The 72089-nt window shown below is 39.3% G+C and overlaps 2 protein-coding genes across 2 annotated transcripts; one reads left to right on the top strand and one right to left on the bottom strand.

Moving 5' to 3' along the window:
* Positions 1–3189: 3189 nt before the first annotated feature.
* Positions 3190–9189, top strand: NEFM (neurofilament medium chain). The gene is made up of 3 exons (XM_051974164.1): positions 3190–4348; positions 5454–5578; positions 7173–9189. The coding sequence occupies exons 1-3, from the start codon at positions 3239–3241 to the stop codon at positions 8653–8655; spliced, it is 2718 nt and encodes a 905-aa protein (XP_051830124.1). The 5' UTR covers positions 3190–3238; the 3' UTR covers positions 8656–9189.
* A 27781-nt stretch (positions 9190–36970) lies between these two features.
* Positions 36971–45271, bottom strand: NEFL (neurofilament light chain). Its single transcript, XM_051974163.1, has 4 exons — positions 44120–45271; positions 42096–42220; positions 40241–40560; positions 36971–39112 (listed from the first exon to the last, which is right to left on the bottom strand). The coding sequence occupies exons 1-4, from the start codon at positions 45182–45184 to the stop codon at positions 38964–38966; spliced, it is 1659 nt and encodes a 552-aa protein (XP_051830123.1). The 5' UTR covers positions 45185–45271; the 3' UTR covers positions 36971–38963.
* Positions 45272–72089: the final 26818 nt, after the last annotated feature.

Here is a 72089-nt window from a genome sequence, read left to right as displayed (position 1 = left end):
ATTTCCCTTTCTACAAATCTTTTGCATGCCAGTTCTTCACTGAGAACCAACATCCTGCTGAGTCTTGCCCTAATAATCTTGCAGAAATCTACAGAGGTCAGGTTTTTTTTTCCCTTTTTCTTTTCTCTTTCTTTGTATCAAAGATTATTGATCCAGATTTTAAAATCATAGCTTCCCCCATACTCCACTTCCTGCTACAATTCACAAGCACCCTATTTTTACCATCTGGTCTCTGGACCCTTAGTTATCACCACAGGGTCCCTCCTTGCTTGGAGTTTCAACTAAATCAAGTGGACCAAAGTGTTCAGGTCTCTCCCACACAGACTGCAATGCTGCAGTCTGGTCATATTAATGAAGCAATAAGAGTTCTGCAATTTCAATTCTTTTCTGTCATGGACTCCAGATGGAGCAGAAAACCTACTTAAAGGACTGACAGTTCACACACCAAACCAGCTTCCTAATTTTTATCTTATATCAACTACTTAAAGCAATCCTGTAGAGGGAGGGGGGTTCACCATATAGTCTGAGTTATAGATCACCCACTTGGGGAAAAAAAAAAACAAGCTCAGTTCTAGCATAGTGCTGAGAAGTCCTCTGGAACACCAGATTTCTTTTTAGAAATTGCATGCATTTCTTCCTGAATTTGTGGTCCACTCAAACACTGGCAAACCTCCTGGTATTAATTCCAACAATTGTTATCTTAAAATATGAGTTCAAAAAAGTGACATATTTGCAACTTCTCCAGGCACTTATTTGTGTGGATAGTTCATTTATGAATACATGCATATTTAAATTTTAAAAATACTTTATGTTCCCTTTTCACATCAAGCATCAAATAAAGGGATTGCCATGGAGTAGGTTGAGGTAAAGATCACTTTAATTTCAAAAAATGAGAAGTAGTAGTTCACTTTATTCAGGATTCTAATATCAATGTTAGGATTTTGAGTAAATGTAGCTAGTTATCTGATCTATCTTCATGTTACATTTCCCCATTAATTAAATATTATTTGAACCAAAACATCAGCAAGTGAATCGTTCATGACTTGAAATCATAAAAATGGAGCATTTTCCTCAGCAAACTTCTTATTTGACCTTCAAATATCACTCTCTGCATTCTTCTACTTCCCTCTAACAATCTCCACAGTCTCCTAGGCAAAGAATATATTATTCCAGAAATGAATTATAGTGTTGGATTTGTTTCATCTGCCTGTTTTAAGCTGTGCCCTGTACATGTGCTCACTGCATTGCAGACAAGACACTGTGTATTCCTAGCGAGGCTTAAAAAAGAGAGAGAAAGCCCACGCTACAGTGCGTTCATGCGGAGGAGAAGGGAAGCCCTCGATAATCAAAAAAGAAATTCTGGGTACAGGGTCCCCGGTGCCGCTGTGGATGATGTGTGCTGGATATCCTCAGTTTGCCAGCCTGGGGCGCTGGCCTTGGTACTGATGGCCGCCATAGCGCGAACATACACACTCCTTACCTTCTCCCCGGGCCGTTGCGACGAGCTGTCCCTCATAATTAAGACAGAGCGTCTGGCAGGATCCCCCTTTTAGAACAAGCAACCAAAAAAATCCGACCCAGCTCTCCCCAGAACTTCCCCAAACCCCAACCTAGCCCTCTGGCTTTTTTTTTTTTTCCTGTTTGGCCTGACTCCAATGAGCTCATCTCCGGCTGGTATATGGATTGGGAGGGACGGTGGCGGGGGGAGAGGGGGGAGGGGGGAGGGAAACAAAGCGAGAGGAGGAGGAGGAGGAGGAAAAAAGCAGGGGTCCAGGAAAAGGAATTGAAGAGAGAGAGGGGGAAGGGAAGGGGGAAGAACACGGTTAGAGATGTGAAATGCGGCTGAGAAAGGGAGGAGGGATGTCAGGCATCCCTGATAGAATTGTTGGGGGTGGGGCTTAAGTGGAGAAAGTGGAAGTGGGAAGGAAGAGGGAACTACAAGAAAAGGGGGTGAACGAAAACATGGAGATAATGCAGACAGGGCGAGGGAAAGACTGAGAAAGAAGGAAATGGGGACTGGGAGGGGACAGCTGCCTGCAAAGTAAGAGGAATCAAGGAGTGAAAGGAAGTAAAGAACTTGAGGAGAGTCTACATGCAGAAAAAAATAAATGTAGAAGGACAGTGCCGAGAAGAGTGCTGTCTGTGAAGAAGAGACATTTAGGGTGAAAGGAGCACACAGAGTGAGAAGCAATAGGTGGCTGGTGGAAGACGAGATGTGGGGAGAAGGCTGGAGAGAGGCTGGAAGTGGAAAGGACAATGATCTTCCTAGGGATGACAAGTTGGGGGCGGGGAGGACGTAGGAAAGGGAAGAGGACGCAGCTGGAGGTGAAAGAAAAGTAAAGGGCCAAAGTGGAGGAGGAATGGTGGAGGAAGGACGGTGTTAGGGATGAAAATAAGCAACCAGACTAGAAGAGAACCAAAGAGTAGGGGGTAAAGAGAGACGGCCAGAGCAAAAGGGACCCCATGAGTTGGAAAAGAACTAGGGGAAAGGGGGCACTGACAAGGGCAAGAACATTTATGAAAAGGGGAAGAAAGTGGAAGAAAGATTGGGGCCTGGATACAAGAAGGAGGCTCAGGAAGGGGAGCTTGAGATAAAAAGGGGGTCCCCAGAAGACCAAGGCACAGAAACAAGGTGAAGGAGTGGTGGGTGATGCGAGTAGGGAATGAGGATTGGGTCGAAGAGTGACGGAAGAGGGGAGAGGGAAAGAAAGGGGTTAAAGACAAAAAAGAGTACAAGAGAGCAGAAAATGGAAGAGACACGGAGAGATTCTGGGGGGAGGGGTGAAGCCTACCGGAGAGGGGTGAAAGGAGCGTAGAGGGGACTAGGGACGAGGATCAGTGGAGGAGGGGCATAGGACCAGGGGAACTGAATGGTGGGGCCCCAAGGAGAGGGCCGCGAGGAGCCGAGAGAGGGGCAGGGCTCGGCCCGAGATGCCAGGGAGGAGGGGGTGGGGGAGGGACGAAGATCAGAGGCTGTAGAGGGAGCGGGGGAGGGAAGAGAGGCCGGCGAGTCCAGCCCAGGCAGCGGGCCAGCGGCTCCCGGGGCTTCGTCCCGCCCCCCGCCCCGCCCCCGAGCTCTTGGCCCCGCCCCCCGTGCCACTGCGGCCGCGGCACGGGGCGTGCGTCGGTGGGGCGGCTCCCCGCCCTGCCCCGCGGGCGCCGCAGCCGCCTATAAAAAGGGGCGCGCAGCGGCCGGCAGAGCGCTGAGCCGGCCCCGTGCCTCCCGGAGCTGTCCACCATGAGCTACGCGCTGGAGTCGCTGGGCGCGCCGGCCGCCTACCGGCGGGTCACCGAGACCCGCGCCAGCTACAGCCGCACTAGCGGCGGCTCGCCGTCCAGCGGCTTCCGCTCCCAGTCTTGGTCCCGCGGCTCCGCCGGCGGCGGCAGCCTGAGCAGCTCGGCCATGTCCGTGTCCTATAAGCGCTCCATCCCCCGCAGCGCCTACGGCGGCCTGGGCTCGGCGCTGCTCAGCTCGGCCGAGAGCAGCCTGGACTTCAGCCAGTCCTCGTCGCTCCTGAACGGGACGGGCGCGGGCATGGGCGTCGACTTCAAGCTGGTGCGCGCCAACGAGAAGGAGCAGCTGCAGGGTCTCAACGACCGCTTCGCCGGCTACATCGAGAAGGTGCACTCGCTGGAGCAGCAGAACCAGGAGATCGAGGCCGAGATCCAGGCTCTGCGCCAGAAGCAGGCGTCCCACGCGCAACTTGGCGATGTCTACGAGCAGGAACTGCGCGAGCTTCGCGCCGGCCTGGAGCAGGTGAACCACGAGAAAGCGCAGGTGCAGCTCGAGTCGGAGCACCTGGAAGAAGACATCCATCGCCTCAAAGAGCGCTTCGATGAGGAGGCGCGACTTCGCGACGACACGGAGGCTGCCGTCCGCGCGCTGCGCAAGGACATCGAGGAGGCGTCCCTGGTCAAGGTGGAGCTGGACAAGAAGGTGCAGTCGCTGCAGGACGAGGTGGCCTTCCTGCGCAGCAACCACGAGGAGGAGGTGGCTGACCTGCTGGCGCAGATCCAGGCGTCGCACATCACGGTGGAGCGCAAGGACTACCTGAAGACGGACATCACGTCGGCGCTCAAGGAGATCCGCTCCCAGCTCGAGTGCCACTCGGACCAGAACATGCACCAGGCCGAGGAGTGGTTCAAGTGCCGCTACGCCAAGCTCACCGAGGCGGCCGAGCAGAATAAGGAGGCCATCCGCTCCGCCAAGGAAGAGATCGCCGAGTACCGCCGCCAGCTGCAGTCCAAGAGCATCGAGCTCGAGTCCGTGCGTGGGACCAAGGAGTCCCTGGAGAGACAGCTCAGTGACATCGAGGAGCGCCACAATCACGATCTGAGCAGCTACCAGGTGAGGCGGAAGGGGCCGGCCGGCCGGGGGCGGGAAGGAGAGCCGAAGGTCTTGGAGCCGCAGTGCTCCTCCCCTGCCGCTCCCCGGCAACCTTTCTCCCCGCACCCTCCCGATCCCTTCCTTGCATGTTTCTTATTCTCTTCCCCGTATCACCTCCTCCCAACCCTTCTGGATCTCTAGAATCCCCACCCCACCCCCGCGCCCCATTCCTTTCTCAGCTGCTGCCCCCACTCCCTCGTCTTTCTTCGCCTTTCCAAACCTCAACTACTTCCCCTTTGTCTCCTCTGACATAGTCCGCACAATTCAGAACCCCGCTCCGCAGACCCCGCAGTTTTTGCGCCCTTTAGACCTGCATTTCCTCTCCTCTCCATTTCGATCCTCTCCGCCCTAGTCCCCCCCCCCCATCCTACATCTTTCCAGAACTAGCCCCTCCCCATCTCTTTGTGTCCTCCAGCCGAGTACCTTTCATCTTCCCTTCCTAGTCCTTTAGAGGCAGAGGGGGCTTAGCCCAGGAAAAGAAAAGGAAAAAATCTTTCAAAGTTCCCATCCTACTCTTAAGAAAGTGCCAAACTTCTGGAGCGCCCTCTCTAGCTCTTTCCTAAAATGTGTCTCAACTTGCGATTTGCTATCTTCCCGAGTTTTTGCATGCTCCTGTAAAAGTCTTAAGGAAAGTTAGCGTTTTTCTCATCTTTGGGGTTTCAAATGGCAAAATGATTTTGAGTGGATTTTTAAGTGTTATTTCCTAAGTTGTAGATATTAGTTCACAAGTAAAGATTGAACAATTTGTCTAACAGGACATTTTTTTTTGGGGGGGGGGGTTAAAGATTAAAACGGCTTCTGTTGTTTTTCTTTTGTTCACTTCGTCTTTGACGCCCGTTAAAAATCGAGGGAGGTGACCAGAGAGTGTTTTTTTCATACATCTTGGAGCACTAGCCTGGTAGGAGCCTGGCAGCTGGCCCAGAATACTTTCTGCTTAGTGAGCATCTGTAAAGAGTGCAAGCTAAGGTCTGGGGAGAAAGGGAGAAGAGTCAGTCTGAAGGGAAGAGAATTTGTTTTCTGCTTGCATGTTCTTGACCGGTCAGAAACTTGGGCTGTTTGTTTTCAGGACACGATTCATCAGTTGGAAAATGAGCTCCGGGGAACAAAGTGGGAGATGGCACGTCATTTGCGGGAATACCAGGATCTCCTCAATGTCAAGATGGCCCTGGATATTGAGATTGCAGCATACAGGTATGGAAGCCCCGCTGTGGACGTGTCTGGAATAATCACAGCACTGCAGAGTCTGTTCTGGCAAACTGGCGCCACCCATTTAGATAGAGCGAGGGACACTGCAGCCTGGGTATTGGTGTGAGCATACACAGACATATACAAAAGTTAAGGTTTGGGTTTTATTTTAATTTTGTTTTTTAGTATCCTCTGAAGTTCTTTTTTACATCACAACATGGCATTTAGTGCTGCTATGCCTCTAATTAAGATCCACAAAACTAGATGAATAATGGCGAGGGAGGAGAGTGACTGGCAAGTATGTTCTTTGGAAATGTTTCTCAATTTTTTCAAGTTTAAACCTCTTTCGAATCCAGTCTTATCTGAGCCACTTTCTAGCTTTGCTGAATCTTTGGGCTTAGTCCAAGATTCTCTTACACATTTTTCAAAAAATATATACCTTTAATTTTTTTTAATCATTTCCATTTTTATTCTGACATCAATAAAATAATCGACTTTTTCTCCACTTGGTAGGGGTCTCTCTTATTCAGAAAAAAATGAGTGTTGGTTTGCTGTTGCCACCATCTGGCTGATTTTAAAATGATGATAAATTGACCAAAAATTGAGCTTTTCCAGAGAGTTGGAGCCTCCAGCAAAATGTTAAAGACCTGTTTCTTATATCAAAATCTTCTCTCAGCTCCAAATATAGTAGTGATGGAATTTGGACAATAATTGAATTACAAATGTATCTCTTTTTTCCATTTATGCAGCCATCTAAACATACTACTGTCCTTTAAATGAAAAGCTGTTTGACACATAATAAATGTTTACTTATTCAAAATAGTTTTTTTTTGGGGGGGGGTTGGTTTGGTTTTTTGCAGAATTGAAATGTAACAGGTTCTAGGCCAGGAGTTCTTAACTTGGGGATCTAGGGTTCCCAAAGGGTTCCATAGATAGATTTCAGGGGGTCCATGAATTTTGATAAGCAAAAAAGCTATCTTTTTCCCTTAAACCCTAGAAGAAATTTAGCATTTTCTTTGAATTGTTTAAAAACATTCACCTGAGGAGGAGTTTGTAAGCTTCATTATTCTGTTAAGCAGAAGGTGATAAGGAGCTAACACACTAAAAGGTTAAGACTCCCTAAACTTAATAGAAATATCATTCTTTTCCATCTAAGGTCTAAGTTACTACAGAGAAGAATTTTTGTCTAGGTACTAGCACTGGTTTTTGTTAATTTGTTTTAATGAAGGGAAATATTGATCTGAAGTCTCTGCCAAAACCGAGTCACATTCTGGAAGAAGCTAGTAGTTTAAGGGAAAAGTTGCAGTCACTCCCTTGGGCCACTAGGGTACCATTGAACAAGTACTTGCACTAAATAGTGCCCCTCCTTCCCCAGCACTTCATCTGCAATGTAAAGATCCGCCAAGGAGATACTTGGTGATTATCTAGCTTCTCTAGTTCTGACACTGTAAACAAGTCTATTAATACTGAATTTTCAGGAGATTGATTTTCTGGGATCCTGCTTACTCCAGGATGAAACTTACCTAGTTTCATCCACATCCAAGCAAAGTCTGGCAGGTTTAGCTCTTGAGTCATATTCCCATGTGCTTTGTCTCCCCAGAAAATTGTTAGAAGGCGAGGAGACCAGGTTCAGTACGTTTTCCGGCAGCATCACTGGCCCTTTCTACACACACAGACAGCCTTCCGTCACAATATCCAGTAAAATACAGAAAACAAAAGTAGAGGCCCCCAAGCTGAAGGTTCAACACAAATTTGTAGAGGAGATCATAGAAGAGACCAAGGTGGAAGATGAAAAGTCAGAGATGGAAGATGCCCTGGCAGCTATTGAAGCAGAATTGGCTTCTAGTGCCATGAAGGAGGAAGAGGAAAAGGAGGAAGAAGAAGCAGCTGAAGAGGAAGAAATTGTTGCCACCAAAAAGGCTGCTGTGGAGGCTGCTGCTCCAGAAGCTGAGGAAGGTGAGGAAGAAGGTGAGAAAGAAGAAGGGGAAGAGGAGGCAGAAGAGGAGGAAGAAGAAGATGAGGGTGCTAAGTCAGACCAAGCCGAGGAAGGAGGATCTGAAAAGGAAGGATCCAGTGAAAAAGATGAGGGTGAACAAGAAGAAGGAGAAACTGAAGCTGAGGGTGAAGAACTGGAGGCTAAGGAGGAAAAAACAGAAGTGAAGACTAAGGAAAAAGTCGTCATCAAGGAGCTTGTTGTAGAATCTACATCAGTGAAAACGGAAAAAGCCAAGTCTCCTGTGGCCCTGTCACCCCCAGCAAAGTCACCCATAGCAAAGTCTCCTGCAGCTCTGTCTCCCCCAGCAAAATCCCCCACAGCAAAGTCCCCTGCGGCTCTGTCACCCCCAGAAAAGTCACCAACGGCAAAGTCCCCTGCGGCTCTGTCCCCTACAGCCAAATCTCCCATGCCAAAGTCTCCCATGCCAAAATCACCAATGCCAAAATCTCCTGTGGAGGAAGTGAAAGCTAAAGCAGAGGAAGATAAGGAAGAAGCTGCAGTAGCTGCAGGAGAAAAGGAATCCCCCAAAGAAGAGAAAAAGGAAGAACGTGCAAAAGAAGTCCCTGAAAAGAAAAAAGCTGACTCCCCTGTCAAAGAAACAGTCGTGGAAGAGGTGGACACTGTCACCAAATCCGCTAAGGTTGGTTCTGAGAAAGAGGTTGAAGAGGAGGAGGGAGGGAGTGAGGAAGGAAGTGACCAGGGTTCAAAGGGATCCACAAAGGAAGACATAGCAATCAATGGGGAAGTAGAAGGCAAAGAGGAGGAGGAGGAGGAACAGGAAACCAAAGAAAAAGGTAGCGGGAGAGAAGAGGAGAAAGGGGTGGTCACCAATGGGCTTGACTTGAGCCCAGCAGAGGAAAAGAAAGAGGGAGACAAGAGTGAAGAGAAAGTCGTGGTGACCAAAAAGATAGAGAAAATCACCAGTGAAGGTGGGGATGGAGCTACCAAATACATCACCAAATCTGTCACCGTGACCCAAAAGGTAGAGGAGCATGAAGAAACCTTTGAGGAGAAGCTAGTGTCCACAAAAAAGGTAGAGAAGGTCACCTCTCATGCTATAGTCAAAGAAGTCACCCAGAGCGATTAGGAGAATCAGTCAGGTACAAAAGGTTAAGCCATATGACAACTTCAAAATGCATGTGATTGACGGCTTCAAAGCAGAACCGGTTCTCCCATGAGGGCTCCTGACACTGTATTTTACTTTGTGCAACATAAGGGACCTGCATGCAAGCTCAGGGTGTGCTCCCTTCACAGTCTTTGGGGGATTAACAATGCATGATCTGTAATGTATCTAGGAAGTTTTTCTTTTTCCCATTTCCTAAGCTGTTGGAAGGGGGGGGACACTCTGGAGGGATGTCTTGAGATGTATTATGCAAAGATTCAACTGAGCCAAAAATCATATTAATACTAATAATAATGATCATGATAATAATAATAATGAAACCGAACTCTTAGCCTTAAGAAAGCTATTTATTGAATAATTATGTTTACCTCACTGGAGCAATTAAGATGGGCATTCATTCATGGGAGAACCTCTGACATGCACAGTTTGCAACCTTTTGTGGATTGATGTAAAACGTCCCAGCAGTTCTTGCTCAATAAAGGTCATATTGGAAACATGTCTGATTGTTTGATTGTCTTACTTCTACACTTCTCGGGTCTGTCCTGAAAAACAAATTAATGGTGGGCCACTGAGGGGAGTTATAAGGGCCCTATATTGACATTTTTCTAGAAGAGGTTTTTTGTTTTGTTTCAGAATAGAGATATCATTGGAAAAAGAGAGGGGGAAGAAGTATCTTATTTCATCCTTGTGGAGATCTTTCATTATCTCCACCCCACCCCACCCCACCCCCATTGTTTGATTGTCCAGCTGGTGTTAAGTGGAGGGATTTAAACCTACCTTTTCCTTACCCGAGGTCCATTGCTCTCCCTATATACTGCTCCATGTTTCTTCTCCATAATTCTAGGTATGGTTCCCTCTCCCCTACATTACCTCTCAAGAGTCTTTAATTAAAAAAAGGTGCTATACACCCTTTCATTAGCCTACTTACAAAGTGATTTCCCTTGTATAATGTTAAAGGGGAGGAGTGGGATCAGTAAGAAAGGAGGAAAGAACAGCATGAATTTTGAAAGCTCTAGTCTCCAGTTTTCTGATAAGATCCCAGGAGAAATTTAGAAAGGACCTAGCAAGTCACTTCATCTATTTCCACCACCCTAATTTTACAGATTTGGAAAATGAGGCCAAAAGGAAGCCACAAGATGAGTGTTGTCCCTAAGGCAGTTCTCAGCTCCTGTATGGTGTAAATTCAGCAAAGGGTTATGATTTCAATTAATCCTTAAGTGGTATGGCAGATAGAGATAACATTTATAATGTTATGGGTAACAAGCAGTGCATTTCTTATATGAATGAAAACAGCTACTGATTGGGAAAAGTTTAGGTCTGAAGTGAAAGAACCTGGTTTCTAATCTTCTCCTGAATTTGCCTTAATTCACACAGGTTGTGGATTACTTTTCCCAGGGCCTTTTTTCCTCATATATACCATGAAGGAATTAGACAAAAAACCTTACCCTTAGATAAAAATTTTGTTCATTTGTTTGTCACTGACCAATTTAGCTATCTTGTAAAATTAACTGCCCCTTCCCCAAATTGTTTTTAAATGCTCAAAACAAAATGGAATGACAAAGAAAACCATTGATAGTATAATAGTATTACTAAAATATTCTAAATTCATGGATCTCACGTTAAAAAGGCCTGAAGAAAATGATCCCCAAAATTGATAGCATTATGCTAGTTTTTCCACTTGTACCTAGGAGTAATAGGGTTTAAACATGTCAGTTTCTGGTGTCATATAATTATTTTTAAAGATAAAACCACACAAGTAGCGTCGCAGTAGCAAAAGATTCATTAAGAATAATATAAAATAAATTCAATCTCTTCATTTGATAAAAGCATTCCATAATTGAAAAGCAAGATCCATGATATTTTTACAAAGGAAAGCAAATCACTTCCTTTATTAATGAAATTAAACTGGATAAGCTATCATTTAGCAAATGATTTCAGTAGAACCATAGGTGAAGATACCATATAGATCTACTAGTTATTAGCAACTGTCACTTAAAACTTACTAGCTAATAGAAAAAGGGATGCACATATTTGCTTTTCAGTCAGGCATTATCCATTTTTTCAAACAACCTAGAGGGAATGCATCTACAATCACTCCTTTAAAATACTATAAATGGAAAGGCAAGATTTCAAGTACATTTTTATAACTCAAAGATGTAATGATGTCTTCAGAGGCAAGGTCTATCAGCAGCTTACAAGAGGCTACATTAGTCCCTACCATTCAAAATTCCAAATTGCTTTCCTCTGTTACTCCACTCTATTTTTTTTCAGCAAGGAAAAAAAAACATTAGTTCTAGAAGTGTATTTCCTTGTAAATATTCAAACAAATATTGAAATATACTTTTTCATATGCTTATAATGAATATTTTAAGCATATTTCCAAATTCCCAATTTGATTTAACTCTAATTCAATTTAACAGAAGACATGTTGGTGTCTTGTGTATTTGTGTGTTGAATTGTACAGAAATTCTATATTGAATATAGATAGAAGCTGTAGATAAAATTAGAATTCCTTGAATAATAAAAGTAATCTAAAAAAATCACTTTTCCCTAAAAGGTTGTGTTATAGATGACAAGTTCATGTTAAATAAAGCATATTATTGTCAGTAAAGGACCAATGTATTCTTAAGCAAAGAATACTAATTTTTTTTCCTTTTTATAATGGGACTTTATTTGGGGATAATCCATCTGTCAAAATGTTTTATCTGGGTATGGCCACTATGCATGCTATGGCTTCTTGGAGCTCCAGGTGAGTTAAGTGGATCAAGTGGACACCAAAAGTGGAAATCAGCCTTCACACCAGAGATACTAGTTTTTCCTGAACATGCTCTACACCACTGAAGGGAATATGAGATCTGACAAAGGTAAGGTTTTGACTATGAGAGAATCAACTCAGTGGTCTCTCAGGTCTCCATTAGGAAACTTTTGACTCCATTAACATTTAACTATCTTTATAGTTGAATTGCTGATGTTATATTAGCAGTCAAAAGTTTGCTGTTGGGAGTTTCCTATACTAAGGAAATCATAGGTTCAGCCCATCATCATCATTAAAAATTTATCTAGTGATGATTTACATACAACCTCCTCTAATCAGTTATTTTATTTCTACCCATGAGATCACAGGTTTTCAGAATCTTTTAACTTTCTGATATAACTTCCGCTAACCCTATTCAATCCAATTAGAGCATTTATTAAACACTTACTTTATACTAAGCATTGTGCTAGATTCTGCGAGTACAATAAAAATAAGACAATCCTTGCCTTCCTCTAACAGAGGAGGAAAAGTCATTTTGCAATTGAGATAAATATCTGGGTTTTTAAAAAAATTTTCTTTCTTTCTTGCTGCTTCTGTTTTTTTGACAAGCAAGATGGCATTTACCTAGGTATCCAAGTATTTTCTCTTAAAAGCATATTCTCATAAAGACAAAAGACTTAGAACTGCTGAGACTCTGACAGAAGTCAACCAGATTCAAAAGTTCATGTAAATACATTTGAGGTTGCTATTTTCCCATTTTCACCCTTGTTGTGGAATAAAGTTAAAAGCACATTTAAGAAGTCCTTCCTTGCCTCATTTCTAAAATATATAGAGAACTGAGTCAAATTTATATGAATGGAATTCATTCCTCAATTAATAAATGGTTAAATGATATGAACAGACAATAGTCAGATGAAGAATTTAAAGTCATCTATAGTTATAAGAAAACGATGATCTAAAACAACGGTTCTCAAACTTTTGTTTTCAGTATCTTTATCCTGTTAAAAATTATTGAGGATCTCTCCAAAGCATTTTTGTTTATCTGGATTATATTTATAGACACTTACCATATTGGAAATAGAAACTATTTTTGAATTTGTAGACTCTCTAAAAGGGTTTCAGAGATCCCCAGAATTCTCTAGACCATACTTTGAGAACCACTGCTCTAAAACATTGATTAGAAAAATGCAAATTAAGACAGCCTGAGGTACTACTTCCTACCTATCAGATTGGCTAAGATGACAGGAAAAGATAATGATAAATGTTAGAGGGAATGTGGGAAAATTGGGACACTAGTGCACTGGCGGATGGACATGTTGAACTAATCCAACCATTCTGAAGAGCAATTTGGAATTATGCCCAAAGGGTCAGAAAACTGTGAATATTCTTTGATCCAGCAGGGACATTATTGGACCTGTATTCCAAAGAGATTATAAAAGAGGGAAAAGGACCCACAAATGCAAAAATGTTTGTAGTAGCCCTTTTTGTGGTGACAAGGAATTGGAAACTTAGTTGATGATAACCATCAATAGGGTAATGGCTGAATAAGTTATTGTATATGAATATAAAGGTATAATATTGTTCTAAAAGAAATGATGAGCATGTGATTTAAGAAAAGTCTGGAAAGACTTATGTGACTTGATGCTGAGTCAAGTGAGCAGAACCAGAAGAACATTGTACACAGTAGCAACAATATTATGTGATAATCAAATATAATACACTTATCTCTTCTCAGTAATAAAGGATTTCAAGACAATTTCAATGATTGGGATGGAATAATTGTGACATACTCATTCAGAAAAGAATTTATGGAGAGTTAATATGAATTTAAGAATACTTTTTTGTTGTTTTTCTTTCTTGTGGTTTCCCTCTTTTGTTCTGACTCTTCTTTCACAACATGACTAAAATGTAAATATTTTAAATGATTGTACTGTATCATCTATATAAGATTGCTTGCTGTCTTGGGAAGGGGAAAAATAAAGGAGGGGAAAAAATGGAACTCAAAATCTTACAAAAGTGATATTGAAAACTCTCTTTACATGTAATTGGGAAAAAATTCTATTAAATGTGAGAGAGGGGAAGAAGGTTTGCATCCAGGGTAAACTAAAAGTGTAGAAAAAGAACCTCAATTAGAGAGTAGATTTATATAACGGGAACTCCTTTCAGATAAGGCCTGGATTCTGTGGCCCTCGAACTCTCTACCAGATCTGAAAGTCTGTGATTCAGAGTAACAGTGGACTTTTATTTAGGGACTAGATAAAAATAGCTTGAATAGCTATTAGTAAGTGAAATAAGCCACTTCCAAATGAATCATCAAATTTAAAAAAATACAGCTGCCTCAATTTTTTTGGTATAAATTGCAAATGAAATTATTTACTATTGTCTATTGTAATCTGAGGTCCATATGTCCAAGATATTTTTCCAAAACCCCTGTCATTGTCATAATTGGCATATTCATAGTTGGAATAATTAACCTATTCATATCTTTTATAACTAAAAATTTGGAATATATATATATATACATACATTTGTGTTTATGTATACATAAATATGTATATATCTGTCATAATCTTAATTCTGATAGTTACTATATCCCTCAAAGGGAACTATGAGGTCATTTAAGTCAGGCACAGAAATTGACTCAGCCCAGGGTGCTGACAGGTTGTACTGCCTTCTGAGCTATTGGGAATTGCACTGTCACATTTCCAAAGGTCCCACCTCCTCTCTTGGTATATACATTTCCAAACTATCCCCACTCAAATGAAATTGCTATTTAGTTCTCTAAATTCCTACCCACAGCCAAGTAACCACTGGAAAGAAGTATTCCTTCATCAACATCCTTGAGACATGGTCATTTAGCTTCTATGTCAATATTCATGGTGATAAGGAATGCAATAGCTCCCATGGCCATCATTCTATTTTCAATAATAGAATATAGCCTATTGGTTATAAAGTTCTCATCATGAGCTAAAGTCCCCTTTCTTGTGACTTCAACCCACTACTCCTAATTGCTCCCTCTGGGACCAAGCACAATGTCCAATTTCTCTTCCAAATGACAGTCCTTTAAATTCTTAAAGACAGCAATCATATGATCATTAAGTTTTCTCTTCTCCAGAGTAAATATCCTTACTCCCTTTCTTCTTCTTAAAATTGATGAGACATTTAGGAGGTAACCAAATGGGAAATTGGATTCCCCCCCTCTAAATTTTATGAAAACTTGATCTAATTGTCTTTCCTAAGGAGCAACCAGAATGTGATATTATTCTTGGTCTCAACCCCAGTTTCTAAGAAGTCTTACACTGTATCTTTACCTGCTGGTTGTATATACAAGACAGCAAGGCTAATCTGTTCATGTTCATACTAACAATTTGCAAGGTTCATTGCCCCATTGATCCACTCATAGAGATTAGTATGGATTGTGAGATAAATCAAAAGTCTCAAATCAGCATTTAACAAATTGTGCTTATTACATTTTATCTAGATATATTCCTACCATTGAGAAAGAGAAGGGAATAAATATTTAAATAGTGCCTGCTCTGTGCCAGGAACTTTTATAGCACTTAAAATTGTCTCATTTTATCTTCACAACAACCTTGTAAGGGATGTACGATTAGTTTCTTTATTTTACAGTTGGAAAAACTGAAGTTAAGTGACTTGTCTAAGGTCATACAGATAGTAAGTACTTGAGATTAGATTTGAATTCAGGACTTCCTCACTGTAGGTACAGTACTCTATCCATTGTACTACTAGTTGCCTCCATTATTTCCATGGCCACTACTTCACTGATTTCCCCAAGTTAAGAGATGTTGTTTGTATGGGGTGGAGGGAGAGAATAAAAACTCAAAGTACAATGGAGTGTTGGCATCCTTCTTGTCACCATAACAGCTTGTGCCTTTCAAAATGTGGCACTGACTTTTGTCACAGTAATTTTAATAGGCACAAGGAGAAGAGAGTGTTGTTTCTAACACATTTCTTTCGATTACTAGTCAGTGCAAAGACATTATATGAAACATTGAGAAATTCATTTCCAAAACAAATGAGTTGACTATCACTATTGGAAAAAGTTGTGTTTTTAGTAGACTTTATCCATCTTAAGGATTTCAGTGCATATTATCTAATCTCAACTAGACCCTCATAGTAGCAAGGAGATCCCATTCCCCAATCAATTCACTTCTCTATTCTCTTTGATGGCTGTTCCCAACCTTCTCATCTCTCATCATGATTCCCATTTTACCCTCTCTGGGGAGGACCTCATCTTTTATTTAAAGATACATTTACCACTTATCTACTTCTTTCTTTTCATATTACTCAGACATATTCCCTCAGCTATCTTCTTCTTTAGTTTCAGAAAAGATGCCTCTTCCTCTTGCCAAGGTGAATTCTCCTAATATCACTTTGATCCCATCTCATCCTGTTATCTAGAATAGATTTTTTCCTCTATTTTCTTCACTGTCTTTCTAATATCTCTGTAGCTACTGATATTTTCACTGATAACCATAAATACACTCATGTCTCCTTATGCTTAAAAACCATCATTTCATCTGTCTCCAGTAGTTATTATTCTAAATCTTTTTCCTTTATTCTGCCTGAATTCCTTGGTAAAACTATCTACTTCTTTGATGTTTAGCTTTTTTTTTTTCTATTTACGCCTGACTATGATCTCAAGTGGAGTTTTCTTGGCAAAGATACTCAAGGGCTCTGCCATTTCCTTCTCAAGCTCTAGTGTTCCATCAAAATGCTCCCTCTGGATTCTCATTTTGTCTTTCTAGTTACTTCTCGATCTTTTTTTGCTGATCCTTCATTTATGTCATGTTTACTTGGTTGTCCCCTGAACTCTGTCCTGGCCCTCATCTCTTTTCTTTCCTATATTGTTTTTGTCATCCCATCAGTTCCCATGGGTTCAATTATCATCTCTATGTAGAGATGATATCTCTATATAAAGATAAATCCAGCTGTAGCCTCTCTCCTGAACTGTAATCATGACTAATCAGTTATCTTTTGGACATCTCTAAATACCTTGTAAGGCCTCCCAAATTCAACATGTCTAATATAAAACTCATCATCTTCCCAAAATTCCCCTCTTATACTGTTAAGGGCATTGCCACACTCCCGGTCCGCCAGATTTGAAATCCATGTGTAATCTTCAACTCTTCATTCTCATTCACCACACATAAACACGTCATTGTCAGGCTTTATTTCTACTTTCTTAATCTTTTTATATGTCTCCCTTCCTCCATACTTATATAATAACCACTCTAGACCAGATTTTCATCATCATTAGTCTAGACTAGTACAATAAACTTGCAATTGGTCTCCTGAACTCAGGTATCACTATACTCCAATCTCCCCTCCCTGCCTTTTTCCAGCTAGAGTCCATGCATGTAATGGTTTTCCTTCTGAAGTCTGCCTCTTAATCGCCCTATCTTCCTTCAAGACTAAATTCAAATCTACAAAATGAGGAGGCACAGAAGAACCCTCAGTTTCTTCTTCTCTCAGATTAATTCTCATGAGTTCTGTATATATCTTGTATGGACCAAGTTCTTTCCATACTGTCTCACCTATTCTAATGTGAGGTCCTTAAGAGATGTGGTTACACTTTGGCTTTATTTAATTAAAATTCACTGACCACGTAGCCCACTATGAGTCAAGCATCATGCTAAGATGTGCTTTCAAGGAAGTTAGATTCTATCAAAGGGAAAATGGGAGATAATATGGAATGGGTTGAAAAACTTCAGTTATCAGAAATATCAGCCATCATCATCATCATCATCATCATCATCATCATCCTACCATCACTTAATATCTGTGTGCTCATTTATAAAATGGAATGCCATTAGTTACCCTATTCAGTTTCAAATATAATCATGTAGTTGTGTTATTCATTGGGTAAAGTCTAGACCTGGAACCTGAAAGACCAGAGTTAAAATTCTGCCTTTCATACTTTCTAGCTGTGTGACCTTGGAAAAAATCACTTTGCTTCTTTTTGCCTCCGTTTCCTTGTCTATAAAATGGATAAAACAATAATTGTAGTACTTATCTATTATGAGGCCCTGTGAGGCTCAAATAAAACAATGGATATACAGCTTTTTGTAAACTCTGAAATACTAAATAATTGCAATTTAAGAGAAAATATAGTACATGCCTCAACATGTCATAATCACAGCCAGATCTGTGATTTTAATAATTTAGGAGGGCTCCTAATAAGAGCAGTCCCTCTATTTATGCAAGGCGACAATGGTTCAAAGTGTCCAATTCCTTTTGACTCCATTTGAAGTTCTTGTGATGCAGACATAACAGGTTGGTTTCATTTCCCTTTTTATTAAAGTACACAACTGCTTAAAGAATTGCCTTTAAGAATTGTCCACACAAAAAAATGGAAAGTTGAGTGGATACCCACCAGTTGGAGAATGGCTGAACAAGTTATGGTATATGAATGTTATGGAATAATATTATTCTATAAAAAATGATCAGCAGGATGATTTCAGAGATGCCTGGAGACTTACATGAGCTGATGCTAAGTGAAATGAGCTGAAAGAGGAGATCATTATGCATGGTAACAAGAAGTTTATATGATGATGAATTCTGATGGACTTGACTCTCATCAACAATGGGATGATTCAGATTAGTTCCAATGGTCTTGTGATGAAGAAAGCCATCTGCACTCCAAGAGAGAATAGTGGGAACTGAGGGTGGATCACATAGTATTTCACTCTTTTTGTTGTTGCTTGCTTGCATTTTGTTTTCTTTTTTTTTCCTTTTTGATCTGATTTTCCTTGTATGGCAAGATATTAGAAGAACTGCACTTGTTCAACATACATTGGATTACTTGCTGACCAGGGAAGGGGAAGGGGAAAGGAAGGGGAAAATTAGAACACATGGTTTTATAGGAGTGAATGTCAAAAATTTTCTATCTTTGTGTGTGTGTGTGTGTGTGTAGAGAGCTTTAATTTAAAAAGAATTGTCCATGGTGCTGAAAGAAAGCAACCACAAACCCCAATTATGTGCCTGACACTATGGTGCTAAGTACAGAAAATCCAAATACACTCAAGTCCTTACACTCAAAGAAATTACATTCTAAGGGTACAAGACAAGAAGTTAACTATAGATAGTATATTATGTGCAGAATTAATGGAAGAGAGTAAATCCAATGTAGAAACATAGAGTAGGAATTAGCATTTGGGAAGATTAGGAAAGGCTTCCATAGAATGAAGTACTGGAGCTTTTTCCTGAAGGAAGAGGTGAATTCTCTAAGGCAGAAGCAAGGAGAAATGTATTCCAGGGATGAGGTACAGTGATGGAGATGATAAAAAATTAGATGACTCTTGTCAGACTCTAAGGCCATCTCTCCATATTATACGCAGATATATACACTTACAAACAAAGATTCTGACATATGATATTGCATTTTTAAAGAGAAATTCACCCAAAGCTGTGGCTGAGACTCAAAAGAATCTGCTCTACTAATGACATGAGATAGAGGCTTCTCAATATATGGTGGTGTCAGATAAATGAAGAGATAAAGTCTGATGGAAAGAAGGCTTTGTACAGAGGACTCTAAAAATAACCTCAAAAGTCTCAGTTAGCAAGTCTATCCTCAGCAGCTTAATGAATGGCTACTATGCCCAGAGGAGAATCTCCCACAGTAAATATTCAAGGAGACATTAATTCCAAGCAGAATATTATTTGAGATTCCTTAAATAACATGGGTAATTCTAATTAACATACATGTCTCACAATAGTACTTGGCTGAAAAATTTGAGAGCAATGGGAAAACCAAGACTATTATCAAATACATCTTTCATGGCTCTCCAAATCCAAGGTTATTCTACAAAAATAAAGAGCATTCTGAGGTACCTAAGTGTCATAGAAAAACCCTTGGTTTTCAATGCAGGAAATTTGAATTAAAATCTTGCATATGATTTTCTCATTCTATGAACCGGATACCTTAAAGAAATATATATTACTATTAACAATGAAAATAAATTGAGAATGTAGTGAATTCCCCATACCTTAAAAAGTATACACGATCTCTTGTAGTCTGTCAAAAAGACAAGTATACTTATAAGTCAACACAAAATAGATACAAGATTAAGTGGAGATACAGACAGTCTTGGGAGAGTCAAAAGGGCTCTCATGTAAAAGATGGTCTCTGGGATACAATCAACTCTTAGCTTCTGTGATTCTATATCTCTACCTCATAAAATTATCAGAACAGAACCAAATTAAAATGATCCCCAACTGGAAACAGTGGGGAGTAGGAGTGGAATGAGAGTTGGAAAAGAAATAGATTTAGGCTTATAAGTGTTGTTTAAAAAAAAACACTTTCAATTTTAGTTATCCCCAAGTGATCTGGCCTACCTCAAACAGGTTTTCCTCACTAGAGGCCTTTAAGCAAAAACTGGATCCCCCCTTGTTGTAGAAGTGAAAAATGGATTCTTGTTCAAATACAGAGGATAGTATATCAAAAAACTCTTGGCCTGGGAATCTATGAATTGGATGGGGGTAAACATCACATCCTTGCTTTCCCCAATCTTTGATATTAAGCATTTCCTTCAATTATGGATTAAAAACCATCTTCAGAGAAGGAGACCATAAGTTGGCTTCATCACACTATCAGAAAGTCCATCAAACACACACACACACAGAGAGATAAAAATCCCTAAGCTAGATGGTCTCTGAGATTATTACTAACTCTGATGGTGCTGTATGCCTACTTCTTACCTTTTACTAAAAACTACCTTCTCCAATAAAAGAAACAAAATTACCTGTTGTTTAATGTGATTTAAGACAAAGTTGGGATTTTTTGTTTTTGTTTTTGTTCTCAGAGAGGAGCAAAATGACCTCACCATATTAGAATCAAGGTACAATGTGTCAGTCATAGTATGGCTGATCAGACCAATACAACATTGGAGTGCTATACCATAGATCAGAGACAAATAGTCCATGTGAATATTTGGGGCAGATTCCCTAAATCTGTACTTCTCTCATTTTCATTTCTTTTGAATTACTTCAACTTCAACTTCTTCTTGCTCATAGAGCATAGCACATTCTCTGATGCTGCTAAATGTCTCCTGTGTTACACAATCAATTCCAGTGTTCTTAAAAGAGACCTTAAGAGTGTATCACTTTTTTTCTGACCGCCATGTGAGCACTAGCCCTCTGTGAGTTCTCCATAAAATAGGTTTTTTTGGCAGGTATGTATTTGGCATTTGAATAATGTAACCAGCCCAATGGAATTGTTTTCTGCAGTGAAGTTGGAATGCTTGGCAATTTATTTCCAGAAAGGACCTCAGTCACTGGTACCTTCTCCTGCCAGGTAATCTTCAGAATCTCCTTAAGACAGTTCAAATAGAAGCCATTCAGTTTTCCGCCATGGCCCTGGTAAAACTGTTTAGATTTCACAAGTTTACAACAATGAGGTCAGTGCAATGGTTCTGTAGAACTTCAGATTGGTAGTCAGTCTAATACCTCTTCTCTCCCACGATTTTCTTCAAAGCTTCCTAAATACTGCACTAGTTTTGGCAATACATGTGACAAAGTCATTATTAATATGTACATCCCTGGAAAGTATACCGTTAAGGTAAGTGAACTTATCCACAGTATTAAGAGCTTCTCCATTTGCTGTAACTTATGGTTCCACATATGGAGGGTGGGGTGCTGGCTAGTAAAGTACCTGTGTTTTCTTGCTGTTAATTGGTAAGCCAAAGTTAGAGAGAATAGATCCTTACTTTGTTGCACCTCATTCTCAGAAGCTGAATTGAGTGCAAATGAACAGACAGCTACAGAGAACATTAATAAAACCTTTTTAGGTTTCTGCCATAAAAAAATTAGAACTGGCCTCCAAACAGAAGTGTCCTTTTCCCACCCTCCCTTACCATCTGTTATTATCATTTGCTGAGAGCAAATATCCCGGCCACCAACTTATTGATGATCAGGCTTATTAGTTACCATGTTCATGAGGGAAGCATTTAGTGTTCAGCCCCTGAGTTCACTGTGCTGACAGAACAGATGGAGAATTATAATTAGAAGCAAATCCCACCTCAGTAACATTTGAAGGGCTGAGGTCCACCTCCACTGTGGTGACACAAGTTAGGTAGACTTCTTTATTACTACCATCCTCCAAGAGGACACGTCATCAGGTTTTGATTATTTTTAGAACTGCCTCCCTCTTTCTCATTATCATTCAGCAAAGGATGTTGCCCTTACTTCTGTACCATATTTTTGTCCACAGGTTTCCAAGAGCCACGGGGCTATTATGAAACCTATTGGCAGGGTCCAAAATCAAAGACAAAAAAGTCAAAAAGGAGCAAAGTCATCCAAAGTCTCTATCTCCTCCTGGCATTCCTGCTTTCAATTTATTCAACAAATTTTTTACTAATTGTCTTATCCTATATGTTTCATGGATTCTAAGTATTTTAAAATAATGTTTTTTTCACTCATTAATTCATTCACTTCTAACTTGTCTAGTTCCAAAACTTACAGTCATCCAAGTTTAAAATCCCTGTGTTATCCTTATCTTTTCACTATTTTTAAATCTCCCCTATCTAATAAATTATCAAGTTTGAGGTATCTCCACAAATAACTCATAAAAATCCCCTATAATACATTTACATCACCATAAGGCTCCTTTAGATCTCTAGGGTCATCCTTAACTTGGACCATTGCAGTAATAGGTTCCCATAGAGTCATAATCAAGAACAATTTATATGCTGGAGAACTATTCATTCATATCATTCAAAGCCAACTTTTTTTTCTTTATCCCTAAAGGGTGACATGCTACCTTTCATAGCCACAAAGCTACTTAGTAGACAGTGGTCTTACTCTACTCCAGGTGGAACTATTTTAAATTAGAAGGATATGATTTGAACAGCACCAAACAGGTCAAACACTCCCATTCCTCCTTTAGTCCTATGGAATTCCCAAAAACAATTTGATGGATTTTTTCCAAATGTTTGATTTTCTTTCAGTTTTCTGATACAAAGAATTAAGTCAAAATATTTCGATTCTAAATCCAAATTCAGACATTTTGTTGTTTCACCGAGCCCTGATATAAACTCTATGTTTAGGGGCAAGTCTAATCGCCTCTCTGAGCCTCCATTTTCTTATTTGTAGAAAGAAAAAGAGGTGATGATCCTTGGAGTCTATACCTTGAAGAATTGCTGGGGGCAGAGCAACAATTCATTTGAATTGCTTTTTATTATTGATGAACCTTCAGCCCCACTTCTCAACTTTATAAAATATAACAATCACTTAAATTAATGTATGTAGTAAGCCAATCATTCACCCAAAATTTATTGGAGAAATCAGAAAGAAGTTGACAAGCTGAGTAAGAGATGCATACTTTCTGTCATCAGTCATTGGGCATGTCAAATGGGAAGTCCTGAAGAATCTCAAACTCAAGAAGCCTAAAACTGAATACTTTCTCTTTCCTACCCCACCTCCCAAAAAAACCCAAACCTACCTCTCCACCAAACTTCACTATTTCTGGCAAAGATACTTCCATCCTTCCATAACCTCCATGTCAGCATCAACTTTTCACTTCCCTCTCCCAATATACACAAATCTGTTATCCAAGCTTACCATTTCTACCTTCATAGTAAATTTCGCATAGTACCGGATATTTCCACTCATTCAACTGCTATTAATTTTTCCCTTCATAACCTCTCACCTGGATGATTTCAATGGCTTCCTAAATGGTCTTCTGGCTTTATGTCTATCCTCCCTATGGGCCAGAATCACTCTCTTTTTTTTTTCTCTCTGGCCATATCATTTCAATAGTTAAATTCTAGAACCTCCCTGTTCTAGAACCTATTGCCTGTACAATAAAATTTAAAATCCTAAATTTACATTTGAAATCCCTTTACAACCTGACATTAACTTCCCCTTTCAGCTTCACTGGACATTACTTCCTCACCACATTTCATGGTTCAGTCAAATTTTCCCTTTATTACTCCCACACCCCTCCATTTACTACCTTCAATCCTTTATACTGACTATTTTCCACATCTGGAATGGTGACACAGAAACATAAGAATTATCATTTCAAGGAAACTTTGAAATCATCCAAGCAACCATCTCCATTTTACAAAAGAATAAACTGAAGCCTTAAGGACTTAAGTGACTTGTCCAAAGTAGTAACAGAAATGAGATTTGAATCCTGATCTTTTTCATCCAAATTTCTTGACATTCTCCATTCTATTCTCTTTTCCCTTTTTGAGGGTACACCCCAATGTCTATGGTATGGTTATGTGCATAGGCAGTGCTGAAGTGTAGGAAGAAAGCTTGGTGAGGCACATTGCTTATTGTTGTTGTTCAGTTGTTTCAGTCATGTCTGACTCTTTGTGGCCCCATTTGGAGTTTTTTTGGCAAAGAAACTGGGGTGGTTGGCCATTCCCTTCTCCAGTTCATTTACAGATAAAAAAAACTCAGGCAAATATGGTTAAATGATTTGCCCACGGTCCCGCAGCTAGTATCTAAAGCCTGTTTTGAACTCAGGAAGATGAGTCTTCTTGACCTCAGGCCCAGCACTCTATCGACTGTGGCTACCCAAGTAGCCACTACTACTGACACATATGGAAGCTGGAGGGAGGCAGGGGTGTATGGATAATCCTATAGAGGATTTGTCACAGAGGAGATCTTGTCTGCTGCTGACAGAGGGCAAAGAACACCCACTTTGAAGGCTGGCTTCTGAAGGCTCAGAGTGACAGTTCTCTGGGGCCTCCTCATCATCTCTGTAAAGAGCTTTAAATCTTACTCATATGCCAGTTTAAACTATCCTTGGGAAGGATTCTATTCTATGACAGATGTCAAGAATATTTGGAAGGTCAAACTTGATCCCCTTATAGAATATACCTGTGAATGCAAAGTGGTAGAGACTCCACAAGCCTTAGAGCTGGGACTTTAGGGACCACTTAATTAATTCACTTCCCTTATTTATTTTTATAATCTTATTTATTTATTTTTGAGAAGCAATTGGACTTAAATGATTTACCTCGAGCCACATGGCTAGTAAGTGTTAAGTGTCTGAGGCCACATTTGAACTCATATCTCCTGACTTCAGGGCCAGTGCTTCATCCACTGAGCCTTCTAGCTTCCCTAATCTCCCTAATTTATTGATGAGGAAACAGTGGCTCACAGATATTAGCCAACGACTCAAAGCAAGTGGAACGATTAGGTATAGAGTCAGCTGATCTCAGTTACTCCATCATTTATGTGAGTTCATGTTCCTGAGCCTCAGTTCCTCATTTGTATTTGTAAAGTCTTGTATAGGCAAGACTATATTATGTTTAATATCCTTTTAAATCACTAATCTTTGATTTTTTTTTAACTAGGACTAGACAAGTCTGATTCCCAAAAAAGTGCTTGTCCCATTAAACCATTCGCACTCCAGTCATTGTCTTTGCTATCCATGTTTTGAACAATGGGTGACATGAGTAAACAATAAAGGGGAACAAAGGGTACCAAGGCTAGATATCAGGAGTCTGAGATCCTTAGACATACTTTATCATCGTTTTAGATGTTTTCGAAAAGTCATTTTATCTCTTTGACTCAGATTTTTCTTTGTAAAGGGAGCTAAACACACCTGCCTTCATGGCAGAGCTTTTGTGAAGAAACTCAAATTCCAGACAGGCAAAAAAGCTCCTTGAAAGAAAAATCTCTTACTGATGTAAGGTCACAGAATTGAACAAGCACTTTCACGATTCCAGATGTTTTCCTCAGCCCATCATGCTCCTTATTTCTTATTTTCCAAATCCTAGCTTTCCTACAATTGAGGGTGAAATAAAACTCACACCCACTATTAGTTGCTGGTATTAGAAAACTGGGTACCTATTAATAGGAACGTGGGCACGATTTCAACTCTGAGAATGACACATGTCATTGGATTTCTTCTTATAATTGCTAAAATAGGCTTCAACAAAATAGATGGATATGGATGTGTATCTCTGAATCTCTTCCTGGCTAAGTCTCTTCTCTCTGTATCTCCTTATCTCTTTCTTTGACTTTTTGTTTCTGTTATTCTTTATTTCCCTACTTTTATCTTTGACCCTTTCTTTGTATCTCTCTGTCTCTGTCCCTCTGTATCTCACACACTCTTCTCTCTCTCATTCCCTTTCTGTCTCTTCCATCTCCACTGCTTCTTCCCCTCTTCTCCCCACTTTCCCTCCCATCTTCTCTTGTCTCCTCTCATCTTCTCTTCTCCTCTCCCGATCTCTCTGTCTCTGTGTCTCTGTCTCTGTCTCTGTCTCTCTCTCTCTCTCTCTCTCTCTCTCTCTCTCCTCTCTCTCCTCTCTCTCCTCTCTCTCTCTATTTCTCTCTCTCTCTCTCTCTCTCTCTCTCTCTCTCTCTCTCTCTCTCTCCTCTCTCTCTCTATTTCTCTCTCTCTCTCTCTCTCTCTCTCTCTCTCTCTCTCTCTCTCCTCTCTCTCTCTATTTCTCTCTCTCTCTCTCTCTCTCTCTCTCTCCTCTCTCTCTCTCTCTCTCTCTCTCTCTCTCTCTCTCTCTTCCTCCCTCCCTCCTCCCCTCATTCCTATCTGTGTTTTTCATTTAATCTCACAGATTTTGTTCTCTTCTCCCATGCCTCTAGGCTGGATTAATGATCATTCGTTAGGTCATACACTAATTAGTCTTATTGAAGCTTGCTACTTATTGATCTACAAATAAAATAATTGTTACAAATGCAGCAAAGAGGAAATATTCAGATTAACTCTAAATTGTTGAGTTCATCTGTCTCTACTTGCTCATCTTACTACTAGAAAATTCCCAGATAAAATGAAGTTAATTTAAAATATGTGTAGAAATTAAGAATTCATCAGAAATACTATTTTCTTTCTTTCTCCTCTTTGTATTTTGCTTTCAAAAAAATATCTGCTTTGATCTAAGTGGCTGAATTCATTTATCAGTATTTCAGATTTATGCTGTTATGTGGACTTGTATTTGGACCAGAAATCTTTAGGCAGGGGGGAGACTACAATGCTTCCAGATCCCTTCAGAATTCCCTATCTTGTAGCCCAGAATTGTCAAACACACTGCTAGTGTGTAACATGTGGCCTAAAACATTCCCTGCAGATTAAAATGTAAATGGGAAATATTTAAGAAAACAAATAAAAATAAAATAAAACATGAATAACATTACATTTGAAAATGAAGTCAATATGCAGCCCACAGGGATCCCAATGTACAGTTTAGTATCCTCTATTTATATTTGACTGTGACTCAACTACTGGAGACTATTCCTACTTGACTATAAGGGCATATATCTCAAAGCCACAAGAGACCTCCAAAGACCATCTTGTTCAATTCATATCAGATCATGAATCTCTTCCACATTTCTTTAGCATGCCAAGCGATCATTCAATCTCTGACAGGATGAAATCGAGCTCCCCAACCCCTAACAAACCCGGTTTGATTTTTTAGTCCTTACAAACTCTTCTTTATTCAATAACTACTTTTCTTTCAGCCTTTTGGATTGAAGCAGAACAGAGCTAATCCTTCGTCTTCACACCCTTTTAAGTACTTAAAGACCACTCTTGCCGCTCCCTACAGACAAGCTTTCTCTGGTCCAGTGTAAACATTCGCATTTCCATAATAGATAATTCTTTTTTGTTATAGTTTCTAGTCCCCTCAACATCTTGGTCAATCAATCAACAAACATTCATTAATTAGATAATAATAGCAATGATGATGATGATGATGATAAAAAAGAATAGCTAACATTTATTTAGTATTTACCATGTGCCAGGAATGTGCTAAGTGTTTATAATGATTACCTTACTTTATTTTTGCAGGAAAATCTATTATCATTATTTCAGAGATAAACTGAGATAAGCAGAGGTTAAGTGACTTGTCCAGTTCACAAAGCTTATTAGTATTATTAAAATGATCTGAGCAAAATTGGATTTGAACCTAGCTGGGGATGCAGAAGCAACTTAACAACCTAATGCCTCCTAAGGAATGAAGTATGTAGCTGGGACACCCTCCATCAAAGCTGAAAATTTGTGCTTGTTCTATTTCCCCATTCTACTTTAGTTCATGGGCTACCACAGCATCCTCATCCCCTATTCCCATCTCCTCATAGTATCAGTGGTAATCCAAATCCAATACAACTAGCACATTTACAGGATCATCGATTGAAAGCTAGAAAGCAATTTTGAGGCCATGAAGTTGGATCCCTTCATATAATTTTGCCACAGTGATATTAGGTGTAAACCCCCCCCCAAAAAAAAGTCTAGTAAATTGAGTAACACACTACAGGTTCTCACCCTCATTGTCCAGGCCTAAAGAATTGGGGGGGAGGGGGAAATCAAGAAGCAAATAACCAAATCATGATAGTTTCTATTGAATCAGAGCTGGACTTGGAGTAGGAAGACTTGGGTTCAAATATACTTGGGTGACCCTTTCTGGATCTGTAAAGTTGAGGTGAGTTTAATTAAATGACCCTACTTTTTCTTCCAATGTTATAGTCAATATCCAAAAAAAAATATGAGAATTTCTGTTATTACTGGTCCTCATAACAACCCCATAAGGTCAAGGAGTAAGATCCAGGACAGCAGTAAGTCGTTCCAATCTCACTGATGTGTGTGAGACTCAGTCCTAGAAAGGATCATCTAACTGAACCTCCCTCATTTTTACAGATGAGGAAACTGAGGACTAGGGACCTCACATCATTCCAAGTTGAGAGAGGCTGAATTCGAAAGCTTGGTGCTGGTGCAGCCTTGGTTGCAGAAGGGCGGGACCGAGGCTCAGGCGGGGCTGCAGCACCAGAAAATCCTCCGAGCTTTCGCCCCCACCCTTTTCTAAATTTATCGCGAGCCGGCCCAGAGTTATTGGGCTAATAAAGAGCCGGCTGCAGAGAGATGTCAGGGAGATTTAAAAGCTGCAGTAATGGAGGGCAGGGCTGCAGAGAAACTTCAGCTGGCACCGATTCATTGATGCAGGGAAAGGGAGAGAGGGCGGATGCAGGGAAAAGGAGGGAGGAAGGATGCAGACAAAGGAGGATGGGAGGGGAATGCAGGGAAAGGGGAGGTGGGAGGATGCAGGGAAAGGGAGGGAGAAAGGCTGCAGAAAAAAGGAGGGTGGGAGGTGAATGCAGGGAAAGGGAAGGTGGGAGGATGCAGGGAAAGGAAGGGAGAATGCAGGGATAGAGAAAGAAAAGACGGGAGGAGGGGAATAGATCCAAATATTCCATGGGGTGTAGTCACCCCCGCCCCATTATCCAAAATCTCTCCTCGGCAAACCTAAAGCATCTTTCCTCTTCTAGGTCCTTGAATGTTTTTCTTTCCCCTAAAAAGTGGAGTTCATTCCCCAAATGATTTATAATAATGACGGCTCACGTTTTTCATGAGCAACAAAAGCAAGAACATTTTTCATAATGTCCCAGAGAGATCCATGCTCTTTTTGCAAAGGAGGAAATTGGGGTTTCGGAGAAGAGTCACCCAAAGGGAGAGCAACCTCGCAAAAAGATCTGAACTAGATCTTCTCTCCCATTCTAGTAAAGAGGACGGGATGGCATAGTCTTCCCTAGTTCCCAGATTTTCTGGGATCATTGATCCGGAGTTAGAAGGATTATTCAAGGCCACGTAGCCCAAACCATTCATTTTTATAAAAGAAACAGAGCCCTGAAGAACTGGGATGACTTGCGAAAGGCCACCGAAGTTGGGAGGGCAGAGGTGAATCACACTCAGAGGGAAAAAGATTGGAGAGAGAAGTGTACAATCTCAGAAGGGATTATGAACTAGAAATATAAGGGGCTATATATGGGAAACCTTTACTCCTGAGTTCCCCCATCTAGCTATTAAAATGTCCTCTCCATCCTAAAAGACTTTGGAAATTTATGGGATCACAGATTGAGAACTGGAAGGCACCTAGCTTAACATTTTCATTTTACAAATGAATGAACTAAGAAAAACAAACAAAAAAGTAAAGTAATTTATCTACTGTGACTCAGCTAAGTAATTTCACTAGTCTCATTTAGTTTTGTGCTAAATTGTTTATACATTTATCATATAACTGGATGGAAACTTCCTAAGAATACCATGGTTTCTTAGCTAAACTTTCCCAAGTTCCTTGGATTCAATTGGTGCCTGTTGAACTGAATCTCTGTATGTCCAAGGCTTTAGCCCACATTTTTTTTACATATTTTATATGTATACATATATATATACATAATAAAATATATGTACTTCATTAAGTATATACTACATGCCAGATACTTTTCACTGAGATATAAAGAAAGGTATGAGACAGTCCCTGATCTCAAGAGCTCTCAAACTAAAGTAGTAACATTAATTCCACCTTAATAAAAGTTTGCTGAATCTTTCTTTTTAAATTTTTTTCTTTTTATTTGAAAAAACAGAGTAAGAAAAAAAGAAATACAAGATAAAATAAAGGAAAACAAAAAAAGAACATTGTCATGTGCCCAGCAGAGCATCAGGGAGGATTCAAAATATATAACAAGAAATTACCAGATCAAGAAAGCATATATATCTACATATACATATCTATTAGTAGAAGAAATTATATTCATGAAGGAACATTTTTTCTTTACTTCCTTGTAAATTGTTCTTTGGTTCTCTGCTGTTTACCTTATTTATTTTATTCTTTTTTTCTACCTTTCATTCCCCCATCACTCCCAAGCAAGCTACATTTAAGAAAAGATATATATATATAATATATATATATATATATGTATACATATATAGCTATATAGAGACATACACACATTCACACTAGCACACACACAACACCACCCTACATATACACACATTTTTCCTATCCTTGATGCCTAATTTAATTCTTCTTTATAACTTGTCTTAACCTCCCCCACCCCCAAGAATTCCTACTTTGTCTTCCTCCCTTACCCTTTGCTTCCCCATCTGCCCATCCCTACCCCCTTATTTTTTAATCGATTTTGAGGGTGCGACACCCTTCATGGTATGTATGTAGTGTTACCTATTGAACCTATTCCTGATGTGAGCAGATTTTCAGAATTAGGAGCCTTCCTCCCCATGCTAATGCTTTTGTATCTATTCTTCCTCTGCAACTCATTTGTATATGATTGTTATTTTTACCTTAACTCTGCCAATCTTTCTTTTGAGCTTACTCTAATGTTGATGTGATTATATATATATATATATGTGTGTGTGTGTGTGTGTGTGTGTGTGTGTACATATATATAAACATAAAAAAAATTTGTCCTTATTTAAATAGTTTGTCCATGTTTAAGTTTCTTAAAGTTGATTTTTTATATTGGTTCTTAAATGTTAAATTTTCTGTTAAGTTTGGGTTTGGTTGTTAGAAAATCCTGACAATCTGAAAGTTCTTTGGATGTCCATTTTTTCTCTCATTCATGATTATAGATAATTTTTGCTGGATATGACATTTTTGGTCACAGGCCTAGTTCTTTTGATTGTCAATAGATATGATCCCAGGACCTATGGTCTTTTATTATAGTTATCGATAAGTCTTATACAATTCTAATTGTAGCTCCAGAACATTTGAATAGGGTTTTTTCCCCCTATTTCTTGCAAAATTTTCAGTTTGATCTTGGCGTTTCAAAATTTAGCAATAATATTTTTCAGGTGATGATTGCTGAATTTTTTTCTTTGTACTTTCCCCTCACTCCAGAACAATTTTCCTGGATTATTTCCTGCATGAATGTGTCAAGGTTCTCTTTTTGGTCAGAACTTTCTGATAGTCTCATTATTCTATTTTCTCTTCTTGCTCTATTCTCCAGCTCTGCTATTTTTCTTATAAGATGTTTCACATTCTGTTCTATTTTCTCATTCTTTATAATTTGTTTTATTTTTTGGTCTTTCATAGCTTCACCGGTTTCCCCTTGGCCAATTCTAATTTTCAAAGTATTATTTTCATTTTTGAGGCTCTGTACTTCTTTTTCTAGTGGATTTACTCTTTTTTCATAAGCTTCTTGTTTACCTCGGATGGTTTTAATTTTTTCTTTAGTTTTTCCTCAATGTCTTTCACTGGTTTTTGAATTCTTTTTTGAGTTCTTCTATAAATTCTCTCTGGATATGTTTCAATGGTGGGTTTTTTCTTCTTGCTGGTTCTTTTAAAAATAAGAAGTATTAGTGTAAGCACTTCTAATCATTGGGTGGAGGGATCATTACTCAAGCTTCCCTTCAGCTCCTCACTATGACCAGGAATCCCAAATAAGAGCTCCATACTCTTGCAAATGCCCACAGCCAGCAGTGCTCCTGCCCCACTGCTTCTGCACTCATCAGGTGCTGATTACTTCTCACCCAGAGCCTCATCTCAGTAGCAGTATTTGAGCCTGGTGTTCCCAATCAGAACAGGTTTGCTCAATCTTCCCAGACTCAAACCCTGACTCCACAAACAGTCTGGGAAGTAAAAGTCTCCTTGGTTCCTGCTGAGACTTCAGCAAGTGAAAGTCTTTCTGGTTCCTGCTGAGACTTTAGCCACATCTTGCTCACCTGAGGACTCCTGACTTCTTATTTCTGAGGAGTCAGCCTGAAGGTGTTTATTTACATTTCAAACAGGTTAATGCCCAGCCTGGGGCCTTTCTTCAAGTCTTCTCAAATTGTACCAGGAGGACCTCAATTCTGCCCCAAGTCTTTATGATTTTTCACGAGTCTATGATAGCCCTGAGATATGAAGAGCCCTAATTTGTTCTATTTGTGGAGGAAATCTGGAGAGCTTGAAATTCACCAACCTACTCCGTCATCTTCCCAGAATCCTGCCCATCAAATTTTTCTAATATAATAAATAATAATAATAATATTTAGTAAAGATCTTTACCTATTGTCTCTCATTTAATCCTCACAACAGCTCTCTGAGATAGATGTTGTTCTTATGCCTGTTTTACAGAAAAAATAAAGTGAAACTCAGTAACTTGCCCAATCACAAGCTAACAGCAACATGAATAGGAAGCATTTACATAACTTTTTTAAGTTCCCAAAGCATTTTACATATATAATCTCATTGATAATCTCATGTGTTCTCATTTTACGCAGGCAAAAAAAAAAATTGCCCAGGATTACATGAGTAATTAGTAGAAGGATCAAGATTAAAATCCAAATAGATTCCTTTTTCCTAAACACTAAACACTATTTACTGATAGATGAGATAATTTTTATTTCTGTGATAAATTATAGTCTTCTCTGACACTAGGAGAAAAAGAAAAAAGAAAAACGGATCCCTGTGGCAAATTTACAATGAGTTTCCAAGCCAGGAGCACGCATAATTAGTGAATCTCTCACTCACTATAGCAGATCAAGGCAGAGACTTGCACTTAGCTAAGATTTTCTTCTTCACTACTCAGCTGGAGGGTGAATTGTCCAGGCACCATGCTACAGAAAGGCCTCCCACTGGTACATATAGAACTGGAACTGTGCTACGTTTTCAAGCTAATATGTGGAGAGATGAGGAAATGAAGAAAGTAAAAAGATGTTGGAAACAAGTGCAATGAGAAGTTCTTACAATAGTCCAAGAGAAAGCTGGTAAGAAGCTAACGTGGTTGTGTGAATGGAGAGAAGTGATTGAATGAAAGAGCTGTCCTAGAAATAGAAGGGATATGACTTTGTCAATTGATCAGATATGAAGAGTCAGGGAAATTAAACAATCAAGGATGATTCCAACTTTAACAGTCTGAGTAACTAGAGGGATGGCAGTGCGATCAATCGTAGAGAGGTTCTGAAAAAGGCCTGGTTTAAAGAGAAAGAAAATGATCCATTTGGAATAGGTTGTGTGTGAGATGCTGATAGGATACTGAGTTCATGATGTTTATCAACAATTAGTGATTTGGCAATGGTGCTTGGAAAAGAGACAGGGTTAAATGTATAGATCTGGAAACCATATACACAGCGATGATAACCAGACCCATGGTAGTATATAGAAACAAGTGTAGCATGAAAAGAGGGACTATGATTGAGACTTGGGGGACACCTATAAATGAGGATATTATAGAGGTGATGATCTGATAAAAGAAACTTAGGACTGTTCATTCCTCAAAGAGGAGAACCAAAGGGGATCAGTATTATGAAAACTCAGAAGAAGAAGGTGGTCAGGTATTAAATATTGGAATTGTCCATTAGGCTGGTGAAAATGTAAGACTAGAGATCAGGAAAGAGATCAAAGTGAAAAAGACTCACATATTATTGAAATAAGTAATACTTGCAGTTGTCAACAACAACTGGCCTCTAATCTGGGGATGACTGAAGTCAAACAGAGCAGGCTAGAGACAAGAGAGTCAAGAATCAAACAGAAGTTTAATTGTAAAGTGATGGAAATAGCTTGCAAGTAAGGTGGCAAATTGGAAACATGTTCTGGGGCCCTCACCCTAGTTTGGAGAAAACCCATCTTACTGTGGGGAAATTCAAAAATCATTCTAGTACCTGCACATAAACTGTAGTCCTGACAATGAGGAGTGACATTAATAATGTGACTAGTTTGATCCATAGCAGGGCTTCGTGACCAGAACTTGTCCAAGATTGTTCAGTGTTTCATCAGACTCAAAGAACACCTGGTTCTGGTAAAAGCCGTGCAATAATTATATGAAACACATCTGGGATTTTGCTGTGGTTAAGATCATCCAGAGGATGAACACAAAGGATTGTTCTTATGTCAAACTCAGGGCACAGATTGCTGGGTTTTAGCTCTGGAAAACAGAGTGATTCCTAAAAATCCTGACACAATCAATGGAGTACATAAGATGTAGGAAAGAAATATTGAAAGATAGAGAAGAAGATAAAAGAGGAGGAAAGGAACTTACATTGTAGTCTGTCCTTAGTCTCTAGTACTATCTCAGCAGTAGCACAACTGTTTTTACTCACCCTACCCCCTTGATATCTCCCTCCTATTAATTAACTTCTCTGGGTTGGTGAGGTTTAAGGGCCACAGAAGAAGATCTGGCAGAATCATTTAGAAAAGCTGAACATTTTCCTTAAAAATATGACAGTCAGTGTTTGATTCCATTTTTCCATTAGAGCCACAGGAAACACTTACTAAATAAATCTATGTAGCTCAATAGTAGCATGATTTGCTATCCAGTTAATCACATTTCAAACTCCAAATATAAGACAAGAATAGTCCTCAGTTCATTATACCTGTGCTCAACTTCAGATGGATATAAACTTCTTTAATCTGCATTTCTCTAATTAGTAATGATCTGCAGTGTTTTCCCCTTATGGCTACAGATAGCCTGAGTTTCTTCCTGAGAACTCATTTGAGGACTAGCTCTTATTCCTATAAATTTGAATAAATCCTTTACATATCTCAAAAAGGAGACTATTTTCAAAGAAACTCTCTGCAAAGACTTTTGTCAATTAATTGCTTCCTTTTCAATCTCAGGTTTATTGTATTTATTTGTGCAAAACAACTTTTAAATTTATGGAATCAAAATTATACACTGCATCTTCAGTGATCTTCTCTTTTCTTTGGGCATGAGGTTTGATTCCATCCATAGATCCTGTTTCCCTAATTTGGTCAGGATATGATTTTTAAAAGAATCCACTAGGAGGGAAAGGAACCCACATGTGCAAAAATATTTGCAACAGCCCTTTTTGTAGTGGCTAGAAAATGGAAATTAAGTGGCTGTCCATCAGTTGGGGAATGGCTGAATAAATTATGGTTTATGAATGTTATAGAATATTATTGTTCTATAAAAAATGATCTGTAGGATGATTTCAGAGGGGCCTGGAGAGACTTGCATGAAGTGATGCTGAGTGAAATGAGCAGAACCAGGAGATTATTATACACGGCAACAACAAGACTATATGATGATCAATGATGATGGATGTGGCTCTCTTCAACAATGAGATGATTCAAACCAGTTCCAATTGTTCAGTGATGAAGAGAAGCATCTATACCCAGAGAGAGGACCGTGGGAACTGAATGTAGATCACAATATAGCTTTATCACTCTTTCTGTTCTTGTTTGCTTGTATTTTGTTTTCTCAGATTTTTTCCCTTCTCGAAGATAATTGTATAAATATGTATGCATATATTGAATTTAACACATATTTTAACATATTTAACATGTATTGGACTATCTGCCATCTAGGGAAAGGGGTGAAAGGAAGGAGGGGAAAATTTGTTTTGCAAGAGTCAATGTTGAAAAATTACCTATGCATATTTTAAAAAATATTTTTCTTTTTTTATTATAGCTTTTTATTTACAAGATATATGCATGGATAATTTATTGCATTGACAACTGCAAAACCTTTTGTTCCAATTTTTCCCCTCCTTCCCCCCATCCTTTCTCCTAGATGGCAAGTTGACCAATACATATTAAATATGTCAAAGTTTAAGTTAAATACAATATATGTATATATGTCCATACAGTTGTTTTGCTGTACAAAAAGAATCAGACTTTGAAATGGTATACAATTAACCTCTGGAGGAAATCAAAAATAAGGGAGGACAAAAATAGAGAGATTGGGAATTCTATGTAGTGATGCTATGCATATGTTTTAATAATATAATAAAAAAAGAAAGTAGATAAACAAAATGGGAAAAATAAATAAATAAAAGAATTTACTGATCCATGTGGAGCTATTAGTAGGTTTGACATGCTTGTCAAAATTGAATTTCTTCCATACTGCTATCCAATTTCTCTAGCAGTTTCTGTCAAAGCTGTTGTTCTTCACTTGTTTTAGTCACATATAACTGTCTATAAACGCCATTTGGAAGACATTTGGAGGGAGTTGCCATTTCCTTGTCCAGATAATTTTTTTACAGATGAAGAAACTGAGGCAAACAAGGTGAAATGACTTGGACAGGATCACACTGCTATCTCATAAGATCTCATCCAAGTAACTGGGTTATTTGTGTTTATTAAATATTAGACTACTAAATATATTCATCTCAATGTATTAGGTATCTAATCTCTTCCACTGATGTCTCTATTTTTTTAACCACCACCAAACTGCTTTGACAATTGCTATTTTTATGGATAGTTGGAGAGTTTATCTCTATTACAAATAAATAATGGCAACTCTTGGTTTTGGATATATACTGTAGCTTCCTCTCATACTCATCAGATTAAGAAAGATGACAAAAAAAGGAAGATGCTTATGGAACTGTGAGAAAATAGGCCCATTGGTGGACCTGTGGTACCAGAAATTCTAGAAAGCGATTTGAATAATACACAAGACATTACTGAATCACCTTTAACTTATACTACTACTAGGTCTATACCTTTGAAAAGATTAAAGTAATAGGAAAAGGCCTGTGTGATCCAAAAATTACAATCAACAGAACTGGCAAAATTATCCATTGAATGTGTGAGAAAGGACCTTCAATAATAGCTAATTAACTCCATCATAGAAATGAACAAACTGAGACCTAGCTAGGTAGGATGATCTGCCTAAAATTATACAAGAATGTCTTGCAGAGTTAGAACTAGAACCATAATCCTCAAACCAGTGTCCTTTTCCTCCTCCTGAGCGAATAAATCTAAATCAAGAATTGGCCATTTTCATAAGCTTTGTTTTCTGCCTCTTTTCTAAGATGATCATTCATTTTTCCCATATGAATAATAAAGTCCACTCATATTTTTTTTCTTTAATGTATTTTTATTGTGGCACACAGGATGTGGATAGGAGTGATACAATGTGTGGTTTCAGACTTGGTTCAAACAATTCCCAAATCCCACTCTTTCTATTGGGCTAACCTTTCTTTTGAAACATCACTTAGCTATTAACAGCACTCAGTCCTCCAAATCTACTTTCCAAGACCAAAAATACAAAAAGGTTAGTTTCTACCCATAGAGATATCTTTGCAGCAGTCTGTCAACAATGGATCTTTCAGGTTCAAAGCCACAGCACGACAGAAAATGCATTTGCTTGCTAGCCATTTTAATGGAAAACATTTGACAGAAGTGAGTTTCAAAGGTGAAAGCACAGAGCAGCATATAAATGAAGGCAGATAAAATGCAGGTATAAGCATCGACTTTTCCCCCACTCCCCCTCCTCAAAAGCGACATTAATTGTACAATAATATGGGGAGGAGGGAATCGGCAGACAAATCAGCTTTTGAAGACAGAAGCAGAAAAACATATAATCGATAATTTCTGCACTAACCCACAGCAGGTTAGCTACCATACAAGCATCAGCATTTCATAGGATATGTTAGGCATGGACAGCTATGAATGTTCTATTTAAACCAAGTTCTTAACCGGTTGGAATCCCTCTGAACCTCTAGATTTCTAAATTAAGATCCCCAAAGTAATATCCAAGAGACCCATGTTGGATATAGTTGCCTCTGTTAGGTATAATAGTTGCTTTTACAATTGGCATCAAATTTTAATTGAGGGGCTTTAAAGCTAAGAATTTCAGGGCAGCAACAAAGAGTCCAGGAACTAAGCTGTAGACCCAGAATCACCACTAGTGCAATTTTGTAGGCCAGATGTAAAGGGGCTCGGGGTGAGATTTGTCTCTTGATCTCCGTATCTTTAGACATCTTGATTACACAAACGATAATGATCTGTTTTTATCATCTGCTCCACTGTAGTTGCATTTAGATCAATTAAAGGAAAAAAAAAAGCTATTTGCTGTTGAGCGTATTAAGATGTACTTTCTACCCATTTCACGCTGGTGACCTCACTGGTGCTCTAGTTCATGTGCCCATTTACTCAGTGGGGTACATTTAGTCCTTCTTCCCACAGATCTCACCACGAAACCCATACTCTGAACAACAATTTTATGACTTTGTACTGGGACCAATGCACTGGTATTGCTAGAGCAAACTTTAGGATGTTTTTCTCATCCACTCAGCCTTATTCTTTCTGTTAATTACTGATGATATTTAGAAGGATGGGGGAAATGTTATGGGATGGGGAGAGAGGTAGGGCAAGGAGAGGTAAAGGGTGGGGGAGGATAGGCAAGATTCCTGAATGATAACTTAAGCTTCGAGTTCCTTAGAAAGCACCAATGGGGGTAAATGTATTATTTAAGAAAAGGGACAATTTGATTTTATTTTCGGTATCATGAGATTCTGAGATCAGTAACCTGGCTCCTCACTTGTCAGCTGCACTTTGCTTCAATGCATATTTGAAACTCTTTAAATTAACACACAATAGCCACAACAAGGGATTATGATGCCGTTCCAGGATGCCTTTATTTGCTAATTATTGCACATAACTTGGGGTCATTATTTTCTAACCACCAAAGGTTTCCAAAGATTAATTATATTTTTATCAAGTTTAACATTTATATCAATGAGTTTGTTTATTCATGGTTTTTTTTTTAATTGTAAATGTCTGAATTATCCACACTGTCATCAACCCAGAATTCATAAGCATGTACCATGCGCAGTCTGGCAGCAAGCCAGGGAAGCTATCAAGAAGCACACCAAATACTCTTGCATAGGGGAAGACATTTAGCATAACAATCACTTTCAATCTAAGTCATCTCAGATTAATTAATTTTTTTTTGTAAATATATGGTTTCTTATTCTTTACAGCATTCAGTGCTCAACAGATTGCGTAGTGGTGGGATTGTTGACCTGATTGGGGGGGAAACCTGAAATAGTCAAGGAAAAGAGAACTCAATCTTTCTTCTTCTGCTCTACGGCTTCTTCTCCAGCAGCATCATCTTCCTTCTTCTCTTCCTCCTCTTCAGCTTCCTCACCTTCCTCTCCAGCTTCACCACCTTCTTCTTCCTCACCTTCTTTGTCTTCAGATTCATCCTTGGCACCTTTTAAAAGGGGCATGAGATAGAAGGGAGGGAAGATCAGAGTTAGAAGCAAAACATGTCAGACTCAACTAGGTTTCCAGTAACCAAGAGCTGAATTTTTACACTCTAGGGTCACTGAGCTAAAACTGACTTTGGGCAATTTGGCCACGCCTCCCATTTTACAAATGGGGAAACTAATACCCACGTGACTTACTTGGGATAAGCCCAATAATAATTGTCAGAGATAGGATTTGAACCCAGACCTCTGCCCCCAGAGCCACTTCTAGACAACAGAAGAACATCCTCTATCCCTATACTTACATTATCTACTTCATTCCCATTTTTCAAAAGCAGACACATCAAACAATCCCATTGAATGGATTTTCATAATTGAACACTGGAGGCTCATTGAAAAGCTATCCAATTTACTTCTGGAGAGCCAAAGCCAGACTCTTCTCAAGCCCTAATCCCTGAACTTTCCTTCTCTTTAGGCACTTGATCCAATATACTAGTTTTGGGCACATAGAACAATAGCTGATGCTGTACAAAGAACAGCAGAAGAAAGGGAAGAGCAAATTTTAAGAAAAAGTTTAGATTTGAAAGTGCCCTTTTCCCCTTTCTATTTAATCTTCTCCTCCTCCATGTTCTTCTTAGAAAAGAAAGTCATGTAAATGATTTTGTTTAATACATTACTAATAATTGCAGAAAGTATGAATAAAACCCATTAGGCACAAAGTGCCACCAAAATATCAGGTTCAATGTTTCCACTTCTGTAATATTAGGAGATTGAACTTGATGGTCTCAATTTCCCCGCCAGCTACAAATCAATGCTCCTATGTTCTTCCAAGTTATATCCTGCCCATGACATTCTAAAACAGATTAATCATAGGTCACATTCATGCTAGCATTCCATATTGAACAATTTCATTTGATTCCTAACAACTCTGGAGTAAGAAGCACGATTATCCCTATCTTGCAGAGAAATAAACTGAGGCCCAAGAGGTCAAATGAATGATGGTCCAACAATTAGAAAATAATAGAAGTAGAACTTGAGTCAAATTTCAGGAAGCTTTTGATTATGACTCATTTATACAGAAAATCCTGGGGAATTTACTTTCTAGCTTTCTTTCCAGTGAATTTGATTTTTACCTTCTTCCTCTTCACCTCCTTCTTCTTCTTCTCCCTCCTCCTTCTCTTCTTCCTCAGCCTCTCCTTCTCCTTCAGAGGGGGGCTCGTCTTTGGCTTCTTCGGCTTTGGTTGCCTCAATGGTCTCCTCCACCTCAATCTGTTCCTCTTGGACGTGACTGGTGTAGTATGAGGGGAAGGCACGGGCAGACATCAAATATGAGCTGGTCTGGAGACCGCTATAAGCGGAGCGCCCAAAGACCTGGGAGCTCTGGGAGTAGCCACTAGTTAGACTTCCAACGCTGGTAAAGCTCAGGCGAGTCTCTTCACCTTCCAATAATTTCCTAGGGAGCAAAAATAGTGGGTGGTGGGGAGGAGAAGCATGTGTTTGGGAATCAACAACACCATATTCTCTAACTATAAAAGGAAAGGCAGAAGGAGTAATGCAAATTTTAGCTAGAATTTTCCAAAATAATAGAATTCAAAAGTCAGACTAGAATATATCAAAATCAGATTTTAAGGAATGATCCCATGCAATTTAAAGTTTATATTATCCACAATATAGTCTGAGGGTGGGGGGGAACCCTCAAGAGTTAACAGCAAAAAAAATTAAATTAAATTAAATTTAAAAAAAAAGTTAAAGAAAATAATTTGGGATTCTTCAACTTAAAAAATTGCTTTAAACATCAACAGCTTTTAAAATATGGCTTGTAAGTCTTGTAAGTCTTAGACATCATCTAATTCAACCCTTCTCCACCGCCATTTTACATACCAGGAAACAGTATTAGAAACTCTTATACAGAGCTTAAATCTGTTTCTGCAATTCCTGCTTTCTACTCCTCATTTTGACCTTGACCGAGGCTCCCAGCCATATAAGTAGGAAAGGCAGAATTCAAAGGGAATATCCCATGCTTCCCAGTGCTTGCCTTTCTCCACAGTTAAAGATGGGAAGCTCTTAAGCACAAACTGTCTTCTTGGTCAAAGGATGCCTAAAACTTTGTTACTGAGAGGTTAAGAACCTTTCTTGAAAGTCTTCACAATAAAGATACTTGGTCTTTCAATGATTTATTTTCCTTCTCCTGTACCGAGTATAATGAATTATCTTCTATTCTCTCTTTGGTTTCTACTGTCACATGAAAAAGCAGTATTTCTCCCCAAATCAGAAAGCAGATACAAGACCTTCTTTTTAAAGAAGAATCCATTTTTAATGGTTAAAATTTGGATAAGTTAGCTGTCTGATGGCAATTTTATGTCCAAGCCATATTATAAAAGCTGTTGATGTTTAAAGCTATTTTTAAAGTGAAAAATCCCAAATTATTTTCTTTAAGCAAGGGAAGAATCTTTGGGAGTATGATGAGAATTACAGAGCTTGCTGGAAACAGTCAACAGACATTTATTAAGGGCTTACTATGTGCCAGGAGAGCTGATTGTACCCATTAGAATTAAAAATAAATGTCAATATCCAAATTTAGCTCATGGTTTTCAGCCATCTATGCATTTCTGAGGAAACTGGGTCAAAACCTGAAATGGAATACCTGTCAAAACAAGATCTTGGAAAAAAAGAAATTAACAGGACTACCTGCAGAGTTGAGTGCCACCCAAAATTTTAAGATGTTCAATGTCAAAGACTTAGATCTGAAAGGATTGTTAGGAGATGTTGAATTGGACTTACTCAGTGTACAAGTGAGCAAACTGAGGCACCATTAATTAAGTGACTTGTCCAAGTGCTTAAGACGGGCTTTGAATCCAGATCTTCTTGACTTGCCCACTCTGTCTCGGAATGACAAGTCTTCCTCCCAAAGAGTCTGACCTGGAATTAAATTCCAGTCCTACCCCAAGCTTGATAACTGCTGCAGATGTTCCCCTCCCCCATTCATACCTGTAGGCTGCAATTTCAATATCCAAAGCCATCTTCACGTTGAGCAGATCCTGGTATTCCTTCAAGTATCGAGCCATCTCACTCTTGGTGGTTCTCAATTCATTTTCCAATTTGTTAATTGTGTCCTGTCAGGAGTGGAAAAAAAAAACAGACCCTGGAACACAACCCACTATTTCTTCTCCAAATGTGTATTTCTGAAAAGAGGAGGTGGACCTCTTAGCACATTTTTTGGTGGGAGATTCTTGATCATGGGCTGTCTACCTGTTGTGTGGTCGGCTACTGCCTGGGCTCTGTGCACTCGGAAGTGATTATATTCTCTAGAAGGGCCAGAACCTTCCTGAATTCTGTGCTGGCTCCCAAACTGCACAGTCATGGCTCACCTCTCGAGCTCCACTTGCTGGAGAGGCTGCCTCCTCGGACCTGCCCCACCCTTTCCATCAGGGGCTGAAAAAGCCAGCTCTTTTGTTAGAGGCAAAGCCCACCCTTTTCCCCTAGAGGCCAGGAGATGGTCGCACATCAGCACAGCTCTTCCCTGCTTTTCCCTGCATCTGGGACGGAAGCCAGCACAGCCACAGAAAGACAAAGTCTGTTATTCAGCAAATCTTCAATTAAACTTAATGGTGACCAAGATGCGAGGCGGCTGATATAAGGACAAAGGAGGGTTGCAGTTCTTTATAGAGAACCAGCTTATCTCTTCTCCAACAACCGACACCCCCTCCTCCTTTCACTATGAGCAAGCTCCCACCCCTCTCCCTGACAGTTTTTTTCTGCAAGGCATTTGGCTGGCTCTAAAATACTTCTATATCAGCATAGGGATAAGCCTGATGTTTCCTTTGGTACCCAGAACTCGCAGGGGGGAAAACAGCTTCTAACTCAGCAGAGCAGCATCTTCTCTGATAGTTAAGAGTCTTGAAGGGAGTGACCTGGGGCATTAATCATTTATTTAATTTGTTTATTCAGTTATTATTTAATCATTTAACTTATCCAGGGTCTAACAGCCCTTGGGGTCAGATGTGGAACTGAAACCCAGATTGTCCTACCTTGGAGGACTAAGCTATGCTTCCCATTCTAGAAATGCCATTTATCATTGACAACTATCGTCAATAATAATCATCTTCATAAATCTCTAAAACGAGGGCTTTAGAATAATCTCCAAGGTCTGGCCCTGCTTTAATGTTGGAACAGGGTCTCATCTCGCTCTGGCGTCCTGCCCCTAGTGCTCCGATCCGCTGCCTTCCTTCTCTAGGAAGTTAGCATCCCTTAACTGGACCACGTTATCTTAACTTGATGCATCAGTGGGGATGAGGTTGGGGGAGGGGAGGAGTTAGGGAGGGGATCGATTCATAAGTACTGCCACCTATTGGAAGAAGGGGAACGTTCAGCACTTTTACCAACCGGACAAATAAGAATAGAGCAAGTCCGCGTGTGGGAGGCGGGCCCTCCCCCCCCTCAGCCTCCCGCCCTCCACCACACACAGCCAGGGTGGGGCGGTGCCCTAGTTGCGCACAGCGACCCCTACCTCCTCCACCCCCGCCCCTAAGGGGACGCTATCCTCCCTCCAAAAGCTCTAACACCTGCAGTGCGCACTTCCCTCCCTCGCGCACCCTCTCCCTGACCCTTCCCGCTAGACAATGAGGCAGGCTCCAAGGGAGCGTCCAGGAAAGCCTTGGGAAGGTAACTGGAGAACCCGTCACCCGCTTAGGTAAACTGCCCCGCCCTTCCTGCCTCAGTTTCCTCTCAAGTCAAGAGAGGCGGCAGCATGAAATGCCTACTAAGTGGCTCCGAGCCTCGTTTTCCCGGCTGTCCAGTGAGAAGGTTGCCCTCCAGAGTCCCGCCCCCCTGCCAAACCCAACTCCTCCGCTCGGCGCGCGCGCGCAGTTCGTCCGGGTTCTCCCCCTCCGGTCCCGCCCCGCCCCCTCGCAGCCCCCGGGTTCTCCCCCTCCGGTCCCGCCCCGCCCCCCGCAGCCCCCGGGTTCTCCCCCACCCCCCCGCCCCCCGCAGCCCCCGGGCCGGGCGGGGATTACCTGCAGGGCGCTGATGTCTGCGTTCTGCTTGTCCTCCAGCTCCTGCAGCTGCTTCTCGAGCGCCTCGTTCATGCCGCGGCACGCCTCGATCTCCAGCGTCTTGGCCTTGAGCAGGCGGCGGCTCTCGGACACCTCATCCTTGGCGGCGCGCACGGCGTCCGTGTTCTTGGCGGCGCTCTCGGTGAGCACGGTGAAGCGGCTCTTGAACCACTCCTCGGCGTTCTGCATGTTCTTGGCGGCCAGCTTCTCGTACTGCGAGCGGATGTCCTTGAGCGCGGCGGACAGGTCGGGCTTGGCGGACACGTCCATCTCCACGGAGATCTGCGCGTACTGGATCTGCGCCTGCAGCTCGGCGATCTCTTCCTCGTGCACTTTCTTGAGGAAGGCGATCTCGTCGAGCAGACTGTCGATGCGCTTCTCCAGCTCGGCGCGGGCCAGGGCCGCCTCGTCGGCCCCCTTGCGCGCCTCCATCAGGCGCCCCTCGGCGTCCTCGCGGCTCAGCACCTCCTCTTCGTAGCGTGCCTGCAGCGCTCGCAGGGTCTCCTCGAGGCCGTCTCGCTCGCCCTGCAGCGCCTGCTTCTCGGCGCTCGCGTCCTCGACGGCCAGCCGCAGGTCCCGGATCTCCTGCTCGTAGAGGGCGCGGAAGCGCGACGGCTCGGCGTGCTTCTGCCGCAGCACCAGCAGCTCGGCCTCAAGGACTTTGTTCTGCTGCTCCAGTTCGTGGACGCGCTCGATGAAGCTGGCGAAGCGGTCGTTGAGGTCCTGCAGCTGCACCTTCTCCTGCGTGCGGATGGACTTGAGGTCGTTGCTGATGGCGGCCACCTGGCTCAGGTCCAGGCTCTCCAGGCTGGGCAGCAGCGACGCCGAGCTGGACGAGTAACTGCGGCGAACGGAGAGCGCTGCGGACGAGGCGGGGGCCGAGTAGCTGGAGTAGGCCGAGCGCGCGGCGCTGCTGTAGCCGCTGCGCACCGACGAGATGTGCACCCGTGGGCTCTCGGCCGCGGTGCCGGCATAGCGCCGCTTGTACGCCGAGGCGTAGTAGGGCTCGTAGCCGAAGGAGCTCATGCTGCCGGGGTGTGGGGTCGGGGGGCCCGCAGCCGGCCGGCCGCCTGCCGCCTGCCCGGCGAGACCGAGGAAGGAGAGAGATGGGGAGAAGGAGAGAGGAGGGGAGGAGGACGGGTGGCTGTGTGCGGCTCGCCGCTGGCTGCCCGCCTCCTTTTATACCCGAGCTGGGACTGACGCAGCCTCCGAGCCCGCCCTCGCCTGGCTGCTTGCGGCAGCCAAAGAAAGACGTTGCGCAACTCCGGAGGGCGGGGGAAGAGCGGGAGCGAGGGGAGAGACTGAAGGAGGGAAGCTGCGCTCAGTCCGGGAGCCGAGGGCTCGCTGCCCCACCCAGCCCCCACCTGCTGGTCCTCTGGGCTCCTCGCCTCTCCGCCAACCTGCAGCGCCCGGAGCCATCATTTCCTCCCGCCTCCATTTCTTTTCTGCTCCCCTTCCTCGTGGGCACACCCACTGTGCCATCCCCATTCCATCTTCTCAGCTCTAGCCCTCCTGTGCCATCTCCCTGTCTCCCTCTTCTCAGCCCTCGCCCTCCGCCCCGAGGCCATGACATCTTGCTCTTAGCCCACCCCTGGCACCTCCCTCCGGGACCCCAGAATTCTCAGCCCCTTGGTCCCCACGCACCGAGCCAAGCCCATTAAAACGCCTTGACCCACTGTTGCTTCAGCTGTCTTATTCCCGGGGACACTGCGATTTCTCCGGGGAGCCTGAGCTGAAATATTCTACATCCTAGCCTAGGATGTGGAAGAATGAAAAGGAGAACGGGTCGAAATACACGTTCTTAACTAGGGGTCCAGAGAAGGAACGGTGACGGATTTCAAGGAGTCGAAGCTGGAAGTCTCGCAGCTTTGTGTCATTAGAACCAGTGTCCTTTGTAACCCTGTGCAATTTATTTTTATTTAAAAACGTTCCGAGAAGGGCTCTGTAGACATCACTAGACTGCCGAAGTGGACCAGAACACAAAAAGGGGAGAGGAGGAAAGCCTGATGGAAAGAATGACAGCAGCCAGAGGCTTTTTCTCCTCAAAGTATTAGCAATTTCCCTGACCCCTTGGTGTCCCTGCCACGCTGCATAAATCGGGCCCCTGGGAAAGTTGCCTTCCGGAAGGAAAGCACATTTGTTTTCCATTTCCGAATTCAGTTTTGCTTTAAACTTGGTTGCGTTTGGATTTGCCTTTTTGTTTGTCCCCTCTTCCATACGGTTTTTTTTTTTTAAGGCCTACTATGCACCAGGACCTTTGCTAAGTGCTGAGAGCAGCTGGGGGAGAGAGAGACTCGGAGACAATAGCTTGACTTTCCAAGCAAAGAGAATGTGGCTGTGATTGACTTCTAAAAGCGAGCAGCACGCTAATGCGGAGAGGGAGGCTGCCGACTGTCACTGTAGCTGTCCCAACTGCCTTAGCCTCTCAGAAAAGCTCCTAGGGGCTAAAGCTTGAAAGATTTCGGAGTTTTTCCTTTCATATCCCCCCCCTCCAAACAGTTCCGTTCACCAGATTTAGAACAATCAGGCAGACTCTGACCTGTCAGAGATCCTAGGTTCCAGTCCCAGCTCTGAGACGTTATTGCCTGTGCAATACTGTAATATTCAAGCTGCTCGCGCTTCAGTTTCCTTTTCTGCAAAAGGAGAGAGTCGAACTAGCTGATCTCTTGGGACTCTTTTCAGTCCAAGGTCTGGGATACTAGAAGATAACGTTTCAGTCTCCCGGCATCCTACAATTACGGGCTAGCTTCTCCGGAAGAGTAATGGTTAATCCTCCAGTTCAGTACAGTGCCTTATTATTCGTCTGCAGGCTGAAAATAGCAAGCTAGTTTTCCTCCCCCGCCTGTTATGAATGATAAAACAGGTAACAGTTGCTGGGGAAGAGACTCCATGAGGGTACAATATATTTCTTTTTCCCCTATTTTTTTTCAGGCATTTTTATCTAGTCAAGGGACTTCCCTCTGCAATCCATGCAGAGCTGAGAAAGAGCCTGAAGCAGAGTTTTCAGAGGAAAAGGAACTTTTTTTTTTTTTTTTTTTAATAAAGAGAAAACAGAGTACCATGGATTTTTCTAGCCTAGTGACTGGGATTTCTTAGCTCAAATAATGCCATATTTAACAAAGTTACTAGAGGGTTTGCCATTTTCTTCTCCTACTCATTTTACAGATGAGGAAACTGAGGCAAACAGAGTTAAATGACTCACCCAGAATCACACAACTACTAAGGATCTAAGGTTGGATTTGAACTCGGGGCAGAGGAGTCTTCTTGATTTAAGACTTGACCCTCTATCCACTGTACCTGGAATCAGGAAGATCCTGTTTCTGATGAGCTCTTTGGGGATTGTCAATCTGCCCTGCAAATTTCTGTTCCGATTTAAATGAGAGTTCACAATCTGCATCAGTAAAGTGAGTCCTTACAGGGAGAATTCTAATGAATTCAATTATGGAACCAAAATAAAATTTTGAAATTTGAGAGGAAAAAAAAATGGGTGTGCTTAACTATCTGAAGGATTCTCATGGGAAAGGGGACTCGGACTATTTCTCTATAAGTCCAAAGAATGCTTTTTTTTTTTTTTTTTTTTTTTTTTTTTTTTTGCTAATGAGTGGAAGTTTTAAGAAGACAGACTTTACTTCCCCCTAAGAAAAAGCTCTAACAAATAAAGTTATTCACTATTGCAACAATCAGTTTAGTTTTCTTTTGTGTGTTGTCCATTAGAATGTTAACTTCTTGAAGAGAGGGACTCTTTCCTTTTGCTTGTTTTTGCATCCCCACCACTTACTGTTGACCAACATTCAATCAGTCTCTGCTCCAAGGCACCCACACAGCTACTAAGTCACAGTATTCTAAAAGTCCAGATCATATTGTGCCATTCCCTAATCAAGAAGCTTCAGCTAATCCCTGTTTGCCTTATTGATAAAATAAGAGACCCTCCATTTTGCATTTGAAACCTTCACCATCTGCCTGTCTTTTCAGAATAATTACGATTAGGCTCCCCCTCATACACACTGAATTGTAATCAAACTGGTCGGCTTGCTGATCTTGATACATGACATTCCATTTGACCCAATGCTTCCCTAAGGCTTTCCCCTATGCTTTGGAATGCTTTTAGTCTCCATCCCCGTTTCTTAGAACCCCTAACTTTTAAATCCCAGCTGAAGCAATATCTCTTGCAAGAGATTCTTTCGATTTCCTCCAGCTGCTTCCACTCCCTGGAAAATGTTGCATTTTCATTTACCTATTCATATGGTTTAACCCCTAGATTAAAAAAAAAAATGTAAGAGGGCAGGGGTGATTTTGGTTTTGTTCCATGCCTTGCATATAGTAAGTATTTAACAAATACTCATTTTAATTGTTTTAATTAATTTAATCAGATGATTTTCAGGGATAAAGTGCTGGACCTAAAGTAAAGAGAAAAGTGGACTGGGTTCTTAACTCTGGCAAATACTAGTCCTGTGACAATGGCAAGTGACACAACAGTTCTGAGTCTCAATTCTCCCAGTGGTCAAGGAATGAAAATGTTTACCTTCCTTCCAGTTACTAATGAGTTAAGATTTAGCAAGAGCTTTGTAAACTTTAGAGTTATGGAAATGTCGATTATATTGCAATAGAATGAGGGGAAGGACGGCTCTACCAGGCTGGAAATTTTTAAGAGGTATGGGGGAGGGGGGGGAAAAGAGAGAGAGAGAAAAAAAGAAGGGCGGGTAGTTGGAGCCCAGCAACTAAGTTTTGATTGGTTCCTGTTGTCGGCCAGTCAGAGGACCGCCTGTGATGGCTAAACCCGGTCTGGGAGCTAGCCTTGGTCCTAAGAAATGTTACAAGGAAGGTTTAGCAGGATGTTACAGTGGGGGCTGGTTATGCTATATTGAACATATCAATAGTTCTTTTGTTTTCTTTTGGGGGAATTTGTCTGGGGTTTTTTGTTTGTTATTGTTGCTTTTTTAATTTAAAAATTACAAAGCACTTTATCTACATATGGTGGGACGGGGCAATGTTGAACTGGATGTATGCTTGGATATAATTAAAAAGGAACGGAAATGCCATCGCTTATATTAGGATCAATTCTCTTTGTGCATATAGGAAAGTCCATTTGCTATGGGCCCCACCCCTCAGCTGTTTCAGGTTCCCCCTTCCAAGACTTGTGTCTATTGGGACCTTTGCCAAGGAGGCTCCACACTGCAGAGGAAACCTCCCTATAAGAGACTGAGTGAGATAAAGAAAAGAGATTACAAGGAAAGGAGCCCAGTAGAGGATGACCTGTGATGCTTAGCTCGCATAGAGGGTGTGTGTGTGTGTGTGTGTGTGTGTGTGTGTGTGTGTGTTTGTGTGTGTGTGTGTGTGAAGCATGACATTCACGACCCAGGGTGTGTACTACTATGGGTGTATGTACCAGGGTATTGTGGAGATTCAATACTGGAGGATGGAAGTAAATCCCAGTGCATATTTCTTTCTATTTATTTTCCCACATACATTATATTTGTTCAGTCATTTCAGACATGTCCAATTTTCTGTGACCCCATATCTTTATGTGAGTAAATCATAGGATCACATAATCCTAGATCTAAAGCTGAAAAAAAAAAGAAAGAAAGAAATCTAGCTCAAACCTCTCACTATATATAGGAGGAAACTGAGATCCAGAGATGTTAAATAGCTTCTCCAAGGTCACAGAGTCAGACACGTTTGAAATGACTGAACAAATATAAAGGATGGAGGAGCAGGTTTGTTAAGGGACAGTCAATTCTCCTAGAGCCTCCACAGCTGTAGATCGTAGCATCTGAAGGAATTGCAGGGCAGCCTTTGTTGACACAGGTGTTTCAGACTGGGAACGAGATAAATTGGAGGCAGAGGGAAGAGGAGAGAGGTCGGACAATGCAGCAGTCTCTCAGTCAGAGAACAGCAACTGCTTCTCAGTCTCCTTGTATCATCTTCTCCCAAGAGGAGCACCCTTGTGAGTTGAATCTCCAGCAGCCATTGTGGGTGGCTCCCGTGTATTCCAACACAGGTTGTATAAGAGTGTAGCTCTTTTATTTAACAAGTGAGAGAAGATGGTGTTGGTATATAAATTGGTATATAAATGTTTCAGATGGCTTTTTCTTCTTTTTTGCATTAAAAATTTTAGAGGAATGATGGAAAAAAAAAACTATTACCAGATGGCAGTCCCCTCCTTCCCCTATATGATGCCTCCCTGATTCACTGCCCAGTAAAGGCAAGCCTGACCTGATAACTTGAGGATGGGGCCTACACCTCCTCCCATGCCAATTGTGGATTATTTGTTGGTTCAAAAAACTAGGTTTTTGTTTGTTGTTGAGTTGTTTTGTTTTGCGTTTGCCTAGAGAAGAGGAGATTCAACTTTGATGTTGTATTTGAAGGATTGTTGTCAAAGATGAATTAAACCTGTTCCATTTGGCTGCAAAGGACAGACCTAGATGCAAGCTGTAGAAGTTGCAAAGTACCAAATTTAGTCTTGAGGGGAGGAGAAACTTCCCAAAGTTAAATGACCTGCCTTGGAAAGTGGTGGTTCCCCCTTAAATATTCACTTGTTTAGCATATTATTACAGGGAAGGGGAGAAGAAATATTTCATTATGTGTGTGTTGGATTAGTTAGCCACAGTGATCCCTTCTGACCTTTCAAATCTGTGATAATAGAGGACAATAATTATTCACAGCATTGTTGAGGACAAATCACTTTATAGACTTTTTAAGTGGTTTTGAAATCGGAGATCAGATAAATGATTGATCCTCAACAAAATTAAAACTCCAAGCTGAACTTAACAAGATAATGAGTTAAGTTCGATTTTTGAAAGCTATATCAGTTCCCAGGAAATCTTTTGTATCTGGAATTCTTCCTTTTAAATCTAAAATCAGAGACTTGAAAATGAAAAAAGGAAGGATTCAAACATTCATAAAATATTTTATGAGTCAAGCACTATGCTAATTACAGAACTAATGTCAACTTGAAAAAAATGCTTTATACCCAATGAAAATGACTACTTTTGAACATGTGAAAATATTTTTTTGAAGAACAGAACTTTAAAATTACTATTGCTAATTGGGAAAGGGGAGTTTAAAAAAAGAATTAAAAACTGAGAAAGAGTAAAACTTCTCAGCACCCAATTAACACATAATTACTTGAGCTTGTCATCCTGTGACTTTCTTGAAAGTACATGAATGAAATCGATAGAAATGCTAATTTTCCCAGCATCATTAATACATACTTTGTTTGTGCTGGTTGTTTTCTTTTGTACTTGAAGAGAACCAAAATGACAATGTACAATGTGTCCAACTGTGGTGGATCAGAACAATGTGAATTCAGAGGCTCTATCACAGATGGGGCACAAATAGCCCATATATTTGTGTTAACAACAATTCAGTTACAGATTTTAGATTTAGAATTGGAAGGGACTTTACAATGCTATTTCACAAACTTTTTTTTATAAATAAAAAAGCTGATGACCAGAGATAAAAAAATAACTTACTGCAGGTCACATGTTAGGTAGGATTTGCACCAATGTTCTCTGCTTTTAATCTGGAGCTCTTTTCACCACATCAGTTATTAAGAAAGTGGAATATTATTAATTTTAAAATGAAATTAAGTTTTATAGAATAAAAAAGACAGATAACAAAGAGCTAGAGCTATATTGAAAACAATAAGGTCAGTGTAGTTAGTTTTCAGAGTACTTGGATGGGAGTAAAGCATAATAAGGTTGGAAAGGTAGGAAGGGGCCAAATTCATAAAAGGCTTTAAACACTAACCAGGGTAATGTCTGTTTGATTCTAGAGTTACTGGAGATTGTTTAGTATGAAATGGCAGGGCTAGATCTGGTTTTTAGGAAGGTCATGTTGGCAGCTAAATAAAAAAATGGTTAGAGAGGGGAGAGACTTGAGACAGAGGAACAAATCCACACACCATTGCAATAAGCCAGACATGAGGTAGTGTCTTAACATGCTTCCCATTAGACAATATAAAATATAAGTTCTTAAAAAGATGCTATGAAATTGGATGAAGAAAATTCACTTCCAGATGGGTTGGAGGAGAGAGAATTGATGTAAAACAGTTTATAGACATTATGTGCAATTATAAATGTCATTTTATTCTTATTATCCTATATGCACAGAATGATGTATTAGAACACTATTGGCTCTAGAATCAAAAACACCATAATTTAAGTCTTGGCTTTGGCATTTCCTACCTGGGAAAAGCCCCCAACTTCTCTGAGCCTCAGTTTCTATGTAAATAAAATTAGAAGAACAAGTTTGAGCAGGGTGGTTTCATGGATTGGGCACTTGATTTGGAATCAGGAAAACTTAGACTTTAACTCTGACTCAAACAATATAAAGGGCTGAAACTCTGAGTTGATTCACTGAGGTCAGAAAATGGAGTACTTAAGGCTAATTACTGATTGGACAATATTCTATTAGCATATGCTTGGAAAATGGCCTTCCCACTATTCTATGCTGGTTAAATCTTTTGGTGTATGCAGAGAATTGTGGGAAGGATTAGGGGGTGGAGTAAGACAAGCCAGAGTCACTTTGATGGTAGATTAGGAAAAAGGAGGTCGTGGAGATCTTGCATCCATCCCCTTCACTTCTACCCCTAAAGACCAAGAATAAAGACCAAGGACTTTTGCTTATCCTGACTCTGGCTGATTCTAAGGTACCCAGGGTGCAACTCGGTCTTCACAAAACAATGAATAATTGAGTGACTGGTTGGACAAATCTGACTTATCTGGGGCATCCATGGATAAAGTCATTAACTTCACAAATCCCTTCAAACTCAAAATCTATAATCTCTTGACTCCTATGCTATATGACTCATAAAAGTTGTTGTAAGGGAAGTATTTGCACACTTAGAGATGTTCTAGAAATGTAAACTAATATTCTGTTTTTGGAGAAATAACAAGTTAACCTCATATCCAGAGTTCCTACTACATTATAGCCATTGCTCTTTGGACTAAGGGACTACTTTTCTGTCTGTGTATACATAGCACTAACACAGTACCTAAAATATAGTATATTCTTTTAAATAATAATAGCTTTTTTTTTTATTTTTCAAAACACATGCAGAGATTTTCAGCATTCACCTTTGCAAAATCTGGTGTTCCTAGTTTTTCCCCCTTCCTCTTCTTCCTCCCATACTCAACAAGTAATCCAAAATAGGTTAAACATGTGCAATTCTTCTAAACATATTTCCACGTTTATCAAAATATAGCAATTTTAAATAAATATTTGTTAAAATTAGACTAAATTCTGCAATCTCAACCTGCTGCCATCTATTCAGAAACCTTGGAAATTGCTCCAAAGTTCCAGTACTAGAATAATTTATAATATAAGATTAAATGGTATCAGGACTACTTGTTCTGGAGGCTGAGGACCCAGTTTCAAATCCAGATTCTAAAGCTTGCCTCCTATATATAAGTTATTGCCCCTCCCTGGTCCTCAGTTTTCCTATCTATAAAATGGAGTTGGACTAGATTGAATCTGAGACCTTTCAGCTTCAGATCTATAATTCCATAATAATCTACATTTTAAAAATAATATATTTGTGGGAGTATGAGGGTAGGCTATGGAGAAATAAAAAACCTACTTTTCTATTGTCATTTCAGTAGGCATCAGCCTTTCAGTTTGGTCACTTAAACCATCAGCCAAGGCTGACTGTTCTGGAAATGGCTGTAAGGGAATACCATCCTCCCCCTGACCCTTTCTGTTGTACCACTACAAAAATATTTTCTGCAGCACATAACTTCCTCCTCTTGACCTTCCTGGTGGCTAAATGAATTGATCTAAGATCTATTTTTTTTTTCTGTGTGCTTGTGCAAAGACCAAGGGTGAGCATTTCAGCTTTGGACAGAAAATCCCAGAGGTCAGAGCTTTTCACAGCCAAGAGAGAGACAGCTCGGTGCAGCGGCTTCCTTTTATGCCAAAGCTTCAGTGCTGGGCAGATACAGCAAATGTGGCTCTTGCTGATTTCACTGATTGCTGTATCTACACATAGCAGCCACAGCAAAAAATGAGGATGTCAGAGGTCTTGAGAGAGCCTTTTGTGTTCAAATAAGCTAGACATTCAAAAGGGATTCTAATCATACAAGGCTCACACACGACAATGACTAGCTGTGTGAGTGGCTGGACAAGTTATGATATATCTGGGGCTATATCTTTTCATCTATAAAGTAAGGAAGTGGACTCATTGACTTCACAAATTCATTCAAAATCCAAATCTATCAGCCCTTGATTCCCATACTATTGCCTCATAAGATGGTTGTAGGGGAAATATTTTACCCACTTTGCGATGTCAACTTGTTCTTTCTACAGGTATAGTCAATAAATATACACGAAACAGCAGAAAACAATGGAAAGAATAAGGATCTGGAGGTGGAAGACCTGGGCAGGAATTCCACCTTGAATCCTTACTAAATATAAGACCCCAGGAAAATGAATTAACTTTCCTGGGACTCAGCTTTCTTAGGGGTTTGTATTATGTAGATTCTAAGGTCCTGCCCAGCCACTATTGGACATATAGTTCAATATATTGGACAGCCACTATATTCACAGCATCTGCCCAATCTGCAGTACATAATAACTATAAACAACATAGATACAATCCTTAGGGAAAGGACTGGAGGTTCAATTTGGGAAACCAGGCACACACACACTTGAAAATTAAATAGTAAACAAACATAGGCTATGCAATAACAATAACACATACACAGAGGTATGCTGGTAAATGTTTTAACAACCCACTCTGTAATAAAAAAAAAGTATTCATGACACAGTTTTAAGTTTTATTTGAATGATTAACATTTTCTCTATTGTGTTCTTATGTCTAGAGGCGATCAGCAAAACAATAAACTAACACCTAATTTGTAGTACTTCCTTATTTCAGACATGGAAATGTTTAGGCTGGAATTTTAATGTGCAGCTTTCTAGAGCTGGTGAGAACTGTCTCAAGCACACCCCTGTACATATACAGAAATTTAAAAAGTTGGCAAAGCACCTTGCATATATTGCTTCATTTACTTTGCATTGTTTCTGTTGAGCCTTACAACAACCCTGTAAGGCAGGTACTATTGTGATCCATATTTTAAAAATAAAGAAACTAAAGGTCAGGATGCAATTAGTCCTTTAGTTCCTAACTAAATGACACAGTAGGTAGAGTATTGGATTTGCAGTCAAGAAGAGTCAAGTTCAAATTCTCTCTCTCACACTTATTAAAATGACCTTGGACAAATCACTTAACCTTGTTCTGCCTCAGTTTTTTTTTTAATTTATAAAATGGAGATATTCGTAGTACCTATTCATAAGATTGTGAGAATCAAATGAAATAACACCTGTAAAGTGCTTTAAAAATCTTAAAGCATGATACAAGTGCGCCCTATTCTTATCCATGTTTTCGATAAGTTTCTTATCCATATTAAGTTCAGTTCAAGGCAGCTCAGGTTGACTGAAGGTTCAGAGATGATCCATTATACCACACTTTTCAAAACAGGATGCAAATGGAAAGACAGTTTAAAAAACAACTAGTCATGTTACATTCATTTTCCATATGGGAGGTCTAGAAAAAGAAAATTTATTGACTATGGTCAGATAGATAACAATAACAGAGGGAGAATTCAAACCTAGAGCTGTTTGCCCACTCCCAGCCCATGCTGTAATTCCTTCCTGAATCATAAGATTCTAAATCTAGATCCTCCCCATCAAAATACTTTATAGATGAGGAAATTGAGACTAAGGATGGTACCTGACTTACTCAAGATCACACAACAGGATTTGAGCATAGATGTGTAACGTCAGAATTAGAATTCGTAGATTTAGAGTTGGAAAGGTCATGGAGATCCACGCCACCTTTTCATCTGACTGAGAGGAATGGCATTTCAAAAGTGGGAGATCCCTGGCAACTAAAGTCACAATAAAAAGTTAAGGTTCAAAGTCATCGCTCTTTGATGAAGAAGTAAAGTTGGATAGGACTCAGAGTGGTGAGAGTCCTTAATTCAAATGCTAGCATTGGCAGTCCTCACTGTATTGCCATAAGAAAGTTACTTGTTTTTTTTTTCTCTGCCTTGATTTCTGTAGAATGGGTATAATATCTATAACATTTACCTCCCAGAGTTATTGTAAGGATTTTTTAAAAAGATATGTGGAAAACATTTTGAAAATCTTGAATGAACTGATGCTAAGTGAAGTGAGTAGAACCAATAAAACAGTGTACCCAGCAAGAGCAAGATTATGTGATGATCAACTGTGATGGACTTGATTCTTGTCAACAATAAGGTGATTCAAGGCAATTCCAACAGACTTGTGACAGAGTGCTCCAGAAAGAAAGCTATGGAGACTTAATATAGATCAAAGTATAGTATTCCCCCTTATTGTTTTGTTCTTTGCTTTTATTTTCTTTCTTGTTTGTTGTTTCCTTTTACCTTTTGATCTGTTTTTTTCCTTGCGCAGCATGACAAATATGAAAATATCTTTAGAAGAATTGCATATGTTTAACCTATATTGGATTTCTTGCTTTCTATGGGAGGGATGAGGAGGGAATGGGAGAAAAAGTTGGAACGTAAGGTTTTGCAAAGATGAATGTTGAAAACTATTTTTGCATATATTTGGTAAAATAAAAAGCTATTAAAATGAAAAAAAAAAAAACAGAAAATCGTGAAATGCTACCTAGATGTCAGCTATTATTTCTTAATATGTCAGCAGATGGCAAACATTGTCAAATGATACCAAGCAGCAAAACCCTGAATATAGGAATTATGGAAGGATTGTGATCTATCTCTGTGAAGGGAATACCCACATGTATAAAAATCATCTATGGGGAAATAGTATGATATCGTGGATAGTACCCCAGATTTGGAGCCCAAATTTTGGAAATTTACATTTCTTCTCTAAGATTTAGTTTCTTATCTGCACAATGAGGCTAAAAACATTTAAGGCATCATGGGTATGTTGTAAAGTAGATACCTTGTAAATCTGAAAGGATTACAGAAATTTGAGTTGGTTCACATTAGCTCCCTTCACTCATTCTCTATTTTAAATTGGCAAACTTATTCCCCAAATGCAATCTTCCATCGTTATCCAGAGTAGAAATCCAAGCAGCACCACAGCAGCCTTGGCATCTACTTCTGCTGACAGAGATCACAACTACTGAAGATGTGGAAAAGAAAAATAACACCACCAGAGTCGTTAGTGTTGTCAAATTTATTAGCCACAATCTAAGCTAGCTACATGGTGATGTCATGGATAGAGTGTTGGGTCTGAATTTAAATTTAGCCTCAAGACACTTACTAGCTGTCTGACTCTGGGTAAGTCACTTAATCATGTTTGCCTCAGTTTCCTTATCTATAAAATGCGGAGAAGAAAATGCCAAACCACTCCAGTATCTTTGTCAAGAAAATTCCAAATGGAGTAACAGTCATACATGATTGAAAACAATGGAACGATAACAACAGTAAAGTCTTAGGCTCACAGAATCAGAGATAGAGGGAACTTCAGAAACTCTCATTTTGCAGATGAGGAAACTGAATCCCGAAATAGTGAAAATTGCCCAAGTAGTAAATAGCAGAGGGTTTGAACGCAGGTCTTCTAACTCCAGATCTAGCTTTCTTTCCACTTGATTACCATTTGAAGAACAGATGCAAGCTGAATAAATTGGCTCCCTCCCCCTTTATTAGCAGCTCCAAAAATAGCTATCCATCACCCTAATCATTTATCACTACTGAAATGCATTAAGGCAAATCTCCACACAGAGTTCTAATGCCTTATTAAAGGGAGAAACACCTGCCCCCAAAGAGCATCTGAATATTTATGGGGAACCAAGTGCAATTGTTTTTATTATCAAATTATCTCGCATAACAGAAAAGAACACACTAAAAAATCAGCCCTCACACACACCCCAAACCATTATATCCTGGAAATTTAATAAACTTTGCAAGCAAATCATATTAGAATAATATATGTGCATTCTAAATAGCTCTAGGAAGTTAAATATGTGTTTCCTGGAATTTTGAGCTGGAAGAGAATTTAAAATCACATTTTGCAAGCTTCATTTTCCAGAGAAAAGAGATGGGAAGCTTTTGTTTTTCACTTAGGAAGTTTTAGAGCTGAGATTTGAATCCATGTCTTCTTTCTTAAGTATTTTGTGGCAAACAGTGAATTTTTTTTTTACTCTATTTCATCAGTGACCTACTGCTGGATTATTTGGCTCACTTCTGAGTTTTTCTTTTAAATTATTTCTGACAGCAAATGAGTTCCTGTTTCATAAGAGACACAAAGTAAAACAAAATCACTTTAAATGTATCTAAGAGTTACAGATGGAATGGACCCAACAGTCATGTAATCCAGCATAAAAATGTAGAAATTGAAGCCTAGAGAGGTTAAGAAAGGACATCTAAAATCACACAAAAATTACTGACAGAGCCAGGTTTTGAAGCCACATCTCTTACTTTGCCCATTGAGCTTTCCTGCCTCCCAGATGAATCTTAGATGTCTTATAACCCAATTCCTACCTGAACAAGATTTTTTTTCATTATTCATGACAAATTGTCTTCCAGAATCTTATTAAATACATATCTCATGTCTCGGGGACGCTATGGAGGAATATAATGAAACTAACAGCATCTGGATATATGTGTAAAGAAGTTAGAGAAGCTCCTTCAAAATGTCATACAACTGGGTTGCATACTGCTGGCTCTGGAGTCAGGAGGACCTGAGTTCAAACCCACTCAGATATTTGACATGTATTAGCTGTGCAAACCTGGGCAAATCCCTTAACCCCGATTGCCTTATCAAAAAAAAAGAGTTATTTATGACAGTTTTGGGACTTCCTTAGAAAGTTGGTCAGGAAAAAGGATGATTATGAAGGGATGGGAAGTGAATCACTTATTTCTGTTGCCAGTCTCTCTTGCATATCACCTTCCTTCCCTAGACTTTCTTTTATCTTCTCAGCTGGATTCCAAGAAGAAAAAGGGACATTAGGCAACTTTTCCCATCCTGGCTCTGGGCCTGAATGTTTAATCAGAAGACTCATTAACTTTTTTGACATTTCTGGTTCAGGATCCAACCCCCAGCGTTCAGACTAAATGCCCTCCTTGCAGAATTTCAAGTGCATCCCTAATTTCTGAAATCAATAGAATGCTGTTTTCTCTTGTAGGCTATTTAGAGGATGAAAATGCTTAAATTATTTTCTCAGTCTCAGTTAAGGTGATCAAACAAATAAGGTCACAGTGCAAGGAAAGTTAGATTCTAGTGATAAAGATGGAAAATTCTAGTCATTTCAAAATATTCAGAGATAAAGAAGCTAGATAATCCAATGGGGGATTTTTCTTAATTCCCTCAGTTTATAAAATCATAGATTAAATCTGAAAGGGACTTTGGAAGTCACTTAGTCCAATGTGTTCATTTTACAAAGGAGGGAAAGAAGTCTCGAGGATTTAAAATTCAGTGGTCTTTCTATTGTGCTTGTAATGACATAATTCAACCACGATCTGGAGAACATTATTTTTTTCAGTCCTGATGGAGTTATATGGGGTTACACTCTCTTAAAGGCCATCTTTTTGTGCAACATTAGTCTGTTAGAATCTGGAACACCATAGAATAGCCAGTTACCTGGCATAAAAGAAAGGGATACCTAGAAATGAGGAAAAGTTGTTTGGGTTTAGGAAAATGAAATGTGAATACTATATAATTATGACAAAATCTAGGTTCTGTTGGAGATGAGAAAATGAATATCCCTTCTTTGCAGAAGTGAGGGACTATGGGTGTGTGGTTTATCATAAAAATAAGACCAGGACGGCATGTTGGTTAGTTTGTTAACTAATTTCCTCCATTTTTTCCCTTTTGTGAAATAAAATTCCAAAACCCAAGAGACAAAGAGAACAAATGTCCATCAGGAAAAACTGGGCTTAAATTTTGCCTCTGACCCATATTTACTAGAATAAGTCACTTAGCCTCACAGTGCCCCTGGGAAATTCTCTAAAATGTTTGCCTAGAATAGCTGCATTGAAGAGGGAGTGTCCACACTGGCTACACCAATGAAATCCTACATCTGATTATTGGGGTGTTTTACATTTATTTGTACAAGAAATAGCTTTCCAGGTACAGGAGGGAAAGGAATACATTCAGAATTGAAAATGAAATAAAACACCCCCAAAATCAATATTTTAAAGAAAATAAATGAGAAAGTGAGAAATCTGAGTCATTTTGGAACTTAAAACTCCCCCTTTCCTCTTCTTTAAATTAAATTTGCATGAATATAAAAACAATTTAATAGAAAAATTAACATGAGTTCAGTAGACAATATAGTGTATATTTAATTGGTCTTCTGTGCACTTGTGTCACCCCAAAGATTATAAGTCCCTTGAAGACCAAGAATGTTTGGGCTTTTTGTGTCTTGTTTTGGCAGTACTTAGCACAGATGCCTGGCATCAGTTTGGCTCTTAAGAAATCACCATACAATGGAACTGACTTGTAAAATACACCTCAATTCAGTAAGTGGCTCCTTGGCTTCAGTCCAAGGCTGATGAACTATACATTCTTTTTGAATGCTGAAATTATAGCACTATGAAGTATAATAGAGACTTGATGTTAAGTGGTTATACTATTCAGTAGTTATATGACCTTGGAAGGAAAGAAATAAGCCTTTATTAATGATCAGCTATGATCCAATGCTAAGTAAAATCTCATTTGAACCTCACAATTACCCTAGAATCATATGCCATTATTAATTTGATTTTAGTTGAAGAAACTGAGGCACATAGCAGTAAAGGACTTGGCCAGGGTCAGGTAATCAGTAAGTCTCAGGGGCTTGATGTGAACTCAAGTTTTCTTGATTTCAGACTCAGTGCTCTATTTTGTTTTCAACATTCACCCTTGAAAAACCTCGTGTTCCAATTAATTTTTTTCTGCTCCCTTCTCTCCACTTAGATGGCAAGTAATCTAATATATGTTAAACATATGCAATTCTTCTATACATATTTCCACATTTATTGTACTGCACAAGAAAAATCAGATCAAAAAGAAAAAAAATGAGAAAGAAAACAAAATGCAAGTAAACAGCAACAAAAAGTGAAAATACTATGTTGATTCACACTCAGTTCCCACAGTTTTCTCTCAAGATGCAGATGGCTTTCTCCATCACAAGACCATTGGAACTGTTGGTGCTCTATGTTAAGTATTTCTTGATGAGTTTTTAAATCTAGTTCTGGCTCTACGGGGAGTGTTGGGGGTGTTCTGTGGCCAGTTGGTCATGTGTTTGACACTTCTGATTTGGAATACCGAGAGACTGAGATTTGCCCAGAGTCATATAAATCAATTGTCATTTCTACTGGAAGATATATGTCAATCTACTCCCCCATAACTCCACTCACCACTCCTGGAATTTTCCAAACAAAAATTCTTCCTGCATTCTGGCTCCAGAGGGAAGAAACAGGAATGATTGGTAGATGTTACCAAAAAAGGTAAATCAAGCATTAATATTGAAGAAAAAAATTTCCCTAACAATTAGAGCTGTCAAAATATGGCAAGAACTGCCTTGAAAGGTGGTGGATTCTCCCTCCTTGGAGATCTTCCAGGAGAAACTTAAAGGGATACCAGTCACGTGTGATATGGTAATGGTTCCCTTTTCCTATGGATTGGATTACAGAACCACAACAGTCCCCTTCAACTCTCAAATTTTGTAATTTTTAGTTCAACTCTTTAAGGGATGATAAATCTTCTGAACATCCAACATTCTTAAGGGAAAAATTCTTGGTTTCAATATAAGAAAGGAAATGGGTACTATCTTGTAATAAGAAATATACACCACAGATATAGTACCAAGAGCATATATTTGACAGCAATAACCACTCATACTTTTCTTATTTTAAAAGGAATAGTAGAGATGCCATCTAAACAAGTGAATATAATACTGAGACTCTAGCTAATGAGGAACTTAATTGGGGAGTGAGATCTTGGAGTTTTGAAATACTTTGGGGTAGGGCCACTACTTGACTTATTTTTACATTATACTTGAATGTCTCTGTATTTTTCCATCAACATAGCAGGTTACTATTTACCCATGTCTCTTTCTTCTCTTGAATTCTTTACAAGATGTCCAACTAATAGGCTGGAGACCATCCTCTAACTCCTTGATATTATAAGAGTAGTTTGTAATGTTAGTAATAGCTGACACCACGTTAAATGGGTACAAACAAAATCAATACACTATGTCATGACTACCAAAGTCTCAATTTTCATCCATCATATAAGACTTGAAGGAACACACTTAGTAGTTCCATGCAACCAGCCTTGACTACAACTTTGAGGCTGATTTTTGAGATGCCCATGGCTGTTAGGGTTTCTGGGGTTTTATACTAACGTAGATAAATGACACTGGAGCCATTGATAATCCACCAGCAGAGTCAAATTTATTAGAAATTTTAAATTGATCAATAATAAGTCATCTAGAGACACAAGTATTGGTAGAATTCCTTCTCTGTCAGGGGCTACACCTAATAGTGATAATACGAATTCAATCCGATTTCATCACCAGGACTTAGAAGTTTCAATGATTGTAACATTCCATGATTCTCAGAATTGCTTGGTTAAATATAAGAGTTTGGGAGGAATGGAAATGTTTAGTCATCAAATCTCTGCATAACAACAGCCTCAGATATCATCTTTATATTTTCATAGATCCCATTCCTATAATACCTTTGGCTTTTCAAAATATTTTTTTCACCACAGTCTTGTTCTGAAGATAATTGAAATATTATCATCAGATGTATGGAATGACATCCAAAATCACAGGGGTAGTAGTTTTGTGTTTTTTTTGGGGGGGAGTCACAGGGCTAAGGGGTATCTCTGTTTAATCATAGGGGATGCACTGGATGTACATGTAAGTCACTGCTGATTTACAAAATGGAAGATTTTTTTTACAATATGGTTTAATTCCATTAAATACAAGATTAATTACACTATGGTTTAAAACCTAGAGCTTTCCCCACTGAAGATCATTATTTTAAATGTTCCAATATGAAGTAAAATTAAGCTGCTGTTTTAAATTTGTCATTTATTTATTTATAAAAAGAGAAACAAATTTTATTTTATGTGTTTGGTTTTAAAGCCAGTATTAGTAAATGAATAACTTCTTTTCTAGGTTCTGATAAATTCAGGAGAAAGGATCATACAGTCCTGGAATCATTTGTAATTTACACTAATGAATCCTAATCTACAATAATGATCACAAAAGGGGTATTGTCTATCTCCCGGCAGCTGATCTCATTGACCATGAGTGAGAATCAGTTGAAGCCAGGTTGGCAGAAATCTGCAGGCATGGTATTAATAACTTATAAGTATTCAAAACAAATAAATGTCTGGGTGAGAAGAAGGACATGATGTGACTTGTTTCAAACTAAATGTTACAGTGATGCCCTATTAGATTTATTTACTCCATTGATAAATAGAGAAATAATATCCTTCCCACCAAATGAGCAATCATGCCATAATTAACATTTCTCTCAGAACTGAGTTCCAGGGAGTGTTTCAGCTTTTGATAGTGACAAGAGAGAACCACAATGACTAAAAAGCTGTCTATAATCTTTTCTCTGATTATTATATTCTAGGTTCTTAATCTTTTTTTCTCTTTTAAAAGTAGCTTATATTAGTCATATGTGGATATGACCTACCTTCTTTCCCTCCCAACGTGAGAGTCAAATATGTTTGCTTCCAGTCTATCAGATATTGTCATCTTTTTACTCAAAATTATTTCATTGGGGCAGCTAGACAGTACAGTGGATAAAAAAGAAAAGAAAAATAGTTAAGAAAAATAAACAGATACAATAACCTTTTTCTGTTAGTGTTTGCAACGCTCAATTCTACAGTCCACCACATTTTTGCTGAGGAGAGATAGGGAAGTTTAAATTCCCTGTTTTCTGAGATAATAGTATCCTAAATAACATAGATTTAGACCTGTCTAGAACCTTACATGTCATCAAGTCCAGTCTTATCATTTTACAGATGAGGAACCTGAGGCCCCAAACATTTAAATGACTTGTCCAGGATCAAATAGCTAATGCCTCCAGTCACATTTTAATCCATTTTTCCTAGTTCCAAGTCCAGTTAGAGTTTTACCCTCTGACCCATGGCCAAGATTGGTCGTTGAAATTTTTTAATGTTAAGCTTCATTTAGAGTTCATTTATGTTATTGTTTGTTGTACGTATTGCTCTCTTGGTTTTACTTATGTGCTGCAATTTGGGCAAATCTTTCAATGTGGCTCTGAATTCCTCATATTTGGTGATTCAATATAATTTTGTTGATCATTATCCAATGGATGCAAACATACTTCATTTCCAATTCTTTTATTCAGTTTTTTTTTTTTTTTTTACTCATAACTTTTGTTTTTACAACACAAAACCTCTAGATGGTACAATGGGCAAAGAGCTAGATATGGATTCAAATTCTTCCTTCAAATTCTGAAACACTTACTGTGTGGCCTTAGGCAACTCACTTGTGTTGATATTCTATTAGAATTTATTACTCTACTAGTAAACAGGGAATTAATATGCTTTCCACCAAATGATTTTTTTATGTTGCAATTCACAACTCCTTCAGAATTTAGTGATGTATAAATATGCCTCATTTTCCTAACTGTACAATAGGGATATAATAACACTTGCCCTCCAGGGTTGTTGTGAGGATGAAAAGAGACATAATTTATAAAGTGCCTGGAAAACATTAAAGTCTATATAAATTCTAGCTATTCTGGCTCTAATTAAGTTTATTCCCATGGTATCCCTCTCCTCACACTATCTCAGAGAGACAGTACTTGCAATAAAAAAAAGGGAAAAAAATTATCTAAACTATGAACATATGAAAAAGTCTGATGTTATATGAAGTGTTTCCATCTTTCCCCATTCCTCATGGCTCAGCATGTTCTGAAGAGTTATGGGAGGAAGAGGTGCCTTCTTATATATCATCTTTTCCAGGTCCAAGTTTGGTCATTATAATTTTGCAGTATTCAGTGTTTATTGTTTTGTCACTTATTATTGCCATTCTTGTCATTGCGCTTTCCATTTTCCTATTTCCATAATTATATCTATTGATTTCCTGATTCTTCTTACTTCTCTATCCTTCAATTCATGTGTTCCCTTACATCTCTGAAGTCCTTATATTCACTATTCCTTCATTCATAATACTATTCCATTGCATTCACATACTATTTATCCAGTTCTCCCTGAACCAATAGTCAGCCACTTTGTTTCCATTTTTTTTGTTATCGTTACTAAAGGTTCTTCTATTAACATTTTTGGGCATGTGGGATGGGGGCTTTCTTGCTCAAATTTTTTTTCATAAATAAAGACCATGTCAGTATTGTTTAGCAGAGACTCTAGGAAGATCTGAAAATCTGATTTTTCTGTGTATCATAAGGGAATTTAAAATAATCTGTCTAGGTAAAAAGTCAAAGTTGATTATGTTGACCAAAGAAAGATGGAGGAATACAAAAGGTGTCATTGATCAGAGGTGTGCTAGAGAAAGACTGTTCCCCAAATAGTCAGAGAAGTATCTTATTCAATTAAAGTACAAACTGTGTTCAGTCCTGATGTACAGTTGTTAAATTGGCCCATCTTCTGAAACAATTTAGTATAAAATATAAATGTTTAGAAGCAAACCATCAGATAAGGATCTAGACTGCTTATGAAAGCTCATTTATGCAACCTTGATTTTCTTTACTTTCCTCAGTATTAACTCAGTATGGTACTGATTTTAAAATCTCTGAAAAGAGACACTAGTAAGTTTATATGATATATCTGTTTCTCTCCATGTGTGTATATATGGGCTCATGGTTAGTCCTGTAGCTCAGGCAACCAGACACAAAGAATATCAAGTGATATCAAGATAGGATTGATAGTAATAGTAACACTTCCTATTAACTTGTCTTATAACTAAAACCTAATCCTTCCTTACTAAGTATACTAACCTGAGTATGAAGAGGTAAATAGCAATGGGTATTGTAATGTGATAGTTGGTCAAATATATTTGCTTCCAGTCTATCAGATATTGTCATCTTTTTACTTAACATTATTTAATTGGGGCAGCTAGGTGGGGCGGTGGATAGAGCACCAGTCCTGAAGTTAGGAGGATCTGAGTTCAAATTTGACTTCAGACACTTAACTCTTCCTAGCTGTGTGACTCTGAGCAAGTCACTTAACCCCAATTGCCTCATCAAAAATAAATAAACAAACAAACATATAAATAAATGGCTAGATAGATAAATAAATGAATGAATGAATAAGTAAATAAATGAAAAACTAAATAAATAAATAAATAGATGAATTGTGCATTAGGGCCTAGAAAATAAAGACATAGACTCTTGATTCTATGAACACTTTCAATAATGTGACTCCTACTGATCTGTCCAGTTTTAATTCATACTAATCCCTTTCATTTATACATTCCAAACAAACTGGATTACCCTCTTTCTTCATCCCCCATTTTCATCTTTTCCTGTCCTGTTTAATACTTACTGGAATCAATTGCATTAGGTTTATTCAGGTTATTTTCTTTGCCTGGAATGTGCTGCCTCTTCCCTATCATCCCATTTTTAGGGAAGACCCTTCCTTTTTTAAATCCTATTTTAGATGATGCTTCTTCCACAAAGTCTCTTATGACTACCTGAAAAGATTACACTTTCCTTGCCTATCTCCCTCACACTTATCATGTACTTATTTATCATAAGTCAACAGAAAGTTTCCTTTCCATGTACCAGGTAGTGCATTAAATGTTGAATGATACAAGTACAAGCAAAAAGAAAGATATTCCTTGCTTGTAAATGCCTTGCATTCTAATGGGGGAAGGCCACACATAAAAGGAAGCAGAAATGAGAGAAGATGGCACCTACATAAGCTGGAGTATGATGATTGAAGAAGACTGAAAAGTTGGGAGCAGAACCCAGAAAATAATAAAGACAGCTGATCTGAACATTTTCCTTAAAATAATGGTTCTGAGAGGAACTGACAGAAGGGGCAGCAAGGACCAAGTAGACATCTAGGCTGAAAAGATTGCTGCAACCTAGTGGAGACTCATAATTTTTTTAGTACTTGTTCTCCTACTCCCATTGGCCTGGAAATTTGTTGAAAGAGATGTGTCAAGGAGGGGTTTTAGAACATCTGAAAACAGTCTTTGTCAAATTTATCTACCTATCCCCATCATCAAGGACAGAATCCTATATACAAGTGCGCTAAATTGATATACACAATGCATTTTGAATTGATTGTGATATTCAAGTCAACAATTATTTAATAAGGACCTACTATGTGTCGGTACTGTACTAAGCACAGTGTTATGGCAAGAGATATAAACACTGTCCCTTCCCTCAAAGAGTCCACATTTTATTTGGATAAATGGTGTGTAAACTACTATGTAAACAATAAGGATAACCTTGGATGAAAGGTACTAACATTGAAAGGGACTTAGCCAAAGAAAATGAATTTTTGTTGACTCATGATAAATGAATACATGATAAGTGTGAGGGAGAGATCCAAGGAAAGTTTAATCTTAGCTTTTATGAAGTTACTGGGCTAAGTGAGGGGAATATAATTACAAGGGGGGGAAAGAGGGCGCCTGCCCTCTAGGATCTTACATTCTAAAAGATGAGTCAACAAATAAAGGAAATTGAAAGGGGGATGATACATAGAAAAGATAAAAATGACCAAGAAAGGCATCTTATAAAAAGTGAGCTTTTAACTAAGATTTGAAGAAAGCTAAGGAGGCTAAAGGGGGAAGCTAGGTTGCTCAGTGGATAGAGTACCAGGTTTGGAGTCAAAAAGACTTATTTTCCTATGTTCAAATCCAGCCTCAATGCTAGATTTGTTAAATTTGGCAAATTGTCTAATCCTATTTGCCTTAGTTTCTTCATCTGTAAAATAGCTGAAGAAAGAAATAATGAACTACTTTAATTTCTTTGCCAAGAAAACACCAAATAGGGTCATGAAGAGCCAGTCAAGACTTAAATGACTGAAAAACAATGAAAGGAAATTGAGAATTGGAAACATTCCAGGAGGTCATGGAAGATAGCCTATGAATAAAAGGACTGAGCAGAGACATAAAGTGTTATGTTTGCGGAATAGGAGGGAGGTCAGAACTGAATATAGAGAACACTTTACTATAAACTTTACTAAAGTGTAAGAACTCTGGTAAAGGAGGGGAAAGACCATGTTATGAAGGGTTTTAAATGCTTAAAAGGGATTTTATATTTGATTCTTGAGGTACTAGTGAGCCATTGGAGTTTAGTAAACAGGGATGACTGATTAAACCTGTGCTTTGGGACAGTCATTTTGGTAATTCAAGGAAAATGGGCTAGATCAGAGAGAGGCTTGGGACAGGGAAGTCACGAAGAATTTTCCAATAGTCTAAATGTGAAGGGGATCTGTATCTGGGTGAGATCAATGGAAGAGGAGAACAAATGGTTTCACTCTTCACAGAAATTATTCTGAACACTTTCATATCTGGAAAAAAACTCTCAATCATGATATAAAAGCTTTTTTTCCCTCCTGCTTATCCTACATTTTGGAGGTAATCCCATTGTCTATTTTACAAACAAATGGATATTTTTGGGGAGAAAACAGGAGTAAACTCCATGGAGCCGTGATGGGGATGAGCAGTGGGGGTCATCGTTAGACCATGTGCCAGCCTTCCTGGACACTTCCTGGAGCATGTGATGAGTGCTGAAAACCTTGGTATATTAAGATGATGCAGTAATCCTTTGTTACCCATGATCTCAGCAGGGGAAGGGAACAAGTTAAAAGATGACCAAACACTAAGCCAAGATCTACCTGTTAAATATAGAGTAAAAGGGGGAAACAATTTCCACTCTTGATTTCTTCTTCTTTTCTCCAAAATCTAAATCAATGAACAAACACTTATTAAACATTTTCCCCTGTATCAGGCACCATGGTATGTATGAATGGATGACATAAAAATCTCTTGTTGGATGTTTATATGGAGAGTGGGGGCAGGCAGATGGCCTCCTTTCTCATATAACAGAGATGGCAGCTGCTCACACAGTGTGCACATGTTCTAGGCCCAGGAACCCAAATCTGAGCCTCAAGCTCTGGGCTGCCTCTTTGGCTTGTGTTGTTTTATTTTGTTTTTCCTGGGCTTGGATGATAAACCATCAATCCTGAGACAAATATCTCCAGATTGGAAGGGGATCCATGAGTTTGAGAGGTTGGGAGCCCCAGAGTGCCCCAGTCAAAGCTAAATGGCAATAAGAGCAGGTTTCAGCAACCACACCCTGCTTAAAGAAGGCTTCCTTAAAAGAATAAATCCAAATCCTTTCCTGCCTGACTAAAAATTAGAGACCTTGAAGAAAGAGTTTGGAAAGTGCAGAACTGAGATGAAGATGAATGTCCATTCAGTAGTCCCACTAAATACTCTTTGTTCTAGCATTTTAAGTACCAAAGTCTTAGGAGAGTGAAAGAAGAGTCAGGGGTTACTATCTCATACAGTAAATCTTTTTAAATGTTCATTTGTAAATCTATTGTAGTTTAAGCATTTCTTTTGTGTGTACATATTGGAAGTGGGGATAAACAGCTTCTTATATCTACTCTATTGTACATTTGTTTGGGGGGAGATGTTAGACAAGAAAAACCTTTAAATTATTTTCCTTGAGGCTTTGGTGGAGAAGCATGGTGACAATGAGAAAAGACTTTGACCTTTTTAGAACTCAGGCTCACTCAGCAATGCACCTAACACATATAAACCCAGAGATAAATCGTTTCAGAGTAAAGGGTAAAAACTTTGTCACCTGGTGGACTCTGTGAGATCATTTATTACACTGACAAAGTTAATTCCCTCTTCATGTAGTGCTTTTGTTCAACAACTTCCTCCTTCTCCAATGGAATGTTTCATTTCTCCATCTCAGAGTTCTTGTTTCTGATTACTGAGACTTCACTATTTCTGGCCCAAGTAGACTTACTACTTTATTTTTCTCTAAGTCTCTTATAGTACACAGTTGGATATAGCACTCTCATCACACTTTCAATTAAGTTGACCTTTCTAAAAAAAGATATATCACCCAGTTACTCTATGACTTCACTTTTAATCCCTTTCTTGAACTTTCCTGAACACAGTATCTCTCCCTACTCACTACTTCTTTATATCGATTGTCTTTCCATGTTAGAAAAGTACTATATATGTTTGAGGGCTGAATGTCTTTTTTAAAAATTTGAATCTTCAATACTTAGTATCATACCTGGCACATAGTGTTTGATAAATGATTTTTCATTCATTCAGGTACTACCACAACTTTTGACAGTTCCTGAATTCTTGTCCTTCAGACACTCCTTTCTCCAATCTAAAATTCACATAGCTCCCCAAAATGTTCCAAAGGCACAAATCTCTCCATGATATTTCCTTGTTTAAAAACATTAATGCCTCCCTAGCATCTAGAAAATAATAGAAATCTTCATCCTATGTCTTCCGTAATCCGACTCTAATCCATTTTAATAACCTTATCCCATATGCATTTCCATTTCCATGACTGTTTAGTGTAATGAAAATTTCATCCCACACTGCCAGCATTCACTGGCTGCCAGAAATGCAACTCTTCTCACCTTCAAATTTCAGATTCATCATTTTCTTTAAAAGTTCAAATCAGGTGCTATTTCCTCTATGTAACCTTTCCTAATTCCTCCACCACAACTGATAGTATACTCTTCCTTCTCAACTATTCTTTGTATACTTTTTATGAACTTCCTTTTGTCTTTCCGGTACATTATTTCCCCCTCCATCTTATCTCCTATCCCTACTCCAAAAGAATGTAAATTTTCTGAGGAAAAGGACTGTTTCAAAAGTTTAGTTTTATGTTTTTTTTTAAATGTACCCATTGTGCCTATCATTGTTTTGTACCCAGTAGGCACATTAATCAATGTTTACTAAAATGAATGAAAATAAACGCCCATTTAACTGATGAGGAAATTGAGGTATGTTGATTGTCCAAGATCACTCCAAAATAGTTGTAATCTTAGTGAAAATACATGAGAGAAGAATTGTGATACAACTAATTCAGATTTAGAACTAATGAATTTGAATTCAAATCTTAACTCAATCATCCTTTATTTGTATGACTTTAGGCAAGTGGCAACCATTTAAAAAAATTTAGCACTCTTATTAAAAGTTAGTTATTATTAATTATTAATAAAATAATGATTATTTTTAAAAATTGAAAATTCTCTCTCTTCTTCTCTCGCCTCCCAGTAAACAATCAGATATAAGTTATACAGTGTGATTTTGTAAAACATTTCCACATTAGTCATTTTGTACAAGAAGATTCAAATAAAAGAAAAAATTTTTAAAAGAAAGTGGAAAAAAAAAGTTCTTTCTCTGGAGGCAAATAGTATGTTTCATCATTAGTCCTTTGGGATTGAATTGTAGCATATTGCTGAGAATAGTTAAATTGTTCACAATTCTTTTATATCATTTTCTCCTGATTCTGTTCACTTCCTCATGTATCAATTCATATAAGTGTTTCCAGTTTTTTCTATAATCATCCCGCCTGTCATTTCTTATAGCATAATGATATTCCATTGCAATCATACACCACATTCTCAGATTGATGGGCATTCTTTTGGTTTCCAATTTTTAGCCATCACAAAAATAGAGCTGCTATAAATATTTTTTGTACAAATAAGTCCTTTTCCCCTTTTTTGATATTTTTGGGATATAGGCCTTAGAATGGTATTATTGAATCAAAGAGTATGTCCAGTTTTACAGCATAGTGCCAAATTCGACATAATTCCAAACTATTCTCTTGAATAATTACATCAGTTCACAACTCTACCAATAGTGTATTAATATTCCAGTTTTCCCACATTCCCTCCAACATCCAATGTTTCTCTTTTTTTAGACATATTAGACAATCTACTAAGAGTAAGGTGATACCTCAGATTTGTTCTAATTTCCACTTCT

This window comes from Antechinus flavipes, chromosome 2, assembly GCF_016432865.1.
Source record: "Antechinus flavipes isolate AdamAnt ecotype Samford, QLD, Australia chromosome 2, AdamAnt_v2, whole genome shotgun sequence".
Classification (NCBI taxonomy): domain Eukaryota; kingdom Metazoa; phylum Chordata; class Mammalia; order Dasyuromorphia; family Dasyuridae; genus Antechinus; species Antechinus flavipes.
The sequence above is the reverse complement of the archived record's forward strand: the minus strand, read 5'-3'. Positions and strand labels throughout refer to the sequence as shown.

Coding starts and splice junctions, on each gene's coding strand:
- NEFL (XM_051974163.1), bottom strand. CDS start 45,184: ATGAGCTCCTTCGGCTACGAGCCCTACTACGCCTCGGCGTACAAGCGG. Junction 42,221..44,119: donor CAGACATCAGCGCCCTGCAG/GTAATCCCCGCC, acceptor CACTCCTGACAG/GACACAATTAACAAATTGGA. Junction 40,561..42,095: donor ATTGAAATTGCAGCCTACAG/GTATGAATGGGG, acceptor TTTGCTCCCTAG/GAAATTATTGGAAGGTGAAG.
- NEFM (XM_051974164.1), top strand. CDS start 3,239: ATGAGCTACGCGCTGGAGTCGCTGGGCGCGCCGGCCGCCTACCGGCGG. Junction 4,349..5,453: donor ACGATCTGAGCAGCTACCAG/GTGAGGCGGAAG, acceptor GTTTGTTTTCAG/GACACGATTCATCAGTTGGA. Junction 5,579..7,172: donor ATTGAGATTGCAGCATACAG/GTATGGAAGCCC, acceptor TTGTCTCCCCAG/AAAATTGTTAGAAGGCGAGG.